The following is a 72,089-nucleotide window of genomic DNA, read 5'->3' as shown; positions in this document are numbered from 1 at the left end:
AGTTCGTAGTGCTGTACGTGCGAAGAGATGGACGTCTTGTACGTGGTTTTGCGAACCTCGTCACTTCCTGTTTTACGAAACGGGACATCCTATTCTATTCCCCTGAAGGATTACGTGAAGAGGGTGGCGTGTCCAAGTATGACAAATACGCCTTATATTATTGTTATATTATACTATTCTCAGATTCTTCGTAAGAGAAAAAACGCACTTCTATATATGCATCTAAAATTGTTAACCCATTACCGCATTCTTATACTTTAACAACGCTAAATTTTCCTAACGTTGCGTGCCAATAGTTACGTGATTTTTTTTCTTACATACCATTAAATTATGAAAAATATTATATGGAAGATAAATAAAATATTATAATATGATAAACATGTGTGAAAGTGTTAAATTCAATTTCAATGTTATATACATAAAATCATTGTATACTATAAACACGATTTTTGAGCAAAGACGATCTGTCTGCTCATATCAATAAGTATATTTTAGACATTAATTTTTGCTATTAAAGTAATTCATTTATATAGTACGTAAAATTCATTTTTTCCGAGAACAGTTCATTTTTTATAAAATTAAAGTTTCAAGTAAAAATACTCACGAAAAATTGAACATTTCAATATTTTATAAATGTTTAACTAGGTACAAAATAGTTTTTGTGGCTTTAATGAATTATGTCGTTTAAATTTTAAAAACTCATAAAAAATCTCTAAAATGTTTCGTGCCATATTATAAAAATTAACAGAAACCTTGCATTAAATTTTCAAATATTAGATTTATATAGAAACATTTTAATCAATATTTATAAAAAAAGTTTTAAAATTTTATTTTTCGTGCATAAAAAATACTAATATAAACTAATATTTTCTAATCTAATGTTGAAGCATCTACGGTTATTCGTTTTTAAATCACAAAAAATAAGAAAATTATTCTATGATAAATTGTTATTCATTTAAACTTCAAATGCTCATAAAAAATTGATTTGACTTTCCGGTAAACTTTTTATTTAGTAATTGCTGTGCAACATAAAATGAATCTTGTATTCAATGTTCAAATCTAAAAAATAAATAGAAATTAGAAATAGACATTTTATGAATTTCTAACTCAGAAAAATGTGCACATTTTCATGATTTTGACTAATTGTTATCAAAATAGGAACTTCAGAAGCTCATAAATAGTTATTGTGAATTTAAGGTGGATTATAAACTTTTTTTTGTAGTAAGAATAACTTATGAGGAACCTTGTATCATTATTCAAGTTTTTTGACATAGTGATAAATGTATTAACTATTGACAATAATTAAAAAGAATCTGATATAAATCGAAATTGTCGAAAATTTTATGAATTTTATCATGTGTCAATTCGCTCTCGTTTTAAACATCACATAATCGAATGGATTATTGTTAATTATTTCTTCTCAGTTTTTATCTAATCAAAAAAGTTTTTGCTATGTTGTACGTCCGTAAGACTGAGACACATCGTGTCGGGAGGTCTCGCTGTTTTTTATTTAAGGAGCAAAAATTAGGCAATTTCTAATCTTGTCGTCACCGCTAAGGATGTAAGTATTAGTCGTAAATGATTATTCGCATGAGTGTAACTAGTTATTTAATAATGTCGAAAATATAAAAATCATTTTACCAAGTTTGCAACAGCTTACGACTTATTATTTTAATTTTGTAAACATTAAAAAAAATTAAGTTAGGTAGTTATTGTTGTCTGATTTTAACTGTGAAAAAAGATTGGAATATCACTGAACAATTTATACATTCTATAGATCACACGTTACTAGTTACTGTTGTACTTGTCATTTTAGATTCCGAGTGGAGCAAATAGTGTTACTATTGATTTTGCCATTTTTTTTTTATATCTCATCAAGTAGTTTTGGGGCAGCAAAAATGTAGTGATATTCAACTTTGGAGATGGTTTTTATAGCAAATTGGATATATTTTGTTTTGTTTTTTTTCTATAAATGTCATAAATGTTTCAATCATAGTACAAAATTAAATAAAATTATATTTCTTTCAAAGATATTTTTCTGCTGAATTCAAATTTTTTTTTTAGAATCAAAATTGAACAACATAAATTAACATAAATGTTGTCAAAACTTAAGGTCTTTTGAACTTGAATTTATGGTAGTACTCTTAAATGTGCCTTCTGGGATTATCATTATCATTATCTATATATATATAAGAATCTAACTTGATTTTGGAGACAAAGGAAACCGGTTTTGAACCCTCATTATAATAATAATAATAATTAACTAATTACCAATTATTTTCATATATTCACCGATAACGATGCCTGTTTTTTTTATTTTATAACCGTTGTATTATTTGTATAGCCAAAAAATAGACTTATGTTTTTAAATTAAATTATAAAAAAAAAAATTTCTTCCGGAGGAAGGTCGGGCAGCTAGTATTATATGATATCCTACCTGATAATATACTGCTTGCATTATAACAAGCGAGTCTCATATATAGATTTGGCATTTTCAACGGGCAACAAAATGCGCGGGATCAGCTAGTGTTCAATAAGTAGTCAATAATAGTAAATCAAAATACCAAATTTATATTTATAATAAACTTGTACATTTGTATACATAAATTATTGATTCGAGAACCACAACTAAATTTAGCTTGGTTTATTTAGTAAATATCAGCAAAAAAAAAATCCAACATTTCATCTATAAACTTAATTTTTCAAAAATCATTTAAGTTAAAATCATAAATCATTTCAAAAAGTATTTATTAGAACAGAGTCTAGTTAAAACCCACGAACATGCCAAATGTTCTCAAATATACATTTCATTAGATTTATTTGAAGTTATTTTACAAAACAACCAGGAAAGTAAAATTGTAAATCATAAATAAATATATAGTTGAAAATGTAATAAACTAATAACTATGATTTATAAACATCCGCTGATAAAATACAAATTCTAAACAAAATATTATGATAAAAGTACCATAAATCATAACCATGTAGGAGTAGACATATTATACTATGTTGTTATTCCACATATAAAATTAAGTTATATTATAAAACAGTATTGAACATCTTTTAAATTTGTTGAAATATGTTCAAAAGAACATACAAATTTTAAGTATAAGAAAGTGAACATTATTTAAATGGCATGGCATCAGTATGTTTAATTTTTTAAGCAGAATGTGAAATATATTAAATTGAAAAATGTTTTAATAGTTTTCAAAAGAAACTATGTGTTTTGTATTTTAGACAAATAAATCAAAATATGAATCTATGAACAAGTATAATACGTTCATATGTAGGCACAATGTAGATACAAATTGATCAACTATGATAAAAAAAAATCCAGTACATAGTGAATGACAATAGAACTTCATTAAAATGTATACAAATTACTAGTTATTATTGAATAACAATGCAATCACAACAAATTTGTACAGTTTAAAGCTTATGCCTTACACAGGTACATATTATTATTGATTATAAATAGTATCAATGATATAATATATAATGACAATAGGTGATTCAAGTACACTTAATTATGGTAATAATAAAACTAAATTATAACCTTATAACTAAATATAGAAATGTAGTGTTGGATAAGGATTAGTTGATTTTAAAAATTAACTATAATTAATTTGTTACTTGAATACAAAAATAATTTACAACATTAATTGTATTTACTCAAAAGCAACTAGTTATAGTGACATTACTTTCACAATATAAAATATAGTTTAAAAAAAGTTGGTTATGATATAAATATTATTTGATCATTAAATAGCTTATTTAAGATTTATTTGACAGAGAACACATGTAAAAATAAAAAATAATTTACACTGATAAACTAATTCTTTGATGATGTATTGTATCACGAGTTATAGATGAATTTTTCTTTATACCAGATTGGACCGGTTGATAAATTCATATTATATTATTAATACAATGTAAATAAAATTGTAATGCTCACATTTATTTGTAAAGTAACATATAAAATTAAAAGCAATTTATAAAAAGTAACTAAAAAAAATTATAAATCATTACTTATCAGTTATTACCATACAATATACATAATATTAAAAAGTAATTATGTAACAGTAAAAACTTTGTCACAAGTAATTTAAGTACGTTACTTACCAACACGGTTCATATTATTTTTCTTATTCTATTACCAATATCATTGGAAAGAACTACTAGAAACCTTTAGGTATATGTTTGTGAACAGCAATAGTGATGTCAGGTGGCACTATGGCAGCAATAGTAACAAAGATGAAAACAAATGAAGTTGAATGTAGAATAGTGTCTTCTAAAAAATAAAAGATTACAATAAAAACAAATCAATCACTGTATAGTGTGTCAACCGAAACTAGTGTTACCTTTTTCAGTTGTTGTTATTGATCAGCTATGAAAAAGTTACTTATTCATGCGATCAGGAATTAACCGGCAGTCTCCTCACAACAGCTGTTCAGACCAAGTCACCAAGTGTTATGGTATCGTAGTTACAACATTACAGAGGTAATGATGGTAGTTTGTAAACTTGCATTGACTCTGTTGGGGAGCCCACAATAAGCAGTTTTATTAGTAAGACAGACGGTATTGTTGAAGTTTCATCTGTTGTGGGTTGTGTTGCAGTTCTGGACATATCATACAAGAGAGAAAAGAGATTTCATGATGTTGCAAATAACAGTGGTATCAGATATGTTGGCCATAGATTTTTAACCTATGTCAACTGTCAGCAATCGGATTGCCGCATCCACAAGTGTAATACCAATAGGTACGTAGACACTAGATACGTGTTACGAAATATAAAACTAAATGAAATTAGAGTGGGTAAATTAATTATTTACTTACTACGAGTTACGACTAACGTACTTAAGTGATTGCCAATGCTAATTTTTATTTATTATGCTAACTAATTTCTAAGACAATCGTAATCACTAATCACTAAATTGTATCACTATCAATACCGCGCTAGGCTTCAGCCACGGCTATAGATACTATAGTATCTGTAGCTGTGGTTCAGCTGATAACCGTCCGTCTAGTTGTTCGATCATAAGCTACCGAGGTGTTGGTTACAACCGCCACAGCCGCCTACAACGTTATCAGACCGCGGTTCTGTTATCCGACCGCCGTCGAGTCGTAAGTCTAGCATATTTTATCAACGACATTCGAATTGCGGGCACAGTGCCACAGCCCACAATCGGGGATCAAAGACATGACGAGGGCACGTACGGCATGCCTCAAAAGTTCTAAGCTATCTGTATGATCAGTTCGGTGACGACAAACGATTGTCGTAGCCTAATCGACGAGCCGATTGAAGTCGGCTGAATTATCATTAATGACGATAGTCGGCCGACTGTCATCTCGTTAACGACACCAATCACTGGCGGCGCCTACAACTTTGTTCACTGTTCGATCACGTGCAAATACTCTCGGCAATATAAAATCTACGCAGCGTGCCCGAACAGTTGACGGCCGCATGTTTAACCACGAACACGCGACCACCGGGTGTGCAGCGATAACGTTATCGGTTATCACAATTATTCTGCACGGATATCCCGTATGTGTTAAGTGATAGTTGACGCTGTTATTCGAAGTTCGAACGAACGGCGTTAGGCTACTGGTCCACCTGTGCAAACGTCGGTCGTTTGCTTGCGGCGGTCGCGGACTACTTCGACACGATCACCAGACCTACCGAGATCGTCTGCCCAGCGCCGTCGCGGAAACGGTGAGATCTGTCTGCCGGGGGAAAAACTCGACTGAATATGGAGGCGACCGTCACTAGTAATGCTACTACGGTCGCCACTGTTGCTGACGAATACCTGGCGCCGCACAAGCCGGTGGACTCGATGACGACGACTTCACCATTAGTCGGCCTCGTCAGCGGGTGTGCCGGCGCCGTGGCTCTCGTGTACGTGGGACAACCACTCGACACCGTCAAGGTACGCATGCAACTGTCTACGGCCACTCGGGCCGTGACGTCTAGCGGCGGTGGTGGCGCCGTCGGCGTATCCATGTGGGGTTGCGTGCGAGACATGTGGCGTCAGGCCCTGGTGACTCCGGCGCCACATATTCGTCGACTGACGAACAACGCAGCAGCCGCCGTCGTCGAGGCGTGTCCGTTGACGGCCACCGATCAACCGGCCAGCAAGGCTGCCGCGGCCGGACGCATGGCTCGGCTCATGTATGCCGGCACTGCTCCCGCGCTGCTGGCCAATGTGGCGGAAAACGGAGTACTGTTCGCGGCGTATGGACCTTGCCAGCGGTTGGTGGCGTTCGTGTTAGATCTATTTGGCGGGCCCAATGCCGGCACTGCCGTCGTGGACGTGGAAAAAAAACTTGGTCCTGCCGGCATGGCTACGGCCGGCAGCTTGGCGTCACTGTGCTCCGCGTTCGCGTTATGCCCCACCGAGCTGATAAAGGTCCGTCTCCAGGCGGCTGATCTGGACAGGGCCAACTGCGTTTCAGGTACGGTTACAGGACGCCCACAGAATGCTGCTGCCGGCACGCTGCAGGTTGTGGCCCGAGTGTGGACAACCGAAGGTGGTCTACGAGGCATGTACCGAGGACTAGGCTCGACGGTGGCACGTGAAATGCCTGGCTACTATGTTTTCTTCCTGGCGTACGAGGCGAGCCGCACCTATCTGAATGATTGGCATCACAGCTCTTTGGCGACCTCAACAGCGCTGTCAGTAGAACACCGGGAGGACCCTGCTTGGGTGACAATGACGGCTGGCGCAGCGGCAGGTACTTGCCTCTGGCTGGTCGTGTATCCAGTGGACGCGATCAAATCACGAATTCAAGCCACTGGTGGCGGCGGTACAGCTGAAAGTTCAAGTGGCGGTTTCTTGAGGGCCATGGCACTGTCTGTGCGCAACGAGGGTCCACTAGCCCTTTATCGCGGTCTGGCACCCACCTTGCTGCGCACTGTTCCGGCATCGGCTGTCATGTTCTGGACTGTGGAGCGTACAAAGACATTGTTGTCTGGTTACGGGCTATGAGATTTTTGTTCATGTATTCCTATTTGTTTGGTGACGCTATGCTATGAATAACTTAAATGTTGTTAAATCAATATTATGTATTTCCAAGTATGCATGTTTGTCAATGTACCTACGCATAATATCCAGGAGACAACACAGATTTGGTACTATGAAGCTGGTTTTTAATTTTAACAACAAACAAAATACCTAGCAGGTACATAATATAGTTAAATTTATTATTTTCACCACTAGTCTAGTCACAACAAACCACCATTGATTTGTTTTTTAATGTATCAATCATGTGTACCATACACAGTGGGTACTTCTAGTAAATTATTCTTATTAGAATTTAATACAATTTATCACCTTTATGTGTATAATATGTTTCAAGATGCCACAACAGTCAATAGTAGTTACCAATTATTAAATTGAGCCAATAACTTATGATTAAAATCTAATATGTTGATAGTCCTTGTAAGCTAAAAGGGCTTCACAGAGGAGTGCCAGGGGGCCATGTTCTCCATTATTTTAGTTAGATTAATTGTTTTATCACTCAAAAAAAAAAAAGAAGATATGACCTGCTGTATTATCAGAGACTTTTGAATTCTCCCCTTCCTTCATAGCTTATATTTCTGTGGGCAACCCTTGATAAGCTATATAGTAGGTAAATTATGTAAATTATATTTGTTTAAAACATGCAAAATACTTACATAAGTACTTTGTTTTTTAATAATTTTTCTACTTTAAACAAGTGAAGATTTTTCATTTTTAATCTGAAAATATGCCCATTTTAAACATTGACGGGATACAAGACACTTTTAAAAAATCTTTTAACATTAACACAGATACAGTTATTTTGTTTAAAAAAAAAATAACATAGATCTAATGGTGGTAACTGATAAAATATAACATTATATTTTGAAAAAAATGTATTTACAAACTGTTGTGTAATAAATTAATTTTTATTGTTATTAACAGTCAAGTATCAATTGCAATGGAATCTAAATTATTATTTTCAAAATTGCCTATACAAATCCCCTTGAAATTGTTACTATTTGATTGTATTATGTGTAGTATAATGTAGTTAATATACTTATATAATATATAAATCACAAATATGTCTTCCATATAATGTATGTCTTCCATGTATTGCTCAGTTATTGTTATTGTTATTTGCCATTTTAGTTAATATTGTTATTATTACTTTTTGTGTATATTTTTATTATTTTTTTAAGTGCATAAGTAATAGTTGTTAATTTCCTGTTATATTTATTATTTTACTTGTATCCGTACGGTGACATTGTCGTTACCATCACTCATGCGTTGTGTAAATTATAGGTTTTTTTTATGTGGAGGATTTGTCTTGCTTGATCAACATCTTGCCCAGACAATTGTTAAATATCCTGATAGTTATTTATTTATACGGAATATTATTACTTAGCTATTGTATGTATGTTTATACATTTATGTAATAGAGTTTGTAGACTGCCTTATGATGTTGTTTTTCCCTTAACTCAACCTCACGTGATAGAACTTAGCTGATAAGTTGTTGTCACACTCATTCATCATCCTAATTTGGTCTAAATACTCTATCTTTACTGTGTACCTAGTTTTAGATTTAGGGAAAGGAAATTATGATTACAGTTGTCACATGTTAAATAGTGAGTGGCAACTTCAAGTATTAATTTAAAAAAAAATGTTATATTCATTTTCAACGTTATCACATAATATAGTTATGTTTTAAAAACCTTTAATTTCATTACAATTTAAGTACATAATTTGAGAGCTATTTAACTCAATATGGATTATGTTAGATAGAATTGTCTGATTTTGATGAATATCTATGTAAAAAATAATACTTGGTACCTACTTAAGAACCTGATTATGGAGTCTTATGGATATCATATGGATATATAATAGTCTTATGGAGTTATTCATGAATTGATTAGGTAATACATATTACATACAACATAAATGTAATAGATAAAAGTTTGTTTATTTTTTATTGAAAATATTATAAGTCCCTAGTGACTTATAATTAGCTATATATTTAGGCATCCAACAATTTTCTTGTTATTCATCACTACAATAACCAGATTTAAAATTAAAAACATAATATGAGAGATAAAATTAGGAATTTAAATATATGAATGTGGAGAGATATGGTTATAGGATATGACTATAATATGAGCAAGTATTAAATTCACACATACCTAATCATATTGTTACGTCACTATGATCTCTGACTCTAATATAAATTTACAAATTACAATAATACATAAATTATACTTGGATAATTAAACAATAATTAATGCTTATTTTGAAAATGAAGTAACTAATTGGTACTATGTTGTATTGTAGTTATAGTATACATTATACATTTATTAAGAGTTAAAAGTGGGTCGCTTTTTAGTGCATTGGGATGAATTAATGAATAAAATGTATTAAAATATAACAAATCGAAAATCCATTTCTTTCAAAACTTAGAAAAGAGAATGAGGATTTAAAATCTGTTTTCACAATTAAAATCAGGCTTTCGGTACTGGGTGAATTTTATTTTCGCTTTTTGGAACTTCCATAGCCGAAAGAATTGAAACTTTTTTGATCACAAAAAATAGTAAAGTCTGGCTGAACGTATGCACCTATGTTATGGATTTCTAAGAATCTTAGTGGCAGTTCATCTTTAATTAAATAAAGCGTTAGCCAAACTCATGCATACTAATGATTAATCACTACCTACACAGCAATCGGAAAGATAAAGAATATTGCCTAAATCCGGCCCCTTAAAAATGGTTCGCTTTCAACAGTCTTTATAATAATAATAAGCTGTTAAATCTATATCTATAATTATTAATTGGTAATGGTACGTTGGTACCTACATAACTATTTAATATTTGATATCTAGGTACTACTACTACAGACTTACAGCCTATATAATATGTATACCTACTATAGAGCCATAGGAGTGGTTTTTGGTAGAAAAATTGAACTAGTTGGTAGTCTTATGAGGACAACATTTTTTTTTAAAAATAAGAAAAACTGAAATTTTTTCGCCAAATCAATTTCTACCTATATTGTTTTATTGGTGTACCTAAATAAAAAACGAACAAACGATGGTACTTAAAATGTTTATATTAGCATTTCGTATGCATAATACAATTTTTAGATATTTTGACACTTTTTTAGCTATATCGCTAGGTATAGGTGTGGACATTTGAAAATTGTCTTGTTCTTTTTTTATACCTATCTAAATGTCGATAAAAATAATTTTTGGTATTAGTTGCTTTAGTTGGAATGTAAGACAATTGAGGTTAATTCTACAACTAGACCTATTTTACATTTTTATGAGCTTCTGAATTTTAAATTTTGACAAAATTGATTATTCACTCGTTAAAAAACTATTTATCGTCAAACGATGTTCTTATTTTATTGTTATTCGAAAACGAATAACCGTAAATATTCAATTTTCATCAAATGGTTATATTATCATTTACTACAGATGATATAACTTTCTAAATGTTTTTAAACTTTAAGTAGACACCTATTGTACAACAGAGTGGGTTTAGGTGTATATTATACCCACTTTCCCTCTTTTTAATGTTTTTTATTTGAAAAAAAATACATTGAAATAATGAAATAGTTCATAGAAGTTAAAACCAGTTTTTATTTATTAAAATCCCGTAACTTATTACCCCAACTATATGACACTATACATACATTTACGTAAACACACAATTTTGTTAAAACATAATAATAATTATAAAACCCAAAAAAAAAAAAAAAACTAAATTGGAAACATCATTAAGACATAATCAGTTCCTTTCCGTAATCTGTAACATATAAATATATATGCATTGTACACATACGACATACCTATTGTTATTATTACCTAACCTGAATTAAAAACATAGCATTAATAAATATTATAGTAGAATAGTAGATGCATGTTTACACGGTAGGTAATAATCAAACGTAGTTGCATGATATTATTGATACAAAGACCGGGAGAGGGCATAGTGCAGGCTGGCACTCGTCTCGCTTCGCGCTCTGTTTCTCTTCTATAAAAATTTAAATAAGTCCATATGATATAAAAAAAATAAACAAAAAAAAATGATGTCTTAATGTATCATTATTTCAACAGCAAAATCATCAAAGTATGTAAGTAGTAAGAAGGTACATTCGAATTTAATTTCCTTAAAAAATCTAATCAATCACAATAATATTATATTTGTCACAAATTCTTCAATAATTGAAACCTATTTTTTTAAGCAAAAATCCCTGACTTCATTTATAAACTCTTAAACCAAATTTATTTCCGCCACTGATGTCCTTGTAATTTTTATACATATACATATACACATACATAGGTACCTACATACATGTATGCATATATACATATTATATAATATGCCACATGTACCTCAGCACTTGTACAAATATTTCATAAAGGACGCTGTTGAACTACACCTTAGAAATCATTGAAGATAATATTGTCGATTTTGATAAATACATTGCTATTTAATATAATTACAAAATTACACAATGATTGTACTTTAATTGTATATAATTAAAACTAAAGAACTGAGAATTGAAAACATAATTTTAATCGTAGATAAGGACATTATAGTATAATTTATTTTAGATCTTGAGTAGAGCGATGAATAGTCTACATTATTATCGAGTATAGGTACCTACATCAAAAATTAAATCTATATTCATATAATAAAAACATTTTTAATTCATCATTAGGTCAGTATTCAGTAGGTATAATTTCAAATTGAAAAAGGCACCTACATACTTACCAAGTAGCACAATAACTTCAGTAATTTGATTTTTTTAAAGTGTATATTTTAAATACCTACAATATATATTATTGAATAAATATTAGTTATTATATGCACTGCAATGTTCATTTTGACGCGAGTAAAAATACATTTTTATTTTAATAAAAAATGTACAAACTACATACCTACTAAGTTCCATAAGTATACCTATGTTGGGTAGGGGATAAATATAAAAATAATAACATTATTGGGGTTACACCGGTAGAAGCCACCCATTAGAGATACTTAGCTCGAAATTGAAAGGTACCTAAGCTAGAGAAGGTTGCTAACTTTTTCCAACAAGTGAGCTACTCTAAAAATTTTAAATATCTGGTGAATGCAGGTCACTGTTTTTTTTTTTGGGTATATATTAATATTATTTATATTTTATTGCAGGCAGCTTAATAACAATACATTTTTATAATAATATTCTTCTTTTGTTATTTCTCAATTGGAAAATTGTGTTCTTTTTCTTCTCTTATAAAGGTAAATAGTAAATACTATTTACTTTGCATATAACACGTTAAAACATGTTTGAGATTACAAGATCAACCGATATTGGTTTAATTCATTTTTAATACGATCGAAAATTAATATTCCTCTAAAGATGTTGTCTTATAAATAACCTGCGTTAGATGATTACCTAAGTTAAAAAACCAAGACACTATTTTAATTTTAAGTATAAGACGAGGATTTCCAGAAATTGAAAGGTTGTGTAAGCTATTTAATATCTGTTGATGGATTTTAGTGGTCTTTTAATTGTATTAAATAAAGAAACGTTTATAAGATTGATGCTTCTTCCTCAATTGTTTTAATGCTGACTGCTGAGGCCTTTGTGATAGAGTTTTTAAAGTGGTGAATTCGTTCTACGAGAGCAACATTTTTAATGACCGGGCACGAACCCTGAGTTTTAACCGTCTTGTCTTAATATGATTTTATAAATACTTAATAAAATAATGTGATTATAAATTATTGAAAATGATGATATTGATTACCAACTAATTAGATACGTAAGACATCAGCTAGACTGAAGGAAAAAATTTAATATGACAAATTAAATTAGGGACGTCAAACTTGTCTTTTATTTAAAGAGGATTAATGAAAGATATTTTAAATACATAAAATATGTTTGTTTAATTTGTCTTAGGTACGTATAGGCTATAATTAGTTGTAAAATGTATTTATCTAAGAATGCGGATTTGATTTCCCATTAATGGGAATTATCTTTAATATTAATTATTAATAATATATTATTAATATAAAAGGTATTCAGTCACGCAATGCAACACAATGTTGAGTCACAAATGGTAACCATATAATATTAATGTATTATGTATAGGTTATCATTTTTACAAGTTATTCTCAATGTATTCTGTAGTGTATGTATAGGTAGCCAGGTAGGTAAGTATAAGGTAAGTCGTTAAGAACGTTTATAAAAGAATAATATTATTAAGTACCTAATGCCGCGTAATACATACATTTTGAAAATTAATAGAAATTTTAAAATTAGTTATTACTATGTCAAACTATATAAGATATCTGTTAAAATTTGTAATTTAATGGTAATTATATTTTATATAATTAAATGGTTACCTATATCGGCATATCTAATGTACCTATACACTCTAGTCTCTAATACTGATACTGCGGTGTAGTATATAAGTTCTATTATTATAACTAGTTATGCAAGGGAGTAGGTTAAAATATCGAAAGTAATAATAGTGAATTAAAAAGGAGTTAGGGTTTATTCTAATATTAATGTATTAAAGCCATGTAATTTCTCACATAATCTACTTACTTAAAAAAAGATTGTATTTACACTCTTACAGATTGTTTGTTTTCTAATTGTATGATAAATATGAAAAAGAATATAAAAAGTCGAAGGACTAAAAAAACAAATTTCAATGCCCTCTGTAGGGCCGTAGGGGAGTGCACCTATGTCCTGACACAGTGCCACACTCGTATTCAAACCAACGCGCCCACACTTTTAATTCTTTTCTCTACTTCGTTTGTTCGCTTCAGTTTTGTTTTTATTAGTACAAATGTACAATAGATCGTATTTATAACCCGTTTCCGGTTTTTGAACGGAGGAAAAAAGGTGTATTTTAGTTTCAAAATTAATATATTTTCCATATGTTTATTATTTTTTATAAGTGTGAACCTCGTATCGTCATATTAATTGAGTAATATTCAAATAATATGCCTACTTGACGTTAGGTTATCTGGAATAATTACGTTGTTATAATATAAGTGGAATACAGCTAGTCGATAAAAATAATAACATGCTTATTATATTTTCGCTGATAAATCTATCTTAAATACTAAAAGACATATTAGAGCACAACATCCTTCGTACCGAATTATACGATTAGATTATTAAAATAAAAAAAACATATTACACAAAGATCTACGCCTATGTAATACGGCTATATACTAAATATTAAATTTGATTTTGATTACCTTGATCATAAATTGTTTGTACCTACTTAAATAACCTTATACTACGCTTTTGATAAATTGTTATTCATTAGGTAGGTACCTATAAGCGTCCGCGGTGAGCGTTTCTGATGACTTATTAGAAAACCGCACGTGCAAAACCAATGTTTAATTTAATATGGTGGAATAAGTAGGTACCTTTCAGCCTTCTATTCTTTACAATTGTAACGTAGCGTACCTACTCCGAGTTACGTCTGTTATTATTTTTTTATTATTTTAATATAGTAGTTGTACAATCTGTAAAGTTAAAAATACAAAACTACTACCTATACTGATAATGTCTTACAAAGCCAATCTAATGATGATAAGAAAATAGCAGATAAAAGATTTACATTCTGAACAAAATAATGGACTTTTATTGTTATGGAAATAATTTTATAATTTTATATTATTTTATATTTCAGGGATGAATAAACTTTATATTTATATTTTTTTATTTTCTGTTATTGGTGACGACAAAATTATCACTACCAATTTACCAAAGATATAAGATGGTCGTTAAAAAAAAAAATTGTATGGCGGCAACTAGGTATCACGAAATTGGTTGCACCTAACTATCATCACAAAATCACTTCCACCAAATTTAATTTATATAATATACAGTTAATATACATTTGTTTTTATGTGAGTAGCACCACAATTATACTGATGTATACCTAGCTATATTATATTTTCGAAAACTGTTTTTAAATTGTAAGTACTCGATTATGTTCAAAAAGGTTTTAAAACTAAGAACAAAAATAAAATATGCATTAACAAACATATTATTAAAAGTACCCGGTTTTGCATAATCTTGACCTATTTTTAGTTAAATTCATATTATATACATTATTATATATATATAATACGTCGTGTTTAATACATATGCCATATGCATATAAAAAAACCTCAACAAAATACATAGTTATTAAGTTCGTTATTTTCTTTAAATCAAATTATTGATCAACTACAACCAATTTGCAGGTCACAATCAATGAAATACAAAAACATGTTTTTCAACAAATTTCATAATTACGCAACAATTAATGGTGGTAAATGGTAATAATATCATGAGAAGGCTTGCAAATATATGAATTTTATTCAACTTCAATATTTTTTAATTCAATTCAGTTTGTACTCGGTAACATAAAATATTATTAAATACTTAAAGTTAACAACGATTACTATATTATTATTTATTAATAATAAGCATTTTCTTATACATTATAGTAAAATACAATTATAATTTTGAAATTTAACTCCTGACATCTAAATTATTAAATGTTTAAAATTTATTGGAACCTACTTAATTAAAAATAAAATCATCCTTTATTTATAATATTATAATTTACAACTTAGATCTGAAAATATACGGATATGTGCAACGTTTAAAGCTAGATTAAAGGAGATAATACTCAGATTAACGCTGGTGGTTAAAGGGGTTGTAACCCAGGACGCAGTATCTAGAACTTAAAAAAGTGGGTACTAGTCTTCCGTTTTTAGTTTTTCGTTATATCAAAAAACAATTCTGTTTAAATTTTAAAATTATACTTAGAAAATATACCTAGTGATTCTATATATTGTATAGTATACAAAAATAATTCTGATCACCAAAAGTTTTAATTTGGCTCCGGACCAGGAAGGCAAGATTTAAGATTTTGTCAACATTTAAAAATCTATCACTATTACAAAAAAAAAACACAAAACTGTAACCGTCAAAACTTATACATTTCTTATAATATTCATTCATTATTGTACTAAACATTTTGTCCGATAAACAAACATTTTTATGAACATAAATCTAAAAATATATAAAATAAATTCACAATTTCAAATATATATAAGTATTCAATTTTGTTTAGAAAATTATAGTTGAATTATTTTAGGGAATATCAGATTTTTATAATTATTCCTTTTTGTGGAGGAACTAGAGCGAAATGTAAGACATTTTTATAGATAACTATTCGAAAGTATTGTTGCCTAAATATTTCTGTTTTCTCGTGGTTTTTGTTCGTTTTTAAATATTCTTAAGAAAAGCACTTGGATTTCTTTTTTTTCACCCCCATCAATTTTTTTACAAGAAACCTGAAGAAAACTGAAACAATTTTGCTGCTCTAAAACGTGGTGATAGAAACAAAAAATAATTAAATAATACAACATTGTAGTACCAATAATTTTTGCTCCACACGGCATTTCAATTGATTGTAAATTGTTATGGTTAAAAAGCTTTAAAACACTAAAATAACCTTGAGCTCCATAAACGCGCTTGGCTACCAAAATAACTTATAAAATGTTGTGTTTTATTAATCTTATCAAATCCATGGAGTGCGAATTTTTAAAAAAAATCTTAGTGTGGCTGTGGCAAAGGTTACGTTACAAGTTCAGCTCATAATTTATGAATAATGAAATTGTAGTTTTTATATTAATAATCATAATACAATATAATACATCTACATATAAATTATACTGTCATCGCGGCTACACCTCGTCATATAAAAATACGTCAATAGATATTTAAAAATAAGATTCATGTTGCTATGTTAAATTATTATCCTCGAAAATGAGTGCGTCTGTTATGTAATACTACATTTTACATTATGAATAATATGCTTCCATAATTCATGGCATGGCATGGGTTATTCTACTTGCACGCTGTACACACGAAGAAATGTGTTGTTTTAAATCCGTTGATTTTGTTCACATATTTTGCAGCACGTTTATTACCAGCCAGGGCTCGAAATGTAGACGATTGTTTAACTCATACTGATGCCGGGTAGCACTAAACATTTATTATTTAATAGTGAGCTAATGGGTCAATTAAGCAAGATTTTTAGTGGCAATAATAATGATTGGTCCACTGAATTTAATACATTTTTCCATGCAACTGGGCACGAGAATGTCACCAGTTATAATCATACGTTTGAAATAATATGTTATTATATGTTTCCTATCTTGTTTTTTTTTTTACTCAGATTTCAGTATATTATGTGTTATGTCATTTTTGGTTTGTATCAGAAATTATAACATAACCATATCATTTATCCCTTATTATGTGTAGGTTTATCTCGTCCGTCTGCTGCGAAAACATAATATTTTGGGCGCCACCTTTAACCGCCGTCGCACTCGCGCGTGTTATCAGGTTGAATTAATCCGCCGGCCAATGGATATAACACATATATAATGATATTACATATTTTTATTCACACACAATATATATCGGACAAGTGTTCGGTGAGTGTGTCTATATACTTGCACACAGCAGCACGTATATTATATACCGTCACCGTCACCACCGCACTCGATCTCCTTGACATCGCGCGATAACGTTCTCAACACGTAACTCCCCCATCCTCATATCATATTGGATGTAGGTATATAGAGGCATATAGGTACGACGTTTTATTAAGAACAGATATACCACCGCTCGCGACACCCACTTTAACCACCACCGCCGCCGCCTGGTCGTCTGTATAAACATCATATTATTATTATTAATCGTGGAATCGCGGTGGCACGCGACTTCGGCGGCGCCGGCCGTGTTACCTGAACTGCACGATCCGGTCGTTGGCGCTAAACACTTTTCTCTCTCTCGCCAGCTTGCTTTTTTCCCTTTCTCGTACACATATACACTGCACACTCGGTCTACGACCGCGGCAGACATTCACCGCCGATTTTGCGCCTTTCTCTCGCTCTAAATAATATTGTAACGTTAATATTACTATTATTATTATTATTATTACTATACGAATTAATATTGTTAATTCTGTAAATACTATACGCCGTGTATCCTGACCTACACTACCTGACTCCGATAGGGCCACTTACTATTTATTTATTTATTGCAATAAGGGCTAGGTAATTGAGGAGCTGTAGGATTGTACCCCATGTAGAATGATTATGGTCCACATTAAACGCACGTCTATAGGTATCTACTGTAGTAGTGTGGTGAAATAATACAAAATTATAATTGATAAAAATATAACAAATCGTCACAATAGAAAAGGTGAGTACGTATCTACAAATCTATATTCTATATGTTCTTTATTAAGATGTATATTGTTCTAAACAGCGGTTGTGGATTATTAGTGTATATTTATACATTATTTATTACACTGTAATTGATTTTATGCATTTCATGCCTTCGTGGTTCAAAAGCATCTCAATAATATTCCATGGACCAGACACTAAATTACATTTTAATTAGCTTGAACGCGTTTAAATCAGCTGGCCAATATAAAGCCAGATTGTGATACAGCATTACTCATTTGGTAGGTACTATAGGTACCTATTCACTACATACGAGGTTAATGATCAATTCTCAGGATAAAATCAGCTTATTTAAAAATGTTTGAATAGGTTGTACCTAATACATAGTATTTGCAAAGGAAGGAAAATAAACAAAAATAATTAACTCAAGTAAAGTTGAGTTAAATTAACACAAGATCGTTATAAGTTAAAAGTTTATTGTTAAAAAATAACACAATTTTAATTCCTCGAGTTAATATAAAAATAATATTAATTTAACTCAGTTTAACAAAATTCAATCCAATTTATGAATTATAGTACTTGGATCACATTTGCCTATCTAAATCCTAAATATAATGTATAGGTATATACACTATACCTAACACAATGGCTGATCTTGCACAGTTTTGCAACAGTATTATTGCGTTGCAACAGTCATTCTAACAGTCAATTTAATTACTCATATATAAGTTCTTAAGTAACTTAGAAAATTGCTTAACTACTTAAAAGTTAATACCTTTACTAACGAATTTGAATATTCTACTAATTATTATACACACGTTTGCTGCATCTTACTGTCTTGTCAAGTCTTGTGGTCGTATCATAGAAACATTGAAAGTGATTTGTCTGCTACCCCTTACTTATATGATTTATTAGAATACATAGTACACAGCTAATATAATATGACGTTATGGTGTTACACGACGAAATCTAAGGTTTTGTTTTTATACATTCACGTCACTATTTCTAATATATTTATAAATCATTTAATTATTGACCGGTACAGAAAAACTTGAACATTACTCATCCAAAATGTTTCCATATAATATAGTATTATTAATTGTTAATGTTGCAACGGATTTACACTACTTCAGATTTAAATCAAACCATGCTATCACTATATACAGTAGTCGATTCTTCGGGGGATGAATTCATATTGGTGTTACTATACTGGGCACCGATTCTTAAAGCAATCGAAAAAGTTTTTCGATCATAGATTAGTGGGAAATAGAGTAGGTTTCAATTTTCACCGACAAGTGTGTCTTTTATAGTGTTTTTGATTGTTGCATTCAATATAATATTTTGAACACTGTCAAATCCAAGTCAAACCCTAGATTTTTTACTGTTATTTGTATTACTACATCACAACGGCTTTATCGTGTTATCTGTTTTATTGATTAGGTAGGTATTATTTATTATTATCACACTTAAAAAAATATGGTTGAATAGTGATGGACGATGTTTTGGATAGTATACGGCATATGCTAATTGCAACATAAATTTACAAATAAATAATATTTTCCCACAACCGATCATTTAAGTATTGTATATTATCATATTATTTATATAATATTATTATTATTGTTTTTCGATATGACGATTATATACCTAGTCATCGCATGCCAACGCGATACCGTAATATATTATTGACGTTCTTCAGTTATCAACATACATAAGCGCATTTCCCGATGTGTACAATTTTATTGTGTATGTTTTGTGTTACCTATAAAATATTATAAGTATAAATGCGTCCTCGCCGGCGGCTTCTCTGTGCGTTATCGGTGACTGTCGTAGGAGGTACCTCCACGCGCGCATACAGCTCCGGGGCGCAACTTGATTCATATTATACCTAGGTATATACGTAAATAATAAATATTCTATCTATAATTCGTTATGACCACCGCAGTCGAATGGTCCGCAGCGGTGGGGTTACCCGAACTACAGGTGTTACGTTTTTTTTTTTTTTAAGTACCTATATTATATTATACAGGTACACGCGTGTGCTACAGCTGGTATATACCATTCAGTTTTAGTCGTGAGCTTGGGGCAATTAAAATAATTATATAATTTGAATTATATATGTATATACGTACAGTCGGTCGTGCACGGTGTACAACAGGTAATAGCATGTACGCCTCTGTGTACGTACACGCATTTAAGTATTGCAGTTGCGGCGATGGTTACATATTATAGTTAGTACAATGGTTAATGGTTATCGTATACATTTATATCGTTTTAAGTGTAAATGTTTTTCAATTTTTCATCTAAACGTTTACACAGCTCCCATATAGGTACACTCGGCCCTGAGTGAAAGACGTTTTAATGTCTCGCGAGTAGAACGTCATTCATCCGCACAAGCGTATTATTATACCTGGGAATACAGTATATACACGTTTTAAATATTTGTCGACTACAAGTAGATGATACCTAACAAAAAGAGTTGTATTATTGAAAATTTCAAACTTCAAAAACTATACTTTACAAAAATATTTCTATAAGATATAACTACAGTTATTTTTCCAATAGAAGTTCATACTTTGTATCAGTTCACTGGAGTCTAGAACTAGTCCACTAGAACTGGCCACTTTGCTGGCACTAGGTATGGGTACCACTGCTAGGTGGTACCTTTATACGTTTTCATTGACTGGCCATAAGGACTCTCATAGCTCATAAGTAATGACGTTTTATGAACAAAATCAACAAATTTCATGTCAAGACAATAATTTTTGGGAAAGTAATATTATCATACATCGAAATATCTTGTTAGGAAGGTTACATATTATTACAATTTTTATTTTTGTTAAATTTTTTTTGTGTAACGTTACCATTAGGAGCAGTAAAATTAATGCTTCAGTCTTCAACTTTGAAGATAGCTTCTACTTTTTGGCACTAAATTATATCTAGATATTTAGATATAAATTAATTTTGTCTATTCATCCTAATTCAGAAAGAATAACTGTAAAGTTAATTTTCTTGTGTCTCATTACATAAACAGATATTCATAAAATCTTGATTTTTTTTTAGCTTTTTATGGCTTGATATTTTCGATTGAATTTCAATCATCTATAGAATATTGAATTCAAATTAAACACATAATATATTACAGTGATTTACTCAATAACGAGGTACACTCAACACCTTACTGTACATTAGAGAGGTTACCTATACTTTCCCCCTTTTTAATTTTAACACCTAATTATTGACAATTTAAAACAAGGTTCCTTGAAAGTTTTTTTAAGCCACATCTATTTTTTATGAGTGATTGAAGTTTAAATTTTTTTGACATTTCTAATAGGATGTCCGATATTTATACACTTAAATTAACTATTTAACTTTAATAAATATTTAGATAAATTTTAATCCGAATTAATGAGGTAGGCGCAGGCATTACACTTATTTTTCCAATAATGTTGATAAAAAATGTTATGCTTGAAAATATAAAATATCTTGATTCTTCATATAAGTTGTATTTACAACAATTTTATAACATCTAAAATACATAGGTACCTATAATAATATGTGCAATAATTTTTATAGACATTTCAAGTACGAAGTTTAACCTGACGTAACCTATACTCACACAGTCACACTCTGCTCCTTATACATTTGTTTAGAGTCGTCTTTTCGCCAACACTGCAATTTCCCGTTCGTCCGATGTAACGCTTTAACGTAATGAAGTCGTAATACTCTACGTTCCGCCCACCCGTATTCATATAATAATAATAATAGTACCTACTATTGTAATAACGAAGCAGATATCATATTAATTTTTCGATAATCGTACGCTTTCGAACTTGTGCAGCGGCGTATACTGCATACGCACGCACATGATACATAATATAATAAAATATTAATAACGACCCGATAATATTGTATAATAGGCCCTTTTGGAGTTTGCCGTTGGGCGTCGCTCGCGGATATACCTATGAAGGAAACACAGACATTATAATATTTTGTCGTCGTCTCGCGTGAACGATACCTCCAGCAGACTGCAGTGTACACGCATCACTGTGTTAATATAGTGAATAGTATAATATAATATTATTGTACATGTATGGGCAACATTAATTAATTTTTTATTACTACCCAATTACCGAATATTACGAAATTGATATTTCGTCGTACGTCTCATGATGCATACCTACGTCGGTACGTCACAATAAATTGTCCGTCCGTTACCGGCCGCCTAATAAACTTCGCATCCTTGACGACGTTATTGGCCGAACGCAGTCATTCTTTCGACACTCAATTTAATGTTGGACCGCAATAATACATGACGTATATACAAAAACTATACACGCATATTATAAATAGACGATCGATAAAGCCGATTATACGACCTAGGTACTGCGTCTTAAATCCTAGACTGTGCCAGTATAGATACAGAGTGGTGAGTATTTTAGCAACTATTTGCTTATGAACAGATCCATTTATTATTTAATCAAGTAGGTAGTTTAGAAAATAATAATTTAATTTTGCCAATCCAGTCTGTTTTATTTTTTATATGATCGTTGGTAATAAGGTACCTCATAATTAATGTATAGTTAGTGAATCAATATCTTACCACTAAGATTTTGAGATAGACTACATATGCACTATAGGCTTTAGGTCTGCAGTTCGTGTATAATATACTTAGGTAAGTATATATGTTAGGTATATATTATGCTTACGCCTATATGACATACACTTCAACGGTCATTATTTTTTGGTTCAATAGTTTTGTTCTGTACCTATAATATGTTTGATGATCATAGCTTAGCACAATTATATATTATAATGTGTTAATATGTTATATAAAATATACATGTATACACGCAGTTACTGGTCGTGTGTTCTGCAAAAGACTTTGGACCACTATCCAATGCTGTACACAACATATTTTCATTAATTCGTATCGCGTACCTTTGTAATATCGGTGACCACGATCTGGTACATGATTTATATATTATATATAGGGTTAGGTACTATATTCCTCGCACGTTCAACAGTATAATATTATATTGTAATTTTTTTTTTGTCATTATAAAACATGATATCATCATCATCATTGGACTGTCTTGAGACGGGAACGTGCGGGGCCATTTGCCGCATTCGGATGTATCATGCCCGCGCACGGAATTTCGAATTACATTTAAAACTGTAAGCATAAAACAACATAAGGCAGCCTGTATAATATTATTATAGTCATTATTGATGGTGTATACGAACATTTGGCAGTGGAGTTCCTCATCGAAATAACCCGTTCACGAGACCTATTAATGTCGTACAATTTTAAAGCCCTGTATACCCGATGCCGACCACTGACCAGGCATCACAATCCAGAACACAGTTTTTGGGGAAGGCTCAACAGCATAAATACAATATTCATATTGATTATAAGTACAGTATTTACTATTTCAAGTATTCATAATCAATTATATAGTATCCAGTAGTAGGCACTGATGTTTCTGGGGGAGGGAGGCTAGGCCCTCGCCTATAGATCCGTCTCAGATGACGACTACTATATAACTGCACGGTGATGCAAGATTCATAATAATAGAGTGCAGATATGCAGGATCCCCAAATGTCCGAATAACTACACCTAGGTATGATCGAAAAATAGTATGTACCTACACGGATAGCGTTTAGAGTTCTCCGAGCAAGTCTGTTGGATCTTATTATATCAACACTTCTAATCGTATTTGTATTTTTTTTTCTGCATAAGTGAGTGAAGATCTCTGCGAACGCTTCCAATCGTCCATAACAAAAGTTAGCCGACCGTGCCCAATAGATATGTTTGATATTATGTTGCATTTCGCGAGAGAGAAGAAGAGAGTTGGAGAGGGGTGAGCGAGAGGGACAGTATAGCCTGTATGACTGTATAGTGTATAGGTGCTCTGCCCTACAGGCTACAGCTGTATCCACCTACCCGTACAAAATAATTATAAGTATACACCTATTAGACTCTTAAAATCGAGCGAACTGCGGCTAACGAAATATTACCAGCTTAATGCGATAATTAATGCGCGCGTTCTAATAACGAAATCTTCGTCATCGTCATTAACGGCGAAGACGACGAGTATAAAAAGTAAATACACGAAACGTAAATAGGTACAAGGTCGCCGCGTTCTTGTCGCCATCGTCGCCGTTGTCCGCTGATGGACCGTTCTCTTCTATATAGGTATAACGCCGCTGTTCCAAACTATTAACTAACTATTATAATTATATTATTTACACTCGCTACTTTACTCGTATCGTATTATGGGCGAATACAAACACAATAATATTATAATATTTACAACGCTCTAATGATATATGCACACTTTCTCACTCTTTCTCTCTCTATCTGCCACCGTTGTCGGTTATAATAATGACAATAATGTTTATAATAATACATATGTTCAAATGTGTATTCTGTACTGTATTATAATACCTATACACGCACACGCTATTGTAGGTATTGACGTCCCGCGGACCGCGACGGCCGATGCATAATAATGTTCGTATTTGATTACATACTTAAATAATTAGGTGTATTACGATTTGTGATACGTTTTTTTTCACCGCCCAACTATTATGAAATATATTTATATACCTATGTATATATTTTTTTAAATACAGCATTATAATTTATGCAAATGTTGTATTTTTATTGGTGATTTTTTTTTTGGCTCAATAAGTAGCCCATATACATTATTAAACTGTGCCATTACTATATATAGCTCGACAGGGCAATTTACTATAATTTTTCACATATAGTAACACTGCTGGCGAAAAAGTTTAAATATTCGAAGTATAATGTACAATACCCTCAGAATTCTGTATCATGTTAAGTATAATAATAAATACATTATATTATGCAATAAACTATAAAGCATAATACATTCAAGCACTATATTATCATTATTTTTTAACAAAAGAAATTACCTATACCAAGGTGTACGATTTCAATGAAAAAACAGTGAAGCTCCTATATTTTTTACATATTATCTTATAATTATGAATTGTCGCATAATGACTATTAAAATGTAAATTAACATTAACAATTTGTGAGTGCTAACCACTATACCTACCTAAACATATTTCCTATAATATATGAATGCAAACAACTGTAAAATGAAAATCATAGGGATGATGTAAAATAGACGTATTTAAATGATGTCAATATCTAAAATTTGAATACTGAATACATATTTAGATTCTACATAGTCCAAAAATTTCAAAATTATATAAAAAACAGATTTTCATAATTATTCCAACTCTCAGAGTGAAAAAATTTATATTTTGATTCTAATAGCTGACCATTTCGTCTCAACCTCAAGTACTGTTATAGTGTTATTGTTTATTATTTATGATATAGATGGTTTAAATGTTGTAATTTTAATGAATGCATTCAATGCATCAAGACATGTAATCTTTATCTATTGTTTCGATTTTACTAGGATCCTCTAAAACCATATTGGATGTATTCTACTCGTATTTTCGTAAAAACTTCCTTTTTTACACTAATCTATAGAACCCAAGAATTGTTTTAAAATGTATCATTTATATTTTTTTTTTGTTTTATAAAATTAACAATTTTATTTGTATATCTCTTCTGATTTAAAATATAAATAATATAAACATTGAACTTTCTTAGAATTATTTAGCAAATTTCAATATATTACATAATATAGTACATAAAACCTTCTAAAAAAATGAAGGTTTTATAGATAGAACTTTATAATAGGACATGTACATTATTATATAAATTATATATAGTTCTATAACTATTATAAATATATATCTAAGCCGAAAACAAATAATTATGAATAAACTGTGTGTTTAAAAAAAATGTTAAGATATTGTGGCTTAGTATTAACTTATAATACAATATTTTTATTTATTCAGCGATGGTTCCTGAAGTGTATTATAAAAATAACAGTATTCAACATAATGAGTACCTATATATGCTGTTTTTTATGGCTATCCAGAGCCAATCGCTGTGAGTTTGCATAGAGCTAGAACTTGTATATATGAAGTTTACATGTGCATATGCCTACCTATTAGACGCATATATGATTATGCCAAGTCTAGAAAATTAGTTATAACTTATAATATATGTTATAAGGTTAATCACACAACACATATTACTTAATAAACCTATTAGTTAGAATTCACGTTTTTCAATGTTAAACAATTTGATAATAATAATACTAATATGAACAAACCGATATTAGCGCATTGACTACTATACAGCCGGAAAAAAAACCCAATTAATTATTGAACTTCGAAAGGTACACGTCATGTTATAATGATACAACTACATAGATTATTACACGGCAACATGACGAGAACTGCATTCGGCTCACTCTCACTCTCTCTAACGCCCACCTGTATACTATATTATACGTATTTGGGCACTAGTGCACTACTTCAATGAACTATATAGTTATATAGCTATGGATATAACTGCACTGTGCGAATGCAACGTAAACGCCAAAAGCAATCACCGCAAAGCCAAAATATAGAATATAATTTGCGAAAAAAACTCATTATCATAATTTGTAGGTATGGTTACCTTAAAGTTTAAACATATATAGTCACTGTACCGCACGTTAATAATATATTTTATCTTTACGTTAGTTGTATACAATATAGTTCAGTACTTTTAGGTAGGTTAGTCACCGATATGTGATACACATTATAATAATTGTCTACATTTTTTTTATTCTATTCAGTTTACGGACATACCAATATACAATATAATTATGAGATAACAAGGTTATAATATTATTACTACTCATAATTATAATATTGGAAAATATTTCCACCACCCACACAACGAATACCGTAATAAAAAATAAATGTAATACAAGTAGTACATAATATTGTAGTAACATAGGTACTCAGAGCCGGACATGCCTTATTAGTATACCTAACCATAATAAAAAACACGACTTTTATTTGTTTATAAATTATTTTAATATCGATTAAAATAAAACTAAAACTTAATAATAATTGTATGTATGTAGTACACTAGTATATACATACCAAGTCAACGATAATAATGAAATAAATAAATATTAACAATAAATCAATAAGTAATAATATTTTGAGTAAATTGTTTGATTTTTTTAATTGATGCCATCTATTTTACCTGCCATGCTTAAAAAAGGCGTACCGCTGTTTATTCGTAATTTGTAAATTTAAATTCTAACTCATTTAAAGTATGTTTGATATTGTTTACAGTTTAAGTTTACTGTTATCGGTTAGGTATCAAGGCATATGCAATTTGAGCAATTGGTTTTTTTCTGGGTATGCAAACTTTTAGGCAAGCCAATACATTTTGAAATTTCACCAGGCCATTAAAAGAAATATATTTGTATATATAAATGTAGGTAACCTATGCAAACCTATGTAAATATTCTTTCCTTCCCTTTTATAATTCTAATTGAAACTCATAACGACTAATGCAACTTTCAAATAGCTAGCAATTCAAAGAATTAAAAGCTTATAAGCAATTAAAGCAACCTGCTAAAGCCATTTTACTATTATTTTTAAAAAAGGCAAATAAGGTATAATAAATAAATCTAAAAAACCAAAAATGTACAAAAACTTGAAAAAATATATATTTTATTTATATTACCTATGTATGAAATCATAATGTATATGCTAATTATGGCGGCGTATTGGAGTATTAATGGCGGGCCAATTGTTAATATTTTTTAAGTTAGTGGTGCCGTTGCACACCCTGATCCCCCCAAATGACGCCCCTCGGGCTGGTGGCAGTGTCATAGCGTTGTCTATTACCTACTATTTATTTATTTATTCATTTATTTCATAAAACTTCATTTACAAAAAAATAATTTACAACAGCAAACCGTATTTCAGTTTACTAAATTAAAAGAGTGAAACAATTCATTTATAAACAATCATAAAACATTTAAAAAAGTACATAAAAATAATACACATATTGTTGTAATAATTAATAAAACAGCCTATTTTTAAATAATATTATTTATTATTTTTATCATAATATCTAATTTATAGAATTTTTTTTAAATATTTGAAATGGATGCATTTAAAATATTATTATTACAATATCTAATATTATTAATTATTATTTTAATATAATCAATACTATTTATATCATTAAAATATAACATTTGCTAGTTATAAATATTCTTTATTTTCTTTCATTAATATATTATATAATAATATAATTTAAAATACTAGAAAGTAAAAATTTACTGAAAATTGGCACCCCCAAAAGATGTTTGCGATACTTGCCTGTGCGTAAATCTGCCCCTGAAAATACTACTAGCTGTAAAGTTCTTTAACAATTACACTTATATTGTATATTTTTTTCTCTTACAACTCAATTACACAATCCAATAATTCTATGATTAACAAATAATAATACACCATATAATTTGATTACAAATAACAACATTAATTTAACATAATAATTTATATATATTATAAATTTATTACTTAATATAATTACTGTCTAAAATTCAAGTTTAAACATATTAATAAAATAGTACTTATTTTAAAGACTTTAGTGCATTTTTAAATAATTACTGTTTGAGATGATTAAGTGTACACCAAAGAAATTCTCTGCATAAGAATATTTGCTGGTGAGTATTTAGTATAATTATAAGAACTAAGAAGTATTATTTAAGTAGAACAATTTTGTTTAAAGACAGATTTGTGGTAGCTTTAAAATTGATTCTTTTCAATTTTTTAGGAATTCAGAACAATATACAACATACATTGAAACATTGTAGGTATTTTATGGCTTCCGTAAAAAAAAATGTAGTTCATTTTTATGCGTATCTAAAGCTTTCATATTAAAATGTATTAGAAAATATCGCTATAATCTGAACGTCTATTTCTATGTATTTGATAACAGTATCATAACAATCGAAGTAAGTTATTTTGAATGGACTATAAAGTGTTCTGAGGTTTTTTACTATCAGTTGCCCAGATAGAAAAACCATATTTTAGATTAAGGTAACTGTAGAGTAATAAATGACACTCCATACGCCAAGAGCATAGCTACAAACTTCATCAAGGGGGAGGGAAAACCAAGTGTTTTTTTTAAATTTTTACCCAAATTTACATTTTTGTTAAATATTAATATATTTGTTAGGTTCACTGAGCCCTCGATGACACATATTATAGAGCTTTTGAATCATTGATATTTTTTTAATGTCTTTTTAGAAAGCCGCAACTTCATAGAGCTTTATTTGTAATATTGTTTAGATTGCCGTTCAATAGTAGCTTGCTTGTTTGTTGTTTATAACATGGTAACTATTTGAAATTGTAAGTTATTTTTTGAAAGTAACGGAACCCCATTTATCAATGTGAAGTAGTCACATTCCTTGAGCATAACACAAATTAACAAAATTATACATTATATCGCTTAGATTTGATATAGATTTAAATATTTTTATATATTATTTTAATGAATCTACGTGATAGGTATCGTTAATAAATAGGAGAAAAAGTAATGGTGATAATTAATGGTCACCTTGAAGGACTCCTAAATAGTCGTAATACTACGTACTATATCTTATGATAAATGTAATTTTTGTATTTGCAGATTGGACTCTACAAGATAGAAAACACGAAGACCCCGGTTATGTGCGTGCCAATATAATAATAATGATAGGTGTACCCACACACCTAATAATAATATCGATATCATAATATTATAATATGTTCAAAACTCGATTAGACCGAATCGATCGTCGAACATGTGACATTATTATCGCCGTCGTAGGTAGTGGTTGTCGGCGGCGCGTATTGACAAATATAATAATATATATATATATATATATGTACTACCTACTTATGTGTATTCAAACCTCCCGAGAGGCCGATGCGGCGGTCTCGTAATCGGCCGGCCGTTGCCCAATCGGCGGCAGACGCTATATGCGGTATAATAATAATAATAATAATATGGTATTTAACTATGTACCGCCATAATAATAATAATACGACAACGACGACGACGACGACGACGTGAAGGCTTAATTAGTGTGCGTGGCGGGGACGACTTTTGCGGTGGCGGGGACCGCGGGCAGAAGACCGTGTGGTGCATAAGCGTGTGCTGGATATCCACCAATACGTCCCCAAAACGACGCGGTGTCCCCCCGAAAGACATTCGACGCCAGCGGGCCGCGTCGACGGCAGCGACTGGACCGGCGGTCGACCAACAGTATACCGGAGACGCCAGCGCCAGCAACAGCAACAGCAACGGCAACAGAGCAGCAGCGGCAGTATAATATTACCTATATAATATATACACCGGCGACGACTGTTCTCGACCACACATACCAGTATAGATCGCTCGCAATATATAATCGTCAGAAAGTTCATATTAATACTACTGTTTTCCACGTGGTAGTGGCGCGTTATTCGCCGACGTTTCATTTATCGTAGTAATCTGCAACCGCGGCCAGACCGGAAACGCGAAATAAAATATTCAAACCGCCGCAGCAGTTTCGCGGGCGGCAATCCACACCCTCGCGCAATATCGTCGTAAGTGTTTATTATTTATTATTACACGTTTATATTTAAAATAAAATACGTTTTTATTACCCACACTCATACAGTACAAATACAATAATAATTATCACACACTCTACAGACATAATATTAAAAAATATTTTTTTTTTATTATTATTATTGTTAAATAAATAAGCTTTGGCATCTAATGGCCATTGGAATATTATTATATTATTACCTATTACACATAGATAGAATAATATTATATTTATAATAAATGCATCAATATCACTGTTATAATAATTAATAACTATTATTTCGATCGGGTTGGGATTTCTTATTTGTCCTGACAGCGTCATTTGGAATTTTCCGTTAAACATCTAACGTTATTGTGGTGACAAGCCGACCATGAGGACCACCGGCAGCAGCAGCACGAGCTGCAGCGTCGTGACTATAACGACCATTATGCTGGTCGCAGCGACCGCGGCCTTTGAAGATTTCAACGCACAGGTAAATTGTCATAAAATCACCACCGTAAAATAATAATATCGTGGCGTTGATCGTTTTTATAATTACTATATTATTACTATTTAAGGCTAATCGGTCGTGTATCATTATCCCATTGTCGTATATACAATGTATATATAATACGTATATTTGCATTGATGGTACGTGTGATACTATATACTACTAACAAAAAAAATTTAGAAATAATAATAATGTATTGTATTAATAATATTTAAATGTTTATTACTGTCAAATATTCACCCATGCTAAATATAATTGTAAGCTACACGAAATCCCCAGCGGATCCACGAAACGCGCCGAGGTTGTATGAGATCACACAAAGTTGGGTTTTCCGGATTCGCCTATTAATGAAGTCCGGGCGTTAAGTGCATAACCTACCTACTAATCGAATTTTCGTATCGATCACAATATTAATGTATTATACATTTATGCCCAACCGCATACAAAAGTGAATTACACCAATGTACCAATGCACTATTTTATATGGTAGGTACTAGGTATTATAATATGTATAACCTAGACGCTGTCCTACCTAATGTTCTGTTGATTTTATTTAGCTATTTTTTCTCGCTTTGGAAAACCACTCCGTCTGTGGGTGTGAACATTTTTGTATGGGTACACTATGGAGCTTCAAAATAACATAATATTTCATGGCATTTTGTAATTCTATTGAATATTAGAGTTTATAGTTAAGTAGTTATGTGTAGCTAGTACACGGCTAGGAGGTAGAAGACAGGTGCATTATCGTTTTCACTTTGAACACTATTTCGAAAACCGTCTCTTTCGTCCCCGACAGTAGTTGTATCCCAGGAACACCTTACAGAACGAGCGTGGAGTATATTTTAATTATTCATATTTATGTAAATATTTTATCTCGTAATCGTAATTCAACGATTCCCGTAATCTCGTCGTAATCGTAATTCATTAATTTCCATGGACGTCGTAATTCTGAAAAAAGGTAAACGTATAATATTTCTTAGTTAAATATGATGATGATATTATAATATATACAGTAACTATCGATAATATGATAATATACGATGACAATGACAACGGGCGCGCGATAATAATTTTAATGCTCAAGACGCGCGCGCGTAAAATAATATTATCTTCCATACGATCAATGATATAATAATAGTAATAACATAATTTAATATCATTATAATATTTGGCGGCGGTGGCGGCGGTCATCGTCCGGCAAGGCGGCGGCGACGAGGGGAAATTTTAAAACCGCTCGCTCCGGGTAAGTGGTTCAATGACGACCGCGGCGGGGACCCGCCAGTGCGTAAGCGCGGCGGTGATCCAAGGTCGGCTGCCGGCTATCTGCCGATCTGTGGTGACCCACATTCACCAAACCGTTGCGATGCTCTTCGCCGTCACCGTCATCGCCCGCAACGCCGCCGCAGCTACTCGCTCCGCGGCCGGCCCTAAGCGATATGTACCCAAACGCCGTCACTCTCGCTTTCGCCGACTATATTTTATTGCTCACCGCTCGGCCCGGGCGAACGGATGATAATATTATCATAACAGCATATTGTGCCCAGTGCCGTCGCTGTAGGCCAAACGACCGTGTTGGATGTCGCCCGAGGGTGGCGGCTCAAATAGAAGGGCGTAAAAATTAAATATTAAATTGTTAGATAGGTAAAACAAGTATTGCGTTTTTAATAACAACGCCACAATTCAATATTATTATCATTACCTACATATGATTATTGTCTTAACTGATGTCAATGAGAGTAGTACCTTATTATTTCGATAGCGTTCCGAATAATATTGTTCGGTTTTTTTTTTCACGGTAAAATCGTAATTCTAGGTTCTTATCTGAGGGTGGCCCTGGTTAACGATTGAAAGATTTAATATTATACTACAGTGTGCCTGCATCATACACTCAATGTAATAGGTACATATTATAATATATAATAACATTACTAGGTAAACCTATAACTGTGTGTCTATATAGCACTTTGTGCATGTGGTTACATATTAGGTATATGTGGTATACGCGGTAGACTTCTATGCAATTTGTATTCCTTGTAAATTATAATATCATAATAATATAATAATATACAACACGTATAATTTTATATTTTTTTCGGAACGTTCATCTCGTACTAAATTATAGTAGTTCAAATATTTTAAACTTGCATTTTGAATGGAACAATTTACAAACTAGATAGGTGCAACTAACGTGTTACAAAATAAAAACACTAAGTTACAAAGTAGAATAGAAAAGTTACAGTTATAATGTGATACGACATTACATAACGAGAACAACTCAACATAATAATGTGTTGCCGATTGCAAATAACAACTAGTCGGTGGCTAACGAATTTAATGTTTTGAACCAATATGGTTATCCAGGAATTTTCAAATAAATTTATCGACTAAGTCGACAGTGCATTTTAATTAAAAATATCATGTTGAACACCAATGTGCAGTGAATACGTAAAAAGAACGGAATAATGGTTCACGTTCTTAAACGAGTTAAAATTCAATAAAAATGATTACAGTCATAACCCGTTTGTTAGCAAACCAACACGTATTTCCACCCAATATTATACACTATACATAATATAAAAAAATGATTTAATGTACGCAGAGACTGAAAGTGGATACTCGTCTCGCATCGCTCACTTTTGCACAGACCTAAACCAGTGTTGTACGATTGTTTTAAATTTGAAAGCAAAATAATAAATCGACTAGTTTATAAAATAATTCTGATCAGATATCAATTAACTATAGAATGTTATATCAGTTTAAATGTTTTTATATAAAAGTGACTGGTCGCTGACATAAACACATTTAAATAAAATAATTAATATAATTACAAATATGGTAGGTAATTTAACTAAAACAATTCTCTGATTTTTTGATTTTTTGATTAGATTGAAGAATAAGGTTAAATAAACATAATATAATATGGTATTAATGAAAAAAGACTATTCGTACATATTTTATTCAGATAAATATTGAAACTTCACGTATTTGAAAATTATTTAGAATTACTTAATTGAATAATAGTCATTAGAATTATTTTTTTCTGATTTAAAATAAAATGTAGTATATTATTTCTGTTTACTCGTATATTTTTACATATATATTTTGTATCTATTATATCGTTGTACTCGAGTTTTATTAATTTGTTATGACGATTTAATATGTATTAAGCACTTGGTTGTACAGGCAAATTTTTGAATGGATTTAGGTAGTTCTTATTTTTCTGAAAACTTTGATTGTAAAATTATAAACTTAGATACAATTTAGTAATTAAGACATTTTAAATTTTCATTAGCAAAGTTTCCTAAGTAACTCAGTTAAGTTAATCTGAGTAAAGTTAAATAAAGAAATGTGTTACACAATTTTTTAAATATCATTTTATAGATGGGTTTCCACTAAAAAAAAAACTATGCATACAATGAAAATACTTAACAGCCTAGTGCCTACACTCTTTATGACTGTAGTATTTATGGATGCAGTTATACAAAGACAATTTATTACATATTTCTCATACATAATTATATGTTTAATGTTAATAGTATAATTTAATTATTATTTATTTTTGAAGGTCTACTTGGCGATTACAAAAATATTATTTTTCAATGTTACAATAATCTGAGTTTAATTTGCAATCCATATAATTTCTAATAGATCTATTTTAACCGAGAGAAAGTTAAACGATTTTTTTTTTAAAACCATTATTTTCAAGTAGAATTTGTATTTTTCTAAGCTCAGGGTCTGCAGAAATTAATATTATATTTTATACGTCAATGTATTTTATAACACAGTTAATTTATTTTAACTAATTCTCAAATTATTCATAGACTAACTTCAATGGTGAACCACAGAAGCTACTACACCGTGAAACTAGAGCTTTAGAAGTTATCACCCGGCTATTAGGTAGCAGCAGCGGGACTGTGGCTGGATCATCATCCAGTGGAACGGTAAGCCTTGAATCAATTATTATAGACACACGGACGCAACTAAGGAGGGTTTATAGTCTCTGCCAAAAACTACCTAATATTTTTGAAAATATATAATGAAGAATTTTAAAATCATTGAGAAAAAAAGTTTTATCCCGCCCCCTCCGACCAATTATATTAATGTAATATGATGATAATTTAAGCTATAGTCTTTTTTTCATATTTATATGGCACCTCCACATTGAGGGCTGAACTGTTGAACATTGCTTATTGGCTCCAGCACATTGTTTGGCCCTAGTACATTGCTTGGACCCAGAACATTGCTTGCCCTCAATTTCAGTAATATTCTTAATCATGACTTTTATAACCACCAACATAAATATCATTACACCTTGCCCAATTTTTAAATATGAACAATTTTTGTGTATTTATGTCCTCAAATGTAACTTTAGTGTGATTTTGCCAATATGTAGTGTGTATACACTTAAAATATAAAAATATACAATTATTACGTTACAGTTGGATGCAGGAGCACCTCCAGCTTCGGCACCGGCCGATGCAAGTAGCGGCAGCGGAGCCGTACTAAATCTAGTCGCCCCGTTGGTGGGAAGCAGCAGTGGCGTGAGTTGAATAAATAATACACAACCCCTTCCCCCTTATCACTTGAAAACTATTCATCCACTACATGTCTACATATGTATCAATTAATTCATGTCCGTTTCTTTATGTTCGTATTTGGTATAGAGTGTTAGCGCTGGATCTTCGGGAGCAGCATCTGGCACTGGAGACGTCAGCAAAACCGACGGAAGCGGTCCAGACTTGGCTGGTCCAAATGGAGCCACTGGTGGTAGCAGCTTTTCCAGCATTCTGTCTCTTTTGGGACCCTTGTTGGGTAGCAGCAGCGGTAGTGGTGTAAGTTTCTAGTATATTTTACAAGATGATGGCTATAATATTATATTATTATGTAATAGCTACTATGCGTGCATGATTGTGTAAAGCAACGTTTATAGTTAATACTTACAATTTAAGGTCGACGAAGGTTTTAAATGTTTGAAGTTTAATAAATGTACATACATATATTATAATTGTACTTTTACACATACAATTTATTTGTAAATATGTGCTGGTAGGGTAATGGTGGAGATGCCGGAGACAATGTGAATGGCAATGGAGGTGCCGGAGGCCCTGCTGGTTCTAATGTCTTAAGTCTGTTGTCCGGTCTGCTGGGTAGCAGCAGCGGCTCCAGTGGTGGCGGCGGGGGCGTTGGGGGTGGAGATCCATCAACAGGTGGCGCAAGTGACGATACAGTTAGTATTTTTCACCAATAAATAAGTATTAACATTTTTTATTTATGCATATTATTATTGCGTAAATAAAGAAATAATTGCATAGTATTATATACATATTTCAATGTGTGCTTTAGGGCGCCGGAGCGGGTGGTTCAGGATCCAGTAGCATATTGTCACTGATCGGTCCACTGATAGGCAGCAGTAGCGTAAGTACTTTTCATTTTTAGAAGTAAAATATACAACACTTGGTATGTACTTTCGTTTTACAACGATCTAGTTGATTAGTTGATACCTATTACACCACATCAGCAGTAGCACTATATTATTATTATGATTATAAATTAATAGCAGTAATAGCAATAGTAGTAGTGTTTAGTAATTGCAGTATTTGTTCATTTTTATATTTAGTTTATACCAAAACTTAAGTTGTGCCTGTTTGACATATTACAATTATAGTGACACGCCAAAGTATACAGTCATCGATGCGTTTGAAGTACTTAGCGTACTACATAAATAGAATAAAATAAGTACAGTATAGTAGACAGTACCTAGTGTTGTAATGCAAATTCGCCGGCAGCGATATTTCGCCACCACGTCTTGTGCCCGAAGTGACTTGAAGCATTGATACCACAACTACCAACACAGTCCTAATATCCTGTCTCACCATCGTATCGTTGTCGTTGCATGATATTTTATATATGTTTATCACCAAAAGTATCAAATATCACCATATTAGTAGACTTTAGATTTGTATTTCCATTTTACACATAAACACGACTGCACTAAAAGTTCAATAAAGTGTAAAATTGTTGTGTATTTCCTATCACACATGTGTGTATAGGAAGAAAAAAACTCAGGACCTAGAGGAAGTTACGAAAATGATAACGGCGTAGTGGACAACACAACTGACTACTTAGATGATAGCAATGCCATTGACATAGACGTTAGAAGGGCCGGTCTTACGAATTCGTTGAAGACACAGTTATATATCACAAGGGACAAGAGGGCAACTCCAAAGAATATGGAAGATAAAAGCGACGTTGACGATTATGATAACGAAGTAGATGGATCATTGGATGAAGACAACGATAGTAATGAAATTATGGTTTCAACGGTGGCAAATGGAAATGGGACTGTAAATAACGATGGAATGATGATGGCTGAAGAAGCACAAATAAGTGGAGGCGAAGCAGGTGATAGCAGCAGTAATGAAAGTAATGACGGTGAGGGAGGAGGGGGGAGTTCAAATTCTGGGTCAATAATTGAATTAGTTGGTCCCCTTTTAGGTTCATTAAGTGATGGGGGTGGTGGTGCTGGAGGGTTAGATTCCGGATCAATACTTGAATTAGCTGGACCACTTTCTGGAACATTAAGTGGTGGGGGTGGAGGAAGTGAGGGAGAAGGGGGAAGTTCAGACTCCGGATCAATACTTGACATAGCTGGTCCCCTTTTAGGTTCATCAAGTGGTGGGGGTGGTGGAAGTGGTTCAGATTCTGGATCCATATTGAATTTGGTTGGACCCCTTTCCAGAACATCGAGTGGTGGTAGAAATAGTGATGCTGGTAGCGATAATGAGCAGGAGGGCAGTGGTGGTGATGAAGAGAAGAATAGTGATGGTGGCAGTGGAGGGTCGTCAAACTCTGGATCTATAGTAGAGCTAGTCGGGCCACTGTTAGGGTCTCTTAGTGGTGGTGGTGAGGGAGGAAAGGGTTCGGATTCTGGTTCCATATTGAATTTGGTAGGGCCATTATCTGGGTCACTAAGTGGTGGAAGTAGTGGTACAAACGAAGATAATGGAGGCGGAGGATCGGATTCAGGATCTATTATAAATTTAGTTGCTCCATTATCCGGGTCATCTAGTGGTGGCGAAGGGAGTAGCGGTGAATTCGATTCTGGATCTATTTTAAAACTAATCGGACCACTGTCTGGTTCATCGAGTGGCGGTAGTAGTGGTAGTGACAGCGCGGAAACAGAAAATGGCAGTGGAGGTTCGGATTCTGGATCTATATTAAAACTCATTGGACCGTTATCTGGTTCTTCAAGTGGTGGTGACGCAACAGAAACAGGAAATGGTAACGGGGGATCGGATTCGGGATCTATCTTAAATTTAGTTGCTCCTTTGTCCGGTTCATCAAGTGGGGGATCGGATTCTGGGTCGGTTAAAAATACCACTAAGATGGTAGCAACTAGGAGACCTGGAGAAAAAGGCACTAATTCTGCAAATGCAGTGAAGTCTTCCATTTCACTGAATTCGGTAGCTAAAAGTCCGATATTAGCCAATTTGCTTGCGACCGTCCTGTCACAATCTTCTGCTGGTGCTGCATCTGCGTCTGCCTCCGCATCTTCATCATCGTCTACCTCAACGGCTGTGGCAAGTAAAATACTAATATATCGTGTATAGACAGAGACAGCGACGATAATATTATATCGTGAAGTTTGCTTGCTTTCATTACTTTTTGTTGTGACTGAGCTCAAATTAATTTTTTAACTTAGTTATTAATAAATTAGTTGAAATAATTAAAGTACCCTCCCACATTTTTAAATATTAATACTATTGTGCTGCAGTGGTTTGATGGTACGTAACTGTACTGAAATATAATATAGAACTTAATATATAATATTATATAATCAAGGTATATATAGCTATATGAACTATAAGTATTTAATTTTGTGATTACTATAGGGTGGAGCCGGTGGTGATGGTGGCGACGGTACCAACGGTGGTGCCGGCGGTGGTTCTGACATTCTGGGTTTCCTAGGATCGAGCAGTGGTTCCAGCAGCGGTGGACCTGGTGGAAATGGAGGTTCTCCGGCTTCTGCCACCCCGGTAAGAAGGCGTCAGATTGGAGGCTTTTTCCGTCGACCATTCGCTTCAACAGCAGACACTAACGAGCAAGATGTCACGTATACACAACTGTTGAACGACCGACCCAGAGACCTGCGTCGCCGGTTGTGGTTGTAAATCACTAGTGGCAGCGGTAACGGCGGCGGGAGTAGTGTACACTCATTATATAGTACCTAGTAAAATAGTAATAAAGCACCAACACCAGCTAAAGCTCACTCTGTATGTATGTATATATGATATATATATTGTCTAACCGACCGATCGACCAATAAGCGGCATCCGACGTTTACGTCATAATAATCACCGTTTACATGACGATTGACGTATATATGTAACATGTATTATAAAATTATAAATTAATGTACGGATAGGTCAACTACGGACGACGACCACGACGATATATTCGATACTAAAAATATCATAGTCACGCTCGTTCCACTCACCGTTCTTCATCTTTCTTTCTCTCTCTCTCTTTCTCCCATCATATTACGTAATATTGATGCATAAATTATACAAATGTTTTCAAACTCGTTACAAATTACAGAAGCTGGTTAATATGTTTTTGGGAGTGAACGCCGTACGTGTACGTATTGGTTTGCTTATTTTCACGTAATATGCATAGTCCTTCTCCTCTGTACAATAACATGCAATTTAAAAAACAAAAATATAATTAAAAAGTGTTTTCGTGAGAATCATAGCATAATATATTATAATATGTAAACAAACAATATAATATTGAGCATTGGGAAACATAATATCAATTAATTCGTAATTGTTCAAATGGTGAAAATAGAATTTTTAACTAGTACGTTTTTGATTTTTATTTCTTACAATTTCATGTTTTTCTACAAAAAATGTCTGTCGAGTCCCCTTCATCATAGCCCTAACAGTTGATCACTGTTTTCGTGAATAAATTGAGAAAACTCCACCAAGGATATTTCTAGTCTTTCGTCGTCGGCGTCTGTGTTTTACCTTCCATCCGTACGTCATATTAATATTATATATTATTATATTAAGTTATTACAAGTATAATAATTATAATATTTTATTATAATAAATATATATATAATATATATATATAGGTTTATAAATTAAGTAGTTTAATCTAGCTCACATAAACTTATTTGTGTACACACATGTACCTTTTAAACAATATGCATGTGTGTATATACGAAGAAAGCGCCATATTATTATCATTGTCACATATCATATACATTTAAACATCATCGCATTATGTTTTTTTTTTTACGATCGAATTAGTTTATTATAGTGGTTAGTTAGTAGAGTAGTAAAATTGTAGTAATCCACACATATGTACATCGAAGTCTAGATTAGTATAAAGGTAGCGGTGTATAATATTGAATATAAATATATTTTTTGTATTACAAATAGACCAGTGATAATAATAATCGTAGTCTTAGACAATTTTAATATTATTATATAATTTAGTTTATTGTACATAACATTATAAGACCGGAATTAAAACACGACATGGTGATAAGGACTAATTTAAAAAAAAAATGTTTTTTGTTAAAATGTATTATTTAACAAAATCCTTATCGCCAATTGTCGTGTTATAGTGCATAATAATAATTATCATTATAGTGTGTATATTATGGAAACCGTATTAGTATTTTATTTTATGTTCGCACGTATTTTTACGTTTCATTCCTCGATCACTATTTTAAGTCCTTTTTCCCATGACTACCTACGAAATTATGACTTATGATCAATTATTATTTATCACTGCAAAGAAAATGTGACAGAGAACAGTAGTTAATAATGGCATAATACATGTACACCACAATCAACATCACACCGTGCACTGTTACCATCAAAGGCATGCCGTACGTAAAAACTGTAATAAAGGTATATCTTTGTTCGTTAATTTTTTTTTGTAAACGTAGTTTTGATTACACTTCAATAGATAATGACTTGTAAGAGTGGGTAGAGGGGGGATGAAATATTAACTCTACGTAGTACAAAATTTACTTTTTACTATCGATACAAATATTAATATCAACAGAGACATAGAGTATAATAATCATTGAAATGTAAGAATGTAAGTACAATTATTAGGTATGTTAATTACCTAATTATATTGTTGTCTCAAATAGTCAATTCAAATAATTTACAAAAAATATGAACATATTGAATTGTATTTAGTTATGAATTTTTGATAAAATAAAAAATAATAAAACATTTATTATCATGTGGATAATAATATACGAGTATTGAGGTGATAATGGCACCACTGTGGTGTTACTATTCATATAACTTTACATATTTGGTGATTTTTCAGGAGCAGAGACCAATGTGGTGCAAAAAGTGTGGACTTTTAACAGCCATCAAGGATGCCTTTATGGTAAGTACTGATCGTCTACATACACATGTACCTATACATAATATATAGAAGTAAGTACGTATATGTTGTGTGTTATACAAATTTAATTTAAAACCACACTTTAAATAATTTCTGTACGAATGTGGGCGTACATTGCTATCCACAAAACATACATTTTAGTATATTTTATTATTTATAATAGTTATGCTTTTACTCAATTTATATACGCACTAAAAATCACATAAATAGTCTATACTAAAATCATCGTCGATAATTTTGAACACACTTTCCAGTGCTCGGGGATGAACAAGATACTTGAAAAAAGTATATAGACACATCAATTTGCACCTCTAAATACAAGGTACAAAATACATTCATCATATTTTGCAAAAAGATACCAAATATAATTTTTTTTTAATTATTCTCTTGATAAAATTTTTAAAGGTGAAATATACTTCGTAATAATTTCTGTTAACAAAATATAGTTATAGAAGATTAGAGGAATAGAGGATAGACAATTGATAATAATATCCTGGTCAGAAACTCATGAAAACAATAACCTAGGTAAATTTGGTATATTATATAACACAATACAGCATACACACATACACACACTCACACACACCTCTGAGTTCACCTCTCAATATTAATATTGTTTTTTTTGTTTGTTACAAATTCAAAAATTATTTTTTGTATTATACGAACACGGCAAAGTGTAATTAAATTTAAAGTAATGTACTATTAGTTTGTGATTTACTCGATCAAATATATGAAAATAATGTGAGATGAAAACTTATTTGATTAAATTAATATTCATATTAAGTTCAAAAATGGCACCCATCGATTCAAAAAACACTAATGTATTGATATAGTTATCTTCTTAACACCAACACTTAAATTGTCTTCATTAAGAATCCTGTTACTAGACAACTTTCCTCCTCACATTCTAATGTGAAAAAACAAAAAAACATAGGAACTGTCAGAAAATTTGTTTACTATGCATATTATATTACAGATTTTACATACCTAAGTTAAAATGATAATATAAAAAGTGAAAAATGTATCTCCATATCTTGTACCTATCTTAACACTCTTAACGCATAAATATTTTAAAAAAATACTAGATACACCAAAGAAAAAAGTGTCTAAATACGGTCCATCGACCATTTCTATATACATGGCCATAATTAAACTTACTAAATAAGTATGTAGGATGATTTATGGGTGATTATAAATTGTCGAAAAAGTAGGTACATGGTTAAAAAGTGTAAATTAGTTGTTTGGTAATGTGGGTCTATGTATCTAGGTATCTGGGTTTGGGTAAAATGCTGAAAATAAAGTATACTAGATACAGCAAAGCTCCTATAGTCCAATAAATCACGTGTATTGAGACACAATACATCATAATATTATATACGTAGCAATAAAGATAATAATCGTGTTCTTTCAACACTTTTTACCGAAAAATATTGTACGATATGTTGTAGAATAAAATGAACGCGTTCATCAAGTCGTCTTCGTCCGCCACCACTGCTTCGTCGTCCGCTCCAGCGCCATCTGGACAACGGACGTTGTCAGCGTCTCCTTGGACAGAATTAATGATGCCACAGCCACTTCCACCATCACAGACCTCTTGGTGGTCGTCACCTCCACCATCGTTTTGGTGGTCACCCCCGTCATCGTCATCGAATTGGTGGTGGTGGTGTTGATGATCCCGTCGCGACATAATATCGCACGATGAACCAATCATTTGGAAAAAAATGATAACAAAAACGATTACCTGTACTTATACATGAGCCATTGTATGTAACTTACAACATATAATATTTTTATTATTTTTTTTAATACCTACCACGTATAGTTTACACGCTCTATTCAAATCTATGTATAAAAACGATTGCATTCGTATACTAGTATTAAAGTACCTCTACACATCTTTAGTAGGTACACAATATCATTCGACTTAAATCATATTGTATTTTGAAAAAGTACATAAAGATGTATGTATTACTTTTTTGTTATTATTTATTATTTTTACTATTAGACAAGCCGTATATTATATAATTATATACCATTTAACCAATTACCAACTATATTATTCTGTGGCTATATTTAATAGTTTTATTGTTTTAAGTACCTATATCTAGGTAGTTGGTAGATATGCTAATGTATCTTGAAAAGATGACCAAATTCAGATGTACAATTGGCCATGTTGATTTGAATAAACAGTAACTAATGTTGTTTTTGAAAAAAAATAATACTTGTTGAGTGTCGACAAATTTTGCACTAAGTCACATACACATAATATATGTAATTATATTTCAAAATAGTTAATACGTTGAACGTATTTAAAAATAGCACTTCAGTGGCACGTCATCGTAATTTATGTCAAATGTAATGTATATCGTATATGCAACAATTAACGATATATTATAATATTATTTACCTATAACTATTATAAAATATATTCAAATGTTTTTGTATTTAATGTCCATTGTCTATCAACGCATTTTTCAAATTCACATGTACATTTTTAATCTGGTCGTATAACTTCATATTTTTATTTTATTTAAATATGAATACGTCCCGATATACCATATTGAGTAAAGTAATTTTGAAAATAATGCATACAATGAATAAAGTTAGTTTCCTTCAGCGACGGGGAATTTGGCTCCTGGCTCGTAGCTGTTATAGGTATTGGCACAACAATTTGTTGTCTAAAAATATTAATATAATATAATCATTAGGAAAGGCTGCCTGCCAAGTACTTAGGAGGCTATTGGTACCATGGACAAGTTATTCCTTCATTATATGGACTATGGTCCGTAATTTAACGAAATCGATTGCTCTATCGTTTGATCATCTCAAATTAATTTTCTCAGGCATGTATTTAGTTTTTTTTAACCATCATTTTTAAATATAATTTTATCTGGTTTTCTATTTTATCCGATCGATCCCTAAAATAGATTTTCAACAAATATTACGTATCACAGGAAGAATCATCCAATAACAAGAACCAAACTTCTTTCTCGACGACCAGGTGGCAATAAAAAAACAGACACAAAATAATATATTTGTTACGGCTCAAAATATATTAAGCTACACTAAACAGTGAACATTGAACACATTACACAACAGTTCTATTTCTATAGTGTACGATTAACTGGAACTTAATCGTTAGTTAATGACTAAGTATGGGTACTATAGGTAGTCTGGTATCGTAAAAAGGCATAAGAGTTTCAAAAATAAAATGTTCAATCGTCATCAAACGTTCTTTTTTAAAAGGTTCTAGTAGACAGATACAATTATATGACTGTATAAAATGTTGCCTACTCCGGTGCCTTAACAATATATTTTTGTCAAAAATCCACGAACAAAAATAAATATACTCTCTGTTGTATAAAAGGTACAAGATGGGTAAGACACCTCAAAAAAGTTTCAAATTATAAGATACTCTAATATTTTATAAGGATACTAGACATACATTATTAATATACCTATTAGTCTATTACCTATAATATAAAACTATATATATTTTTCTCCTATAATCAGTGACGTATTTAGGAGGAAACTACTTTCCCTCCCCACCCAATCTACAATTATTTATAAAGATAAAGACGGGTGGCTGGATAACGGTAAGAGGATATTTATTGTCATTATCTAGCTATGACTGTGGGTCAGTTGAGGCCCGACTTGTTTGCGGCGTTGGAGACCAGTGAATTCGGGCAGGACATTATTGTATGTGTAGGTGAGTTGCGGACCTGGTAACCATCATTACTTATGTAGGTACCTATATGTACCTATTACCTATGAACCTGGCAGTTGCGGTGTTGTATATACTAATGAATAACGCGTTAAACGAAATGTTCGATACGTATGGGGAGAATTGAACTCTATGTCTCTATATTATGATACTTAACTTATCATATAGAGTTTAATGATGGGAAGTTATATTTTTATATATTGTGATAAAGATAACATAGATAGCTTTATTGTATTATCTACCGTATTACTTGGATTAATTACAATAGTCGGATAATTTCAAATGGCAAATTAAAAATTGTCAATGCATTTTCAGTCCGAAACCAATCTTTATTTGTAAAAATTTGTATCGTTGAAATACTTACCTATATTTGAATATCATTCATCCTGCAATTTGTATATACCTAGTGAAAAGTCAAAGTCACTTATTATCTACGAAGGCCACAAATTCTGTTTTCGTAAGACACTACAAGATGATGTACAGCGGGGGGGCTTGCTGTGTAAAAAATTGTATGTGCTTTATTAAATAATCACCATTAAATATAAAAGTTGAGAATAACCCACTTACACCAATCACAAACACAGTAAGTCAGATGAAAAAGTCCTAAACAGGCAAATAATGAGTAATTCTCTGAAAAGAAAAGCTTTAGAATACATTCTAAAACTGTCAAAACTTATTCTCTCAGTATTTGAACAAGGTAATATACCAAATTTAACTAACAATGATTTATCATTAATTTGACGTAATATTCATCGTGCCCGTCTATCTGTGCACCCCCTCTGCCTAGCTGCATTGAAGATTTACATGCTGCTTTAGGGTCCATGAAAATTAAAACCGAAATAGGTGAACAACTTTTGTTTGTAAACGACAATGGGCATTCGTGTAGCAGATGATCTACTACCTCGTTTTGGGTGTATCAGGTGATCTATCGTATTATACTAGGTGTAGTTGGTGATCTACAATTATTATTACCTATTATTATATTATATTATTCTGGGAGAGATATACATTTGTTTTATGAAATAGTGAAATTAAATACTAAATTTGAATTTGTATATTTTTGCATAATATTTAGTCATATTTTAAGAAATGCAATTTTTAGAATATTGGGCATATTATGTTTTACTTTTATTTTTATAAATGTAAAATTGTCAAGAAAAATCATAATTGGGTGGTCGTAGTTTGTTGTATCTAACACATATGAACGTCTGTTTACGATAGTTTCGCGAAATGCAATGAACTAGGTACAAAAGAACCTATTACATCGTCATCTGATTGAAGCATGGTGGAGATCAGTTAATGTTCAAGATACTTTTTTAAAAATTTATAAATGATACTAAAAATGTTTACTGTAATTTAAATTTGTATTATATTTGGCAAATTTTTTTTTTATATATTTGAAGAATATTTGTATGATAATATTATGACGTAGGTAGTCGTAATAAAAAATATTATGTGTTTTTATGCAATTAAAAAATTTTTTTTAGTTTTTTACGTAGATCACTCGTCCTAAATTAGCAGATCACTCTATTGCAGTAGATCACCTGCTACACGAATGCCCGACAATGTAAGTTCGATAGTTAGATTTCCACGCAACAAAATATAAAAGTGCTATGTGACGTAGGGAAAATATACGTCAATGAGAAGTTCATAAGCTGTCCAAAGAACTTGACATAACTTTTTACAATTCATGGCCTTAAAAATTATATTTATTTACCTCATGTGTTTTTTTTAATACCCAACAAGTTAAAAACTAGGTACCTACGTACACTTGTGCATTTCAATATGTAATTCGTCACTCTATCTCTATATCCGTTGGCTTATCGTACTCTCCTACTGAAATTCTTTTTATAGATTTTGAACAATCAATAGGTACATAGTGCTGTATCGGAAGTTGTTTTTCATGCACAAATAGGAGGATGTCGATTTTATTTAGGGCAAAGTGGAGGAAAATCCAAAATTACTAAACTAATATAATGACAACACAAACGACAATCATTATTTAAAATATTTTTTGGATCCTTAAAACGTACTTTACTGATGACTTTTTGGCAAAAGAGCCTGCTGAAAATGACCAGATTGTGAAATTTACAGACAACATTTATGAAAACTATATTTCACAGGACGCTATGCATATATATGTATATATATATTATATATTCACATATATATTCAACCCAAATATTTGACTACTACCAACATTTGTGAAAGATTTCATTCAAAAGTTAACATGTCGTTCTACACTAGCCATCCTAACATATTTACATATATAAGTATACAACTCCATAGTTGTGGTACTAGAAGTTCAATCTGAAACATACATAAAATGCAGAAGTAAAAGTGTAAGAAAATGTGTGACAAGGAGCTTTCATTAGAGAACAGATGAATAAATCAAATTAATCTTTTTATAAATCGCCCTGGTATATATTTTGGACAATGTTCAGAAATTTGTGGTATTAATCATAGATTTATACCAATTCAAATTGAATCAATTAATTTTTTTTTATTTATTTATTGAATTAAAAATTTTTAATTCATTAGATGACTGAAAAGCAAAGTAATGATTTCTTAAATCAAAATATAGTAAATTAACAATTACTTCTAATGAAAGAGATTAGTTAAAATTATAACATTAATTTGTCAAATCAAAATTATTTATTAATATCACTTAATTCCTCAAATAGCACCAGTTAATTGACTAATTTTATTTTATTTTTTTTTATATATTTTATTTAATTATAAATTTATTATACTTCAACTTTATTTAAAATATTAAAATAAAAGTTTCATACAAAAACAATATGAAAAATTATTAGAAATGTATTTAATATTTTTGACCCATCAACAACAATTATTAATTTAGAATTAAATTGAATTAGAACTTTTTTAATTATTTTATTAATACCAAATGTTTTATGAATTATACCAAATCAAATAAATTATATGTAATAAAAAATATATTAAATAATGAAATATTAATATTATATAAAACAAAAAAAACTAAATCACCTGCATTTTTATTTATTGCACTCTTTATATTTAATTTACTAAATATTTTTTTTAGTTTATTTCCATATATTTTTTCATCTTCAAGTCACATAATTTTTTCAGTTACTTTAGATTTACCTTTCTGATTATTTTATATTATTTTTTCAACATGTAAAAACACAAAAAATATAATTGCCCATTTAATTCCATTAAATACACCAATTTATTTAGCTCTTTTAGTGACACTTATTGAAACAATAAGAATTATTATTATTCGACTTCTATCTTTATCGATTCGACTAACAGCAAATTTAATTGAAGGACATCTACTAATAACATTACTAAATTTTAATTCAATAATAATTATTATCATTTTAATTCAAATATTCATAATAATTTTTAAATTATGTGTAGCTTAAATTCAAAGATATGTATTCTCAATTCTTTCGTCTTTATACTCTAGAGAATAATGATACAAATTAATCAACCTTATTTTATTTTAAATTTAAGCCCATGACCAATTTTAATAGCAATAAATACATTTAATTTAATAATCTCTAATATAATAATTATAAATTTAAAATTTAATATTTCATAATTAGTAAATTTAATTATAATTATTAGTGTATCAATATTATAATGACGAGGTGTAATTCGAGAAAGAACATTCCAAGGTAACCATAATTTTTATATTATAAATTTAATTAAATTTAGAATAATTTTATTTATTATTTCTGAAATATTTTTATTTATTTCATTTTTCTGAAATTTCTTACATAATTCATTAGCTCCATCAATTGAATTAGGACTAAACTGACCACCTAAAAATATTAATTTTTTTAATCCATTATTAATTCCGCTATTAAATACAATTATTTTATTAACATCAAGATTTACTGTTACATTAACTCATTTATACTTATTAAATAATTCAAAAAAGAAACACAATTATTTTCATAAATTTAACAATTATTTTAAGTATTTATTTTTTAATACTTCAAATATTAGAATATAAACAAGCAACATTTACATTTTCAGATTTAATTTTTGGATCATCATTTTATATGGCAACAGGATTTCATGGATTACACGTAAGTATTAGAACAATTTCTTTAATTGTTAACTTGGCACAAATAATCAAAATACATTTTTCTTATATTCATCATATTAGATTTGAATTAGCCGCATGATACTGACAATTCATTGATATTATTTGATTATTTTTATATACAACTTTTTACTGATGAAATAATTAATTTTATTAATATATATGTATGTATATACTATATATGTATATATATATATGTATGTATATACTATATATGTATATATATATATATGTACTATATATGTATATATATATGTATGTATATACTATATATGTACTATATATGTATATGTATATATAGTATATTTGATTTCCAATCAAAAAGTTTAATTTTTTTAATAAAATAATTATATTAAATTTAATTGCAATATTAACAATACTAATTACCATAATAATATTATTTATAGTTATAATTTTAATTAATATAAAAATAAAATTTAATTATAATAAAGCAGCACCATTTGAATGTGAATTTGATCCATTTAATAAAATCACGAATCCCATTTTCATTAAATTTTTTCTATTTTCTTAATTTTTTGATATTGAAATTTTAATTATTCTTCAAATAATTATACATTTTAAAATTTCTAATATATTATATTTCAATTTAATATTCAGAATATTTTTTATATTTATAATTATTACAATTTTTTATGAATGAAAATTTGGATCATTAAATAGAAAAATTTAAGGATAATAGTTAAAAATTATAACATTTAATTTGCTATTAAAAATTATTATATAATTTATCTTAAATAAGAAGTAAAAAAATTACATATTAATTTCGACTTAATAATAGATTATTAAAATCCTTATTTATTAATTGAAACCAAAAAGGTTTATTACTGTTAATAATAATATTGAAAAAAATTCAAATTAAAAAATTTTTTTTAAAAAGAAGCTGCTAACTATCTTTTAAAGCATTTTAAATGTTTAATATATTTATTAGTTTGAAATAAAACATTATATTTTCAATAGTTAATAATAAACTCTATAAATAGTTAGTTTCAATTTTATAATTTTTTGAAAAAGTGGGTTTTTCTCACGAAAGGTTCCCGACCCCTGCACTATGCCGTAGGTAAAATATGTACAAAAATTGAATTAAGATTTAAACAAGACTCATAGGCCATAATAAGTACCTATATTTATTATTTTAAATGCTAAATGAGAAATGTTTTAAGTAAGGTGTCGTTCAAATAAAATTATCCCACAACTAATAAGTAGCTGCTAAATAAGACAACAGTAGTACACTAATAACTTCTATTAAAAAAGCACATAACATCATTAATAATGTGTTATTGAACAAAATGGCAATAGCAATTGTAGTTAAATTAACGAAGAGTATTTATTTTTAAGCCCATGATTATTAGTCGGAACGATTTTAAGTCAGAAATGAGGGACGGCGGTCAGCAGTCCCAGCTATCAAAAATTATGTGTCCGAAGTATCCACATTAGGGATACTCGCAGGGGTCAACCGATTCCATGTTTAATGAACCGGCCTCGCCCTGGAGGAACCGTCTTAGTGATCACGGTTGTCCTCTACACTCAGGTTAGATGCTCTTCGGATGTTGGTCGAGCCTTTATATTCTGTACTCCGGTTGCCGCACATATGTACACATTTTTAGCTTACCAGCAATAGCATCAGTCGTCCGTCAATATTTTGATAACCAGCATTCATTCAGCGATGGTCTGAAAAAGTCTTGGTAAATTCAAAATTTTTATAGAGTTATTCAGGAAGTAGTTAAGTATCTAGACGGTACGACGAGCTCGGTCTGAAACGTTGGTCGATGAGCAGCGCCACCTATGAACGCAACAGTTGTCATACACAACTGTCGCCAATAGTTATATACATTTATTCACGGATAGTCGACAAAGATGTCGCATACGGTAACTGTACGATATCATTTTCATTGTTCGAACGCGGCTGATTTTCCCGCCGAATCAGCACATCGCCCAAAGGCTTTACAAGTCTCCGCGATCGGTGTGGAGTGTCCGCGACAGGTTATCCCCCCTCTACACATCCGTGGCCGACGATGTCCACTCCAACCTTCGTCCGTCCGCTTGCGAAGTTTTGTCTTTTGCCAACGGCCGAACCTGGCGGGTCCAGTTCACTCGCCTGTTCGCCACATTTGTTTTTTCCTTTGTCAACCGCGTGGTCAACCGACCTTATTTCTGGTCGTTCGTATAATTGTCCATTTTCTTTTACGTGGTGTACGCGACAATCGTCGCAAGTCTCGAGACAGTCGGGGCCTGACGTGTGCGTCCCATCCGTTATTTAGTATCGAATATCGATGATCCATTTATTGTGACACTGCCATCATAATTTCTCCATACGTGCCACCACGGTCGCCTTACCAGTCCATACTACAGCGTGGCTTTGCCGAGTTGCAGACAGCAGTACAGGTCATACTTTCTGTTCTCATTTATTGTTATTAATTATTGTATATATTTTATATTGTATGTATTCAGACGAATAAGTTGTGATTTAATTATTAAGAGTAATACGGGCCCGCACATTATTATTTATTATCATTTGTCATGGTTATATACGCTGTGTTGCGATTAATATATTATGTCTGGCGCACGGCGTCTGTTTATTGTATCATAATTTGTATTTTGTATTATTGATATTTTCACACCGTGAGGTACCTATATATTCCAACACTCCGCAAGTCGTGGCCGACAACCGCCGCCCTTGTAGGAGCGGTCGCGGCGCAACATTTTTGGTAGCAGAGCGTGGTTATCCGACCTCAGGGGGGGGTTCGGTAGCGGTGTGTTGGTATTTGTTTGGTAGGCTGGTATCTGCATAGTGTGTCCCGCGGTGCTTATAGGTGACATAGTTTATATTTATTTGTATTTGACTAGTACACGGCTCTCGTAATGGCAGACGAGAAAGAAGTCGAACGTACTACGCGCCTGCTCGCGCGCGCTAAGGTAAAGCGCACTTCTGTTATATCGCAAATTCGAGCTATACATGCTATGTCATTACGGGTAAAAGCGGAGCCAGATTTAGCGTCGGAGTTTTCGCTATACGCGGCGGATTTAGATGCGCTATGGTTCCAGTTTAGGACAGAGGACGATTCTGTTTTAGATCTGTTATTGGCGTCCGATAAGCTAGCTGACTATTCACCCGACCTGATAGCGGAGGTTCGCCAGCTTATTAATGCGGCTAAGATTATCGCTCAGCGGTTAATCCCGACAGGTGCTGACTCCATAGACTTATCATATATCCGAGATAATAAGACATCCTGCGCTCAGAAACCGCCCGAGGATCCGATTAAGTCATTCTCCCGTTTGCCTGATATACCTCTACCCACGTTCGAGTGCGATTATCGATCTTGGCCTAATTTCCGCGACAGATTTTCCGCGCTCGTTGATACGCGACCCAACTTATCGAACATCGATAAAATGTACTACTTAATAGGTTGTTTAAAGGGTGCCGCGGCCGACGCTGTCCGAGGCATACCGGTGTCGGCGGATAATTACGAGCTAGTAAGGAACACGTTATCCGACAAGTTTAACCGACCGCGATTAGTCGCAACGTCCCTCGTCGACAAACTACTACAGTCGCCGGCCATGACACAAGAGTCGCTAACCGACTTGAACACATTCATAGGAATGTTTAGTGAGTCAATTTCATTACTAGACGCGCTCAAAATACCAGACGCTGGGTCTTTTATTTTATTCTCAATAGCGTTCCGATGTCTACCTATTTCCACCCGCAAACTGTTTGAGGCGATTAGTACTGTGGATTACCCGTCGATAGGACAATTATTACACTTTCTCCGGTCCCGAGTGGCCATTCTCGAAGTCGTGGGTGAAACCCACAAAGGTAGTGCTAATAATGCGCCGTCTAAGTCATCGGGCAAATCGACTGGTCAGTTCCGCAAGGGGGGAGATCACGCGGGGAAGTCACGGTTAACGTCTTTGGTCACAGCCAAAGCAAGTATTACGTGCCCGTGTTGTGTGGGTTCCCACGCACTAACATCGTGCTCGCGTTTTAAAAATTGGAGTCCCGACGAGCGCGCTCCATTGGACGCGCGACAAAAAATTATGCTTCAATTGTTTTAGTGACGAGCATTGGGCTCCGAAGTGTCAATCTGGCGTAAAACAAAGTCAATATTGTTCACCGCCCAGACAACTCACTTGCTTTCTCAGACAAGAAAAAAACGGATATTCTCGGCGATGAACTATCAGGAGTATTCAAACCACATCTTATTTCAACACCAGCACTACATATGTCGACAGTTATGGATTCTCTTCAATCAACTTTACCTATGGCACTCCCTGCAAAACCAACCTCCCCAGCGGAGATAGTAGGAATTATAAAAAAACTTGCAAATAACAAATCTCTAGGCCACGATCTTATTTCCAACAAAGTTGTTAAAAATCTCCCTATGAAAATAATTGTTCATCTATCACATATTTATAATACTGCCCTTCGCCTACCTTACTTCCCAACTACTTGGAGATCATCAGTCATTGTCACTGTACTCAAACCTGGTAAGCCCCCAGAACAACCCTCCTCGTACCGGCCTATAAGCCTTCTACTGGTTCTTGGAAAAATATTAGAAAAAGTCATCCTCAAGCGCATCACTACCATTGCGCAATTGAACAACAGTATTCCAAACTTCCAGTGTGGTTTCCGTTCTCTTCATGCCACAACCCATTAACTTCACCGTGGACACCATCTCAACAGCACTCGAAACCAAAAAATACTGCGCTGGAGTCTTTTTAGACGTTGCTAAAGCATTTGATACCGTCTGCCACGAAGGTCTTCTTTTTAAACTAAAAAAAAAATTTCCTGCCCCTTTATACCTTATGCTGAAATCATATCTAGAAAATCGTTCATTTAATGTCCACCACAACTTACAACACTCTAATCAATTTCCTATCTCTGCTGGTGTCCCTCAGGGCAGTGATATCGCTCCATTCTTATATACCATATACACGTCAGACCTGCCTACATCTGAAGATACTATAGTTGGAACATATGCTGATAATACCGCTTTATTATCAGTTTCTTCTAACCATACCATTGCATCTCAACAAATTCAAACTCACCTAAATAATCTTTCACAATGGTTCACCAATTGGAAGATAAAAATCAATGAATCTAAGTCTTCCTTTGTCACTTTTACACTTCGACCTCATAGCTGTCCAGCTGTATAAATGAACAACATTGACATCCCTCACTCCTAAATACCTTGGACTTACACTTGACAGACGCTTAACTTGGTCTCCTCGTCTAAAGAATAAGCGAAAAAAGCTTAATTCCAGACTCCACCTCTTAAGACCACTCCTTCGTTCGAACTTAACTATACCTATCAAAATAATCCTCTATAAAACTCTTCTTAAACCAATCTGGACGTATGGCATCGTAATCTGGGGCTCTGCAAAGAATTCAAATAAAATAACTATTCAAGCCTTCCAAAACATATGTCAACGTGTAATCACTGGTGCACCCTGGTTTGTCTCAAATGAGTCATTAAATTACGACCTCAAATTACCATCAATCAATGAAACTGCCTCTATCTTCTACCAGCGCTTCCACTCCAAACTACGAGATAATCCTAATCAACTAATAAACGAATTAGCCTCACTTACACTCCCCGGAAATCCACCTAGACGCCTCAAAAGAAACTGGTGTCGTGACCTAAAAACTTAAGATTAAGTACTTAAAATATTCTGGGGTGTCACAAATGTGTGATTTCCCCTTCATGTAAATAATTTAACCTGTTAACTATCTGTAAATATTTATACTACTTATTGTAGTTGATGTATAGATTGTAATTTTTCATAATAAAGTCAATATATTTTTTTTAAAAAAGAACCATTTAGCATTACCCAGAGGACACCACGAGTAGGCGATTCTCATAATCCTCCAAGTATTATTTTCATTTTCGTATTATTATTCATAGTATGAAAATCGTTATATAACTGTAAAATTTATTTATGTAAATTTGTAATTGTAAAAAGTGTAAAAATATAATGTATAAATCTATTTTTTTAAGTAAAAAGCCGTGTGTTTAACGTATTCACTTACTGATATTTCCTTATTTTTATATTTTGTAAGTGTTCTTTCTAAGAGTTCTCTTTTTTTTAGTTTTCGTATTCTGAAATTGGAATGGTGCATCTAGGCTGTTGATTTTAATGTACGTTTCTGTTTGTATTTCTTTTAATTTCGCAATAACGGCATATATATTATGGTGAGTGGAATTGAAATTTGAATTAAAATGCGCATGAAACGATTCACATGCATTAGTTGTTAAATACGTATCAACTGATGCACATGCCCACAAATCAGGTGGAAACATAGCATCTTCTCCTACGTAAATATTATCGGGCCGAGTTTACAATCTACCTATTTTATTACCTAAAATTGTCGGGCCGAGTTTACAACAAAAAGTTAATCGCGGGCCCAGTTTAAATTTACCCTATATTATACTGTAATATGTAGTTTAAATTTTAGCATATTTATTTTAACAGTTAAGATTTATAAAACAAATTAGCAGTAGTAAATACTAAATAGTAATGCAGCACGAGGTATGAGCACAATGTCTCCAATAGAATAAAAATAGCAAAGAATATAGGTAATAATAATAATGATTTTATGCAGCGTGCTCGTATCCACAGAACGCAAGTACATAATTGTGAATCCGTTTTTTAGTTTTTGAATATTCGATCTAATCTAGATGCTTACTATTATATAGTATTTTATACACGTGATCGTTACAACTACATATAATTATTTATTAAATTATAACCTTATTCAATATGTATTGCCATTCACTATTATCGAGTCATCCAATAGAGAAAACCCATAGGTATTACGGTATATCGAATATAATAGATAAAATTTATTTTACGATACTTGGCATTGTGAGTTCCAAAATGGCTTTTTTCTTGACCCACAAATCGAACTCAGCCATATTGTTATTGGATTATAATTGGAACTTATAGAAAAATTTACGACAAATCATACAAGTATTTGCAATTTAATTTCGTCAAAATTTGAGCTTCAAACTCTATTATATTTTATTTAAATTTTGCCTTAAACAAGTTTTGTGTAAATATTGCCGTTTAAATAATTTAATATTTTAACAATTGACATTTTTATTTTTTGGTTTAAGACAATTATTTTTGTGTTGGGCATTATTTTATGAATATGTATAATGTATTATTTTTCAGATCAAAGACTTATAAATCATAATTGTATAAAGCATGGAACTTGATGACCTAATAATCTTTAATGAATGCACAAAAAATGCATAAAATTACATACCTAATCATGTTTAAAAATGATCTAAAAAGTGACTTTAAAATGTTTCTCTTTATATTAAAATGAGTTAAAATGCATCAATACTATAAAACAATAATTTTAAAAAAAGACAAAAATTAATATTTAATTTAAACTAAAAATCTCGCTCAAATATACGAGTAATACTAAAAACATTCATCATGCTTTAAATAAATATTCTTTCTTTTTTTTTTTTTTTTCTAACCAAACTGTATAAAGTAGAGGAAGTTAAATTAGTTAGGTACTTGACAGTTAAATATTAAATTACAAATATTTAAGGTGTTTTTTATTTTAAATTTAACGTCTGAAAATGATGCGAAGATGCGATTGTTTACATTGAGAGTTTATGGTACCTATGTTGAATTCGTTTTTGGTCTTTGTACAATTTAAAGGGACAGAGAATGACTATAACGATTTTAATATGATGTGTATTTTGCACAGCTACACAGAGATCGCGTCCAGCGGTAATAATTCCTTAAAAATTTTGTTCCGGTCATATTTTGGGGTCCTACTAATTACTATAGTAGACTTTAGTTGTGTCCCGTACATTATATAAATAAAAAAATATTTCCAAAACTTTTTACACGGATTTGACTTTCTGTAGCAATAATTACTACTTCTAAAGTTGTAATAACCGTCCACACGTATTAATTGAAAATTTTGCTTTTTAATTTTTATATTATCATTCTACATACGTTTTGCAATTTATTATTAATTAAAAGTGTTAAAAATTAAAAAGATAATTGTTTCATGAATTTGAACCTGATACATGGTATTTTTTTTATTGAAATCTGTCATTGATTTGTTATAAAAATTGATCTTTATTCAATATTATGAGTTGTACGGTTGTTTAAACGAGACTTTACCAATTTGCGCTTAAAATTACGTTTTCATATGTACCAAAAGGTAGTAGGGACGAAATTGGTGTTATACCTTTTTATTTAGGACGTAACTAATTACTAACTATAGTCAGCAGCAATTTGTCCATTGCACGATTACTACATATACCTTATTAATATCATGATTGGATGTTAATATAAATTATATTAACCATTAATTATTATTTAAATTGTTATATATGATCAAATATTTTATTTTTATATTTTAAGTCAAACTTGAATAGACATACAGAGGATGATTTTTCAAGCATGGTCACCCTATTCCTTAGCTATAATTATGTAGGTATTCAAATTCTGATTTTTTAATCTTCAAACACACTTGAAGATCATACATTCGAATCCTTGATATCTTTTGTACCAATTAGTTATGACCCTGTAATAATACAAAATTCTGTTTTTTTCAAATTGAAGCCACGTTTTTATTTTTAATTATTAAATAGATATTATTTTTGAAAATGTTGATGTAATAAAGTTTGAGTATCTATGTTTTTGAGTTATGTAACTTTTTGTACTAAGGATGCAAATACGTTATAACGTGTTACTAAACATATGTAAACAATATGTTTAAATAATATGTAATTATTATTATTATTATCTTCATTACCAAAGGAAATAAGCGAGAGTCCAAATTATGTGCCTATTATAGTAAAGGCAAAAATAGTGGCGATAACTCTTAAAAAATGTCTCTGTACATTTTAATTAATTTCGACATAACACACTGCTGTCATTTATTATGTAGAGTTTATTTATTTTGTGTTTTATTTATTACTTTGTGGCGTTTATCTATACATTAATCCCACCTTTCACTTCCCAATATTCCTTGAAAAATATAATAACTCAATTTATATGGAGTGCGTTGAATGGTAAATCCCTATCTGACGTGTCAGTTGTAGACGGTTGTCACATTTCATTACACTTGGAAATACATATGTCCGTCCGCAGCCTAGGGCAAACGACCACCGCGTCAGCATCTAGCCGCAATGACGCACTTGCACATTACAAGTCACATCGATTATAGTTATTTGTCACAACCACTTTCGCTATGAGCATAATGTATTTAACGTGAGACCCCGCACTGCGTTCTCGGACACAATTATTTAGTTAACATAAAATTGAAATATTAAATCAAAATTTAAGAGCAATATGTACATAACCTACAATTAATGATAAACATAATTGTTTATATTAATTCATACGAACGAGTGTTATAATTCAGAATGAAAAATTAAAAATTGAACTATTATGTACATATTAGACTTAAATTTAAAAGCGCAGGAGAATGAATCGAACACGGCCCCTACCATTATAACAATAAAATATTGTATTTTTTTTAACAATCATTATTCTTAGTAAATGAAAAATTGTTTTCATTATTCATTTTTATTTTAATTTTTAATTTTTACTTACTTTTTATTGCTGGTAGTCGTTCCAAAGTTAAATATTTTACTCTAACGTGGATTTCGGTGACGATCAATATTTGTTTTTAATTTTCTGATGCAGAACATTATCTGGATGATATAATGTTAATGAATAAAGTCATCACTTGAATAAATATCAATTATTAAGCTAACTATTATTAATGAGTTTTTAAACTATAAAACTATGATGAAATAAATAATAATACGAGTGCATTTGTAGAGGAAGTTTTTAACCGTATCTGCTTGCAGGCTACGGAAAAAGCGCAAGTTAAGGATTGCGAGGTCCATGCACTTGACCTGTAATACATTATACATTATTCATTAAACCATTTTTACCTGTATACTATGATAAATATATAAAAATCATCTTTATAATAGAATATTATAGAAAGAAATCATAATGACTCATGTTATTATAATATTTAACTAAAAAAATGCACCGGCACTTTGATATTATTCAGGCCTATTTCTTTTTTGAATTAATTAATTATTAAAAGAAAAAGTTATTGTAAGCTTAGGCCGTTTTTTCAGATAAAAATGATGGATGAGTAAATTTGGCCCACATAAAAATATTATGGTAAGATTTTCTAATATCTAACAAATAATTATCTTATAATATTTTTTTTTTCATATTATTATTCATAATTTGAAATGCGTTATATAAATGTAAAATTGTGTAATAATTTAAGTAAAATATTCCAGTGTCAGATTTCATTTAAGTATTCAGTGTAAACAAAAATAAGTAAAATGCATTAGTGTAAAATAATAAAGGTAAGCATGAAAAAATTTTATGTTAAATTATAAGTAAAATCTATTTTTTCAAGTTAAAAGCCACATGTTTAACGTATTCATTCGCCGATATCTCTCTATTTTCATATTCCTTAAGTGTTATTTTCAACAATTTTTTTTTAGTTTTTGAATTTTGAAATCCGGTTTAAATCGGTCAAAATTATCAGTCCGAAATTAAAACAAACCTATTTTAGTATCTTCAATTTCTAAGCTAAGTTTTCAATCTACCACTAAAATGTCTGGACCAAATTTACAGCTAAAAGGTCGGCTGTATACTAGGAACTGCACTAGCAATCAAAACTTATGTACAAGAATTATGATAGTAATTTAAAATTATTAATACAATGCATTTTTTTTTTGTGTGGTTTTCTTTATACTCGTGCATAATGTCATTGATATTATTAAATATATTTTTTTTAGTTAGATTTTCGGGAGTGATAATTTTGAGTTTGGACTGTTAAACACCGGCACATCCGAAATGGTCCCAAAGATTGGTGGTTTATCACATGTACCTAGTTGGTATTGTAGTATTTAGGACCCATTTAAAAATTTTAATTTCGGGATCCACCTCTCAGATACAACACTAAATATCCCCCCTTGCAATTTCGTCTATATTGCAATTGATAATCCAAAAAAATACAAGTCAAAATATTTTTTTAGATTTTAAATATAGTTGATCATACAATTTCAAAAAGTTTCTACCCGATAAGTTTTAGTAGTTTGGACCTGACTATAATCTCATGTGTTTAAATTTGAATATTACCAGTTTTCATTATTTTTGATTTTTCTATTACTGTGTAAATACTTACCAACTGATTATTTAAACAACTTGCTTTACAGCAATGCCATGTAATTACGGTTTTCCTGGTATGTCTTAGAACCCTCAAACATAATTTCAATGTCCATCGTATTGTACCTAGTATCTACTACCTACCTAAATTATCGTTTAGACATACATTGCAGGCTATAGGGAATTTTAATTTTTAGATAATGCATGTCGTGGTATGTATAAAATTGGTACAACAATATATACAGCAATAATCGTCGATAACCGAAAGAATCTACATTGTATCTTAGTTAACTTATGATTTACACGCAATAATTATTTGACAAATGTTAAATTCTTATATTTCGATTTAGTATCAATTCAGTATCTGTTTGTCACCAGTTTAACAACAGTTAATACCGTTCTTAAAATATAATTTGTTGTAACTTGTAAGCAAAAGAGATAAAACGATGGTGGTTTTTATTGTTCAAAATATGTTATGGGCTTTACGTCACAAACAAATGTAACTCTAACTCTAACTATAATGTATGTAGTATTATAATTAGCAATTTTTTTAAAACCTGATATACTTGTGTTATAACTTTAAATAGTTAAATATAATTTATATATTATGATATGAAATTATAATATACGTATTATTATTATCTCCTGTATTGTAATTTATAACGATAAGAATATGTAACATGTGTTGTACATGTTGCCCAAACGTTTTTTCTCAAAAATAAATTTTGGTAGACGCCCTATTACAGTATAGTATAATATGGTTTATTGTAATTTTTCGAGGTCCTTATAGATAGGAACGCTGAACACGTACCTAGTTAAAATAAATTTTCTGAACGAGGGTCCATTTGGGACCCATTCATCCGTTGCCACTCAGCAGTGCGACTTAATGACCTTATGCCAAAGGCAACCACTATAATGACACGAGTAATAATATTGTCCTGGCTTAAAGTCCATTAAGTCTTGTGGAGTTGTAAAATAAGTGATTATACTATCCATATGGACTACAACGAAAAAATAATAATTTAAATAGTATTTCAACTAAAGACTACAAATTAGTACTGTTAAATAATAATATTGTTTATTTACATTTTGTTACACAATTAGATAATAATAATAAAAATAATTAGTTTGGAAAACATACCTAAATTATATAGCCTGCATGGAATGATAAAATGGGGAATAATATATATTATACAATAGATATTAGTAACAAGTTACAGTCTGTTAATTGAGATAGAGATAAATCAATTAAATCGAAATATTGGAAATTTAGAACAACAGTTGTTTTGATAAAGGTAAAGATTACTAGAATAACAGCTACTAAATGTGAAAGTATGTTTAAAGGCTGATCAAGATTTGGTGAGGTGGAATTTGCTTGGAAATCGAAATACTCGTAGATTTAATGAAGAAGTATTTCAAAACAAAAATTTGCTTGATCAAACGATAAAATATGTCACACGAGAAATTTTTCACCGTATCCCCACATGACCAAGCCTATTTGCACATCTATTATTATGTTACATCTCATTGTGAGTTCCGTGGTCACATAAATAATATATAACACTAACATTTGTTACCACGTACCACGAAGGAAGCACTACAACTCAACCACCAGTCCGATATTAATATTATAATTATCAATTAGGCACCTAAAGGAAATAGAGATGTACCTACAACTTGTATTCTGAGCTATTTGAACACTTTAAATTAAAAGTAAATTGTCAAATATTGTAAAATGTTTATAATGTAAACGAACGGCCTTAGATGCTAATGTTATTTACATCAATGCGAAATTGCGAACATTTAAAAAATATGTATTAATGTATAACAACCGGGTTGGTCACTATAATAATAATAAGTATGTGCATCGGCCGCCTCCTTTCCCACCACCATCGCCACTCGATAAAATAATAATATTTAATATGATTTGTTATTGCCACCTGTAGAGGGAATCAGTCAGCGCAATACAGTGTAGGTAAGTACCTGTTACACACACATCACATATCAGATATCATCGAATGCGTACGTCGTAAATATTAATATATTAAGTTAACTGTATGAAACACCCATTATCGTTGTAATTATTAACACAGTACTATGGCGGGAACTGTGAAAAACTTACGAGGTTTAACAATTTTGAACCTTAGACATTCAAAAAAAAAACCAACCTGAATGCGCAATCGGCTCACGGTAGACGGCGGACCTACAGTTGATATGATATATTATATAAATATTGATAATATAATATTGAGCTAATTTTTTTGTCTTTGCCAAAATTCGTTTTACCGACCACTGTGTACTGTTATATTATTTTCGATGAATACTTCAGTATTATTGTACAGTTTCACTTGTGTTATACGACATTGTGGTGAAAAGGCACATATTTCTGTTGTATAACATTCGTTTCTGTGAAAATATTGAATGATGTTGAATGGATATTTCATAATGGCTTCAAAAATGTAAATATGCCGATATTTAAATTATGAAATTCAATTACTAAATTTAAAAAAATACAATTGTTAAAATTATAATAATAAGCAAATATATTTTGTAACAAAAGAGCTCTAAAAATTGAATATTTTAACAACAGTATACTGCGGGCGAGTGGCAGAAATCACAGTTTGCCACATTTCAATTAAAATACAATATATTTATTATTTCATATTTATTATGCAAGTATCTATATGAATCTGACTATAAGAGTCTATATAATGTAATATTTTATTTTATAATATATTCTTGTATATCGTATTATTTTCAGTCATAGGTGCAGTTTATTGAAACGTACCTATACGCCAGTTAGGCTGTTAGGTAACTGTCAGCAGATTTTCGATTTTTGGAGTACAAGTAGGTGTCATTGAAGTATATAATAAATTATGGAGTATGGACACTCAGACCACGGTTCTTACTCAACTGCATCATGCAATTTATAACTAACACGCTCATAAGTCATAACGATAGTATTCGTTTGATTTGGTTTTTTAATAAATTTTTGCTACAATTTTAATTATCCATTTGAGCTTAACCACGAAAAATGCGAGCACAGTGTTTATGTATTATAACGCGACGAGTATGTTGTACAATATTATATTAGGCAAGTACAGGCAAACATCGTTTCTAGTGAGTCATAGAGGGGATGATGAGGGGTCGGAAGACTGTTTTGGTCTCTTGTCGTCGGAGTTGCCGAAGGGCCAAGTGCGCCGTGGCGACGTTGCCAAAATTATCCCTATCCGTCTGGTCTTGGATCACGCTACGAGCGTTGTGATGGGGGTTATCGAGTCTGTCCAGCGCCAACATCAAATAACATCCTACACCACCACCGCCCCCGAGCACGAAAACCACCCAAGGGACCCGGCAATATAAGTTAATCGCTCCGGAAACCTAACGCCGTAGTGGACTTTAACTTCGATTATTTATAAACGTTCGGCGTATACTGTGTTCACAGCCATTTTGTACGTTTTTATCGTTTAAGTTCCGTGTGCGTGTGCATGCGTGCTAAATTTTTGTTTGAGCGTTTGTGTGCCCACGTGTGCACTCATAACCCCCCCCCCCCTGACATGCAATAAATCAATAACCGCGCCTGTAAAATAAAACCAAGTGGTGGACGAAGAATTCTGGCTAGGTGTTTGGATGGAGAGGGCGGAAATAATTTTGACAATCTTTTTACTGTTGTATCATACTTAAAAATAAAAATTTTTAATATTAAAAATATTAACTAGGATAAGAAAACGGGTATATAATACGTAACAATATTTAGTTTTAAGTCTTAGTAAGTTTTATCAGATGAGTCAAAAGAAAAATTTCAAAAAGTTGATAAATATGTTGCGCACTGCAATTTCGTAATTTGATCATGTTGTGGAGGGTTGGAATAAAACATTTACCCTCCTCCCCATTTTTGTATATATAATATGGGAGTTACTCGTTTCCGCCAAAAGTGTACCTTTACCTTTTCCCCCAATTCACTTTTCCACCAAATCATAAATTGTTCGATTCCCTTTTCCACCAAAATCCTGCCTTTCCCTTTTCCCCCAATTCTCTTTTCCGCCAAATCAAAAAAGTTAGTCTAGTATAATTTAAATATTTTTAATATATTATAAATTATAATTTTATTTTTATTTTATATACATTAGGTAAAAAGTTTGTACTATAATGATATATATTCCTATAACGTACCGTAATTTGAACCAAATGATAAATTTATCACTGATTATCGGGATTATTTCCCAAACGCTATCGATTGCTTGTTGTACCAGTTATATTGTTACAGTTGACAGTTGTATGATACGTACGAAACCAACCGTTATTGTACCTATAATAGTACGCAGCCTAGTCGCTTTCTAACCGTTCTCGATAAACTATAACTTACTATTAAATTTATTACTTCTTTTGAACCGAAATATTGTTGACTGACATATTGTATATTTTATATATAATATTCAAACATTATTCAAATTCTAGACTTACTTTTTTGATTTGGCGGAAAAGAGAATTGGGGGAAAAGGGAAAGGCAGTGTTTTGGCGGAAAAGTGAATCGAACAATTTATGATTTGGCGGAAAAGTGAATTGGGGGAAAAGGGAAAGGTACACTTTTGGCGGAAACCGGCCATGCCCATATAATATAAGAACCTCTCAGTACAACCATAGTGAATTGTGATCTATATAATATGTAAGTACATTTATAAATGCATCATAAATTATTACATACTTTTAATAGAGTTATGTAGATTTGTGGAATAACCTGTGTAGAAGAAGAATACTCAAAAAAAAACTTCAAAAAGTTATAACTTTGAAACCAAGTCCGACCGAAAAATTCTGATTCCATCGTCGATGAAATATATAGGTTTCCGACAGTATCTTGGGAGCTAAACTGTATTGTTATGCCGTATTTACATACACGTATATGTGTAATAGCGTTACTAGTGTTTATTACAAAGTAATAATATTTAAGTTATGACTACAGCTAGCATAAAAGAATGGTATATTTATGTATTATTTAATAGGTATTTTTATAAAAATATACAATAGTCCCTACCTAATACCTATAAATAATAATATTTGTAGTTAAAAATGTACTTATATATGGTTTGCTAGTTTTGAAAAAAAAACGATACCCAAATCCCCCCCCCTCGTAAGTACTCCACTGGAGCGCTGTGATAGTGTGATCAAACGTTTTAAAATGTTTTGAAGCACTGTATTCTTGCCCGGGCCAGTAGTAGCAGACACAAGATCTTGCGTGACTGGTCTCCTGCGGTAGCACCGGTCTCTCCCGCATCAAAACCTCGATAAGGAACTCGCACTCGCGTAGTTCCGGCTTATATAATATTATCACAGTATTATGTAGTGATAGCTGACTGCATTTCATTTACTTTATTTTTTTCGTTGTTTGTTTTTTCAAACGTTTTTTATTGCATTTTAATATCTTTTTTTTCATTTTCTCAACTGAATCCTGAATTATTTTAGATGTTTTTCTTCTTTACACACGCTCAAGCTTCTACAGAAATTGGTAATTTTCATAATTATTAATTACTATAATATTTATTAACTGCGGTATATTGTTATAAATTATTATTTGTTTAACCATTCATCTATTTAATTAATTGTTAAATAGCTATACATATCAATGTATCCTGTTAAGGGGCTGTTATTATTATTCAATGTGCCAATAACATTAAATGTTACGTTTAACTTTGAGTTTAATACTATAATATTTAACAAGTATAAGTAAATTTAAGTTTTTAGCAAATCTGTAAAGTGATGGAATTTGGACATGTATAATATGTAAGGCTGGACAAGTTAATGATTTTTTTAACTCAGTTAATTTAGGTTAAGTTAGCTAAGTTAAAATTGAATACTCACTTTTCTTTAAACATCTTATCAAGTTGAAAAAAGTTAATCTTTTTATACAAACATAGCTTACTTTATTTTTTATCAACCAGAAACTAAATTTATTATATTATTGTTAATACTTTACACAGTATTTCCATTTCCAAGACTGATACCAATAAAACAATTATTTTGTACAGGATAATTTTTTGAAATTTATGTTAACAGGCTCCTATAATTGTATTGACGTATATTAGAAATTGAGAAATGATTATTTTAGAATTTAAAACTAATATATAAATAAACGTTTAGTCAGATCCCACAATCGTACTCCAATTCCACACACTGTAAACATAACTTAATAACTTGGTATAGTTTTAGATTACTTTAATGTGTTATTAAAATTAATACCATGATGGTAATAACAAATTATCAAAAAAATAATGTGATGCTATCTTTTATATTTAATGTTATATCAAGTATTGAAATGTATACATTTTAATAACACTCGATTATAGTATGTTCAATACGCATTTGTAATATATTATAATACTATTGCTTATTACATTTTTATTTAATAACCTTACATACACATCGTATAGAGGTTATTATAGAATTCTATAAAATTATTTTGTTTTTATATACAATTATATAATACAGATTATAGACTATATTATAGTATATAAATAATTAATATCATATATTTTTTCTCGTAGGACCTATCATGCGACATTTAAAAAATAATATGTTTTCAAAACTGGCTACTAAAACACAAAATTAAATTTTACAATTAAGTATTATAATACTATTGCACATGCGCTGTCACGACGTTTTATAATTTATCGGTTGTCTTAAATAATTTACATATAATGATTGCAATAAATTGTTTTGTTTACGGTATTTAAATTTTAAATTCAACTAAAAACCCCTAATGCGTCATACGTATTTTCTTTTCTGGTTCTTCAGTTCTTGTAATTTGTATAATATAATAAGTATACCTATTGTGAATTGTGGTCTATTGATACTTACAATATACAGAGTATAATAAGGATCATGGTGGGTGATGGCATTTTTCGGGCGTGTTTTGACTGCATACGAATTGTGTCCCGTGGCAAAAATTCTTTCCGAATTGAATCCCGATTTTTTTAACTTTCATAGGTACGAATTGAGTCTCGTACATTATAAAAACTAAACAACATTTCCCTTTTCGTTTTTATAAAAACTTAGGACTGTCTATAGAAATAGTTACTACTAAAGAAATAAAAATATTGTTTTTCTTATTATATTATATATTTTGTATTTTTTTATATTATTATAACTGCATAAAAAATACTATCGTTATACGTGAAAAATATATTTTTTTTGTTTTTTTGTAACTTTATAAAAATATTATATTACCGGTGAAAATTAAAAAAAACTCTTTTATTAATTCAAACCTACTAATTTTTTTTTTTATTGAAAACTGTCATTGCTTGTTTTAAAAGTTGTTCTTTATTAACTATCAAGGTTCTGCGGTTATTTGATATAAATAACAGTTTGTAATCTCTTCAGAGTATCGATAAATTGAATAATGTTGGAGGTGCATTATAAAACATCGCGTTGAGCTTAGAATGAAAAGCTTCACAACTTTTTGTAGTTCTCATAGTAGTAGCCGAGTATTCTGCTCAAAACGAAGGCGGTAAACTAGATTCCGGTTGTATATATTATGTATAACTTTGAATGTATCAATTTTTTTTCATCGAACGTTTTAATAGATATTAAATCGTCTGTGAAACAGTTGATCACTTCGTCGGGATGCAGAAATGGTAATCCTTTATACATTTAAGATATCACAGGTAATGGAGACGCAATTCAGACGTGCTCAAGAAAAACCCTGGACGCAATTAGTATTATTCCTTTTTATAACTTTTTATACGGGACGCAATCCGTAAGCAGCGACCGTTTTCGAAATCGACCTTTCCGTTTGCCGTCAGTACAATAATATATATTTCCGTAATCCGCCACCACAAATTTTAGTTTTTATATACGTATAGTTTATTACAGATAATATGTTTACAAGCGTGTGTTTATCTCCATTAATAGAAAAGAAAGGAAATATTACGTTCGAAATCCATGTTGCAACTGGCAATAAAGATAAATTGTTGCTGGTTCGATCTTTTATACTTGTATAGATTTTACGATACTTATTACATTTTAGTTAGTGTTGAAGTTCGTGAAAAAAAGAATACGCTCCGCACAATGGAAAATATAATCGAGTAATCATGGTAAAAAGCAGTTCATTTTAGTTCATTTTAAATTTCGAATTGATCCATGTAATAAAGGACTTATTCGTTGGCGGTGCACAAATAAAAACTGTACAGCAAAAGTTTATGCAGATGAAAATTGTACAGTTATTAACAACTCACCTACGCCACATCGCAACCATGGTGAATATTCCAGCCAAGCATTGAAAAAGCAGGTGCTAATTACAGCATTAAAAGTAAATTGTATGCAATAACTAGATATTCAGTGTGCATGTGCACTGTGCAGGTATTCCAATTAAGAAAAAAAATGTTAAAATATCAGGTTGGCCATAAAAATTATATAAAAAATTTTACCCCAGCTTAAGTAAAATAAAATATGACAACCCTTCACAAGACTCTTGAGGTATGCCCCACCCCTTCCTAACCACAAGTCCATAACACTCACACACCTAAACGGCAAGTGAGCATTAATCATTGATCAACTATTATGCGTTGAAGGCAGCGTCGGAATCATCGTTGTGATCACTATAGGATTTAATAATTACAGGGGCTAGAACATTTTTCGTTGGAACGTATTATACTGATCCTAACTAGTGTATTTTAAATATTTTTATTGTTATTTATTATACTATATTATTATTTTTTTATCCTGCTTATTTTACTTGTATTTTAATCATGGTTTCACTCACATTTAATAGCTTCTTAGTATGTTAGGTTCATTAGATCCACATCGCTAGATTCATTAGATTTATCATTTTTACAATTCTATACGAACATTTTAATATTGAATGGAACCAATAGATTAAATTGTATCATGACCAGCTAAAACTATGTACGGTTGACATAATGTCGTTTAATTTAAATTATTTACATACGTCAAGCTACAGTAGGTTTGGTGGGATATTCGGTTTTAAATTAATCATCATGTACGTATTTTAAATTAAACTAAACCTTGCGTCGTTTTGATTCATTTTTGTTATTGAACTTTTTGTTCATGAATATCCAATAAGTTGAAACATTATTTTATCGATATTTTGTTTTATATAGATCGAATAATGTTAAGTTAAAATCACAAACCGCCGTAGGTTTTTATGCGGGTCGAGGTGTAGGTATTACAGTATTGCAATAAGACAAGGCTATCGCACCTCAGTCAATCGATTTTTGCTTCCGAGTTTCGCTCCGTTCCAGAAGCGCGTGTGATTTGGCTGGCACATGTCGACTTATACAGGTGTTGCTCCTCCGCGTAGCTGTTGCGCACACCCATGTCGTGTCCTTATCGTCCATGACCAACCGCCTACCCACCCATCCACGACCCACTTAATTTATTGTTTCAAACACAAACATTTAACGACAGGCGCTTCACAGCTGTGCCATGCGTGATGCAGCACACATGTTGCCCTTGACTAATGCCGTCCTTTTTCTGTTGTTGTATTCTCCCATCAAATCTGCCTATAGTTACCGCCTATATTTCACCGACCAATCGTGGTATGCAACCACTGTGCATAAATATATACACATTATAAAATATTATAATAATTGCGTATATCGCCATTGCCGGGTACGCCATGTATTTTCAACAGTACGAATTCTTTACGATATATATATCTTGTATAGGTATAACAAGGGCGGTACGCTTGAAAATAACATTATGATTGAAAACACTGACATTTTTCAAGTTTTTACAATTTTTCGTTTTTTTTTCTTTTTTTTGTACAAGAGTTAGGTAGGTACATAAATAGTGATAGAGGACGGTAGAGGTAGACCGAGGCCGTAGTCGCGTTTCCAACTTCGAAGTATGCAAGTGTAATAATAGATAGTATTAAACATTCGTAAATTCGTAATATTACGTATTAAGTAATAATAACAAAAACTGTGATAATTTTTAAAATATCAATTTTCGTGAAAATTTACAGCTCTAGGTACAGCACTTTTTTTAAATTATAGGTACCTATTAGAAACTATTTTTCTTATTGTATTATTCAGGTAGGTACATTTAATATATATTATTAGACCCGTAAAGTATTAGCCTTCAGCTACCTTATCCAATTGCCCGATATAAGATTCCAACTTCCAAGTATAGTTCCAATTACAAATACCTGAAAGTAATATTATAAGTTTTACTAATGGAAATTATTTTAAGTGAAAGTTATGTATTTTTTTAAATATTTTTTGAATAGGGTGGGGGAGGAGAATATAGAAATCCCATACAGACGGTCCATATTCATCGATATTTTTCGAAATACTGTCACACGATTAACAATTAATTATTGACATAAAACAAAAACAGTTTTTCAATCAACAATTCAATAATTAATATTATTATTAATTCTTTTATTTATAAGTTATTTATATTAAGTACAGTAATAACTAATAACTAATAGACAACAATAATTGTTTTTTTACAAACACAAATACCCAATTATTTACCCAATTATTGGGTCTTAATTTTGAAATATCACAGATTTATACACAATATGTGGTAGGTATCTACTATTTTGTTCATAGAAAATAATTGTAATCCACTCACACGTAATTTAGTCTATATATAATGACAAGAAGAAGGGGTACTAATGAGTTTAAGCCCCCCCCCCCCTAAAAAAATGATTGGCTCCTAAAATTTTGGATTTTTTATTTTTAATTTAATTATATAGACTTAAAATTATGACAAAAAAAATTATCAACTATCTAATTAAGATTGTGCACAAACTTGATTTCGGATTCATGTACAGATTTTAAAATAATTTGAAATAATGCATATGCAACATATTATTTTTTTGTTTATTTTTTAGGACGAAGAATATCCAAAAAGAGTTCGTACAGCCGTTCAATTCAAATATCTAATCGTAACGATGATTTTAAGAAGAAAAACATGTCCAAGTAGCGGCTAATCATACATAATTTGTGAGTATTCTTTTTTATACTTCATTTACTTAGAACTACCCATGCAATTGAGCTAAAATATTTGTTTTTATTGATAGGGTAGTTAAAAAACAACGTTAATCTCCGGCCGGTAGATAACCAACTTACGTGACCATCGCTGATAGTAATTGGCAGATACGGCGAAGTTTCCCAAATCGCGGTACACTACGTAGTTGAAATTGACAAACCTTAGCCTCAAATATTGGTGGAGAATTCTATTTTAGGTTGATCGTCAATATCATCCATGGATTTGCAAACAGACTACTACATAGATGAGCAAAATGTGATGCTTGTTCCGTCTGTGGATCCTCCTATCTATGAGGCCGTCAACGCAGTTTGTAGATCTTTCAACGCAGT

General features: G+C 31.3%; 3 protein-coding genes and 1 pseudogene across 3 annotated transcripts; all 4 read left to right on the top strand.

The window, feature by feature from the left end:
• Positions 1–4,361: 4,361 nt before the first annotated feature.
• LOC111030243 (mitochondrial ornithine transporter 1-like) lies at positions 4,362–8,458 on the top strand. The gene has a single exon (XM_022309652.1). It carries the CDS (start codon positions 5,751–5,753, stop codon positions 6,984–6,986), a length of 1,236 nt encoding a protein of 411 aa, XP_022165344.1. The 5' UTR covers positions 4,362–5,750; the 3' UTR covers positions 6,987–8,458.
• A 21,973-nt stretch (positions 8,459–30,431) lies between these two features.
• Positions 30,432–40,657, top strand: LOC111030236 (keratin, type I cytoskeletal 9-like). The gene is made up of 8 exons (XM_022309646.1): positions 30,432–30,799; positions 31,120–31,276; positions 35,116–35,235; positions 35,734–35,835; positions 35,959–36,126; positions 36,345–36,521; positions 36,638–36,709; positions 39,187–40,657. Exons 2-8 carry the CDS (start codon positions 31,175–31,177, stop codon positions 39,463–39,465), a joined length of 1,020 nt encoding a protein of 339 aa, XP_022165338.1. The 5' UTR covers positions 30,432–30,799; positions 31,120–31,174; the 3' UTR covers positions 39,466–40,657.
• A 426-nt stretch (positions 40,658–41,083) lies between these two features.
• On the top strand, positions 41,084–43,702 carry LOC111030237. The gene is made up of 3 exons (XM_022309647.1): positions 41,084–41,217; positions 41,651–41,713; positions 43,180–43,702. Exons 1-3 carry the CDS (start codon positions 41,143–41,145, stop codon positions 43,399–43,401), a joined length of 360 nt encoding a protein of 119 aa, XP_022165339.1. The 5' UTR covers positions 41,084–41,142; the 3' UTR covers positions 43,402–43,702.
• A 5,384-nt stretch (positions 43,703–49,086) lies between these two features.
• LOC111030253 lies at positions 49,087–49,633 on the top strand (annotated as a pseudogene).
• The last annotated feature ends 22,456 nt before the right edge of the window (positions 49,634–72,089 follow it).

The sequence above is a fragment of the Myzus persicae genome, unplaced genomic scaffold (assembly GCF_001856785.1).
Source record: "Myzus persicae strain clone G006 unplaced genomic scaffold, MPER_G0061.0, whole genome shotgun sequence".
Lineage (NCBI taxonomy): Eukaryota > Metazoa > Arthropoda > Insecta > Hemiptera > Aphididae > Myzus > Myzus persicae.
This window is presented reverse-complemented; position numbering and strand designations above follow the sequence as displayed.

Excerpts from the sequence above, each read along its gene's own strand:
- LOC111030243 (XM_022309652.1), top strand. The coding sequence starts at position 5,751 with ATGGAGGCGACCGTCACTAGTAATGCTACTACGGTCGCCACTGTTGCT.
- LOC111030236 (XM_022309646.1), top strand. The coding sequence starts at position 31,175 with ATGAGGACCACCGGCAGCAGCAGCACGAGCTGCAGCGTCGTGACTATA. Across the intron at positions 36,127-36,344 it reads GTAGCAGCAGCGGTAGTGGT|GGTAATGGTGGAGATGCCGG; the intron begins GTAAGTTTCTAG and ends ATGTGCTGGTAG. Across the intron at positions 36,710-39,186 it reads CACTGATAGGCAGCAGTAGC|GGTGGAGCCGGTGGTGATGG; the intron begins GTAAGTACTTTT and ends TGATTACTATAG.
- LOC111030237 (XM_022309647.1), top strand. The coding sequence starts at position 41,143 with ATGTACACCACAATCAACATCACACCGTGCACTGTTACCATCAAAGGC. Across the intron at positions 41,218-41,650 it reads ACGTAAAAACTGTAATAAAG|GAGCAGAGACCAATGTGGTG; the intron begins GTATATCTTTGT and ends GTGATTTTTCAG. Across the intron at positions 41,714-43,179 it reads CCATCAAGGATGCCTTTATG|AATAAAATGAACGCGTTCAT; the intron begins GTAAGTACTGAT and ends GATATGTTGTAG.